Source organism: Peromyscus leucopus, chromosome 14 (assembly GCF_004664715.2).
Source record: "Peromyscus leucopus breed LL Stock chromosome 14, UCI_PerLeu_2.1, whole genome shotgun sequence".
Lineage (NCBI taxonomy): Eukaryota > Metazoa > Chordata > Mammalia > Rodentia > Cricetidae > Peromyscus > Peromyscus leucopus.
In genome coordinates, this window is record NC_051075.1 from 25537302 (window position 1) to 25608989 (window position 71688).

The window sequence follows — 71688 nt, forward strand, 5'->3', positions numbered from 1 at the left end:
GTGGTAGAGGATGCACTCAGCAAGTGCCAGGCTCTGAATTCAAACCTCCCCACCCAAATGGGAAAACAGAAAAGACATACACATATATCTATACTAGTTTGGACATATGTCTATGCTATTTTCTAGTAGATGCATAGACATCTTTCAAAAATGTGTGTGTCGGGGGGAGGGGGGAGGGAGAATCTCCATAATTTAATCAGTAAACCTAGAAGGTATACAACAAAGCTGTATTAAGGTACATATGTTTCAAATAATAACTAAGATAGGAGAAATTGAGAAAAATGATAACAAATCAACATATGAGTTCTTTCAAAATATAAACAACACGAACACACATCAGAGACAGAATCAGGAGGCTTGAAAATTTGTGAGAAGACGCTTAAACTCACTAATCAGTCACTCAGAAAACAGAAAATATGGTGCCAATGAGGCTTAAGTTCCTCAGCCAATCATAAAAGAGTAATAATTACCCATTTTGGTGTAGGAGCAAAAGATGCCCTCATTTTTTACTGATGGAAACAACAATTTTATAGTCCCTTTTGGAAAAAAATCTGAGAACGTTTATTAAAATTAAATATTCACATGCTTTTGACCTAGAACACACACTTTTGAAATCTACTTATTAAAAATAAAAGCCCTAGTACACAAGGACACTTACCCAAGGTCAACCATGGCATTGTTTAATATGTCAGAAAACTGAAAACTAAGTCATGATACACACAGCAGGGAAGAAATAGAAAACAAAGTAGCATTATAAGAGTTACCTTGAGGAGGTGCTCATTCTTCTGAAGCATTTGGTAGCAAAAACAAAAAAATGGGAAAAGAGTATATTTGTATAATCATGTTTTTTTTTTCAAAAACAATTCTCTCCAAAACCTTCTGCATAGGAGTGTGTGTATCCAGAACGATGTATAGATAGATTGAATATTCCCACAGACACATGTTAATTTGATACACAAGTGCTAATGGGAATAGAAGAAGCAAGGAGGGAGATGAGGAGGCATAAAGAGGAAGAAGAAAAATTGGCTATACAAAGAAATACAACATCAATGAAAATATTTATATGTTGTGCATGTGTACAAATAATTTCTAGATATATTGAAAATGCATACCTGTGTGTTAAAAAAGAAAAGAAATCACTCCAAACTGATGTTGACTGTGACTTAGGTTTGGTCTCAGTGATTTTTTTAACCTGTGGGTTGCAACCCCCTTTGCCAAACCCCTATCTCCAGAAATATTCACAATGCAGTCTATAACAGTAGCAAAATGACAGTTATGAAGTAGCAACGAGAGTAATTTTATGGTTGGGGGTCGGAACAACACGAGGAGCTGTGTTAAAGGGTCTCGCCGTTGGGAAGGCTGAGAACCGCTGCTCTAGATTAACAGGACACTGTGACTCATCCCATCAGATGCTGCAGAGGACTTCACCTTCCATAATGGCAGCTGCTTCCCAGAGGCTGACATCAGTGTAGGCAAAGCTTCTCAGTGCTGGTGAGAGATGCTAACTTGGGTGTGTGTGTGTTGGATGTCCGAAGTAGGATATACGAATCTCTAATGAACCAGACCCACTTCACCCTACCCTTCAGGGTCTTGTTAGAGACAGTAACCTCAACACCCCTGTTATTCTCCTGTGCTGAAAGCTACGCCCTTTTGGTTGAGGATGGCTTTATTAGAGCTGTGTTAGCAAATAATTTTAATAGTGATAGTTCAATTTGGGGTTTCTTCTATAGTAAGAAGTAAGTCTGGTAGAAGATTGTAATGGAAATTAATATACACTTGGAACTGGGTCTTCTATGGGAAGAAAAACGGCCATTTAACGACCAAACAGATGTGAAGTTGAACTCTGATGCAACCTGGTCAGTTCTGCAAGTCGTCCTCCTGAAGCTACTCAAGGAATGCTTTTCTTTCCTCATGATCTTCATTATCCCTGCAAACCTCTTTCAGCCGTTGGTCGACCACATTGAAGGCAAGGATAGGAGCTCATGGGTTTCAGAGGCATTGCAGTTAGTCCTTCAGCTTTCTCACTGTAGCTGTTGCCACTGAGAGAACACGTGACTGAGTCCAGTATCTGCCCTGCAGAGTACAACCAACGACGTGAGCAAAGTCATTTCTACTCTAAGCAGCCCAGAGTTCTCATATAGTCCCCAACACTGGGTTGCAGAGAGCCTTCTTATTTTGCCTAATATCACTTACAGTTACAAATTCTTATTTGCAAATCTGTGATTATTTGACTAGTTTCTGTGTCTCCTACTAGAGCTAGAAATGGCTAGAAATAATATACTGCAAACCCAGCACATGGTGTCTGGCACACACTCAAATCCAATAAAAAAGTGTGGTTTTAATGAATGAATATATAAGTGAATAAATATATAATGAATGAATATGAATGAATGAATATAATGAATGAATGAGGAAAATGAGCTCAAATATCCCATATGCTCCACAGTATTCAAGACCCTAGATGCAAGAGGCTTTGATTTTTAAAATTTGGAGTTAATTCTGTCCCTCTTCTCAAATATCATGCAGTAAATTCAGTGCCTAAGTGAAAAGGGTGTGAGTGTGAGCTGCAGAAGCAGCTCAGTGGTTAAGGGCACTGGCTACTCCTCCAGAGGACTAGGGTTCAATTCCTAGCACCTACATGATGGCTCACAACCATCTCTAACTCCAGTTCCAGGGGATCCAGTACCTTCTTCTGGTTTCCAAGGACACTGCACACCAGTGGTACACAGACATACACACAAGAGAAACACACATATGCATAAAAGAAAAATAAGTAAATCTTTTTAAAAAAAATAAAGAAAAAATGAACTTCTTAGTCATAGCCCTGCATATGTGAAGGGCTGCAGGAAGCCCTTTCATTCACAGCTCTGCTCTCAGGGGAACTGCAGCTCATCACGCTAGATGTCTGTGGTATGGGTTTTTCTTTTTTTTTTTTTTAAGGTTTTCAGTCTCCCTTTCTGTGTTTTCCTGGATCTTGAAATCCTAACAATATCAAAGCATGAAAGGACTTGCAATTGCAATTGTTTGGTCCAGTGCAATTGTGGACTTCAGTGATTTCCAAACTCTATTTCAATAGCGGAAACTGCTTTTCAAAAAAAAAAAATCTTATGTAGAAGCTCAGTATTTCTGTTTCTAAGTTTATATCTCTATAAACAAATACAGACAACAGAAAGGAGTTTGGGGGGGGTGGGGAGAAGAGAAAGCAGTGAACAATGGAATGAGAGAGAGAGAGAGAGAGAGAGAGAGAGAGAGACAGAGACAGAGACAGAGACAGAGAGAGAGAGAGACAGAGAGAGAGAGAGACAGAGAGAGGAGGGAAGAGGGAGGCTGCAGGAGGCTGCAACTGAGATGGACGGAGGGCACTATGGAAGGTGCCTTCTTGAGCATTAACTCATCAGGTTCTTCTCTGCCGCGGTCTTTGCCCCCTCCACCTGTCTAGCCTCCCCGGAGTGTTCCCTACTGCGCCACTGAAATCAGTAGTCCTTAAATAAGCTGGCTGACTACTTCCTTCTTAAAAAAAAAATTAAAACTTGACAATTTCATCATCTTATCCTTCAGTATTACAACTTCATCCTGCCAGAAAAAAACCGTCTTCTCTTTGCTTCCTGTTAATAGGTTATTCTATACATTCTTCCCCCACCATAATCTTACAGAAGTCAGATGATCATCATTCACGCGTCTCTTCTTAGAGTGAAATTAACTCGATGTTATGTTGTTTGTGTGGCTTTATTTCGACAAAATAACTTTTGAAAATACAACATGTCATAAGCACTGATTTCCAGTACCAGGAAATAATTTTAGTTAAAAGAAAATGTATTGACCTTTATGATTACAGTCTAAATTTTATTCGTGGGTATTATAATGAAATGGGTGAATTAGAAGGGGGCATGATCACATACTCTCAACTGAACAAAGATCTCATCTCAATGGAGAGGATGTAGACACAGTTAATGGCGTAAGGAAAGGCTATGTGTACCAAAGAGCAGGGCAACGCTATTGATCTGAAATTGGCATGGTGACAAACTGCTGTGCAATTCTTCCTCTTCCCAATTAAGGTGTCTCTCTTGAACTGATTGAAAGCTGTTTGATAAGTATACTTTCTTCAAGATGGTTGTGCTCAGTTGGGGGTCTTTTTATTAAACTGAAATTTCATCATTAGCTGTGACTGGCACCAGCTGCTGTATAAATTCCATGTTGATATGGATCTCCACTGGTATTCCAAATATTGCAGGTGAATCTCCGACTCCAAATCCTCAATCACGTTGTATGAATAATTAGCATCTGATAAACGCAAAATTGAAAGGCCTCTCATTAGAAGACAGTACTGGAGACACAATTCCACAGCAGCACCTCAAACACTGAACCAAGTAGGACTCAAAATAATTTTTTTCTAAATCTCTCCAATTCCTTTTTTTTTTTTTTTTTTCCGTACACTTGATTATAATGGGAAAGTTAGGTCATGGATCAAATACTTTGCCTTCCAGAAAAAACAAATGCTGAATCTAAACCCCTGAACATCCTAAATCTTACCTTGAGACTCTGGTTCCAGCTAAGACACCAGGCTTGGACCTGCATGAGTGTTCTCCCTTTTAAGAGTTTATTGTTACTGCTTTGAGCACAAGTGAGAAAATTTCCTGTCATGTATCCAATATTATTTCTGTGAGATAGAAAAGATATATAAATATACATATATACATATATAATAAAATAATAATAAAAAGCAGAGAAGGCTTCCTTACAAATAATATGGGGCTTAATAAAACTCTCACCTTATGTTCTCTGTATGCCAAGTAGAATTTTTCTGAAATGTATTTGTGTTTCAGAAGATGTATCTCAAACCATACTTAAGTCGAAACAATGAAATGCACTGAAACAAAATATGTTGTGATGTTTTTAAAAACGGGGGCAGAGTTCAATTTCCGAGCCTCGATTGCTTTATCTGTAAAGTGCAGATAACATTTTGTTAAGTTCTTGGGGTACTTCAAGCCCTCAACCGGTGTGGATATGGCATATAGCATGTGTATAGAACTGAGTGTTTGTTTTCTAATTCTGAAAGACAAATGACCACATCCTAGCGGTTCAAAACTACCCCCTTTACAGTCTCCATAAGGTCAGGATGTGGCCCAGACAAATCTTCTGCTTCAGGCAGAAGTTGCAGGCAAGATGTTGCTCCAACTGTTCTAGTCTGTAGGCTTGACTGGGAAAGAAATCTCTTCCAAACTAACTCAAGAGCCAGGCAGAATTCACTTACTATGGCTCTAGGAGCAGGAATCCAGGCTCCTCATCAGCGGATGGCCAAGTCCTCTGAGCTGCTCACTATGTGCACGTCCACAGTGCTGCTGTTCACCGAGGTAGCGACACGTGACTCTCTCATTACATAACACAGTCACAGGTGGACACCATGCCACCTTTATCATATTCTGTGGCTATAAATAAGCCATAGATCCTGTCCACACTCATTGGTGAGCACCAGGGTGTAGCTGAAGCTTTCTTGTGTCCCAACTGGGCAGCGGTTGGGACAAATCTCTCCCACTTGCATCCACCAAGTAAACACACAGGGGCTTATATTAATTAAAACTGCTCAGCCATTAGCTCAGGCTAACTACTGACTAGCTCTTACCTTTAAACTCAGTCCATTTCTGTTAATCTATATGTTCCATGGCTTTACCTGTGTGCCATTACATGATGCTCCCTGGACCTCAGGGCTGGCGTCTCCTGACTCAGCCTTCCTCTTCCCAGAATTCTCCTTGTCATTTATCCCGCCTATGATTCCTGCCTGGCTACTGGCCAATCAGCATTTTATTAAACCAGTGTGAAAAAGCATTTATCCCACAGCATCAGGGAGCAGAGATCACTAGGAACTCACCTAGAGTCTGTGTGCCACCTGTAGAAAATTAACAAGTGAGTGAATGTGTGAGCAATAAGTAAATACTTAAGTGAAACTGGGTGTGAATGATATACAAATCATAAACCATTTGAATAGCAAAAAACAAAAACAAAAAACAGCTAAATGCAGAATAAATGGAGTTGAAGAACAAAGTGCCAGGTGAGCATCATTCAACCTTCATGAAGATACTGTACTTAGGAGACTTAAGAGACTCGGGTTTTGGGATCCAGGAAATGTCAGAGTAAATTCTCAGAGTAAAGAATGGGATCCTAAAAGAAAAACAGAGCTTTTCAGTCCCTCTTCAAAGTGGTTTTCTTTTCCTAAAACTGGACCAAAAGGAGAAGAAATTGGAAGGGAAGTAAAAATGATCAAATATTTTACACACATTTTTACTTTCAAAGCAGTAAAACTAATTAACAATAAAAGCAAAGCACAGGTAAAACTTAGAGTTAACCTTCTCCAAGCACGTGGAAATGTATTGAAATAAACATTTGAACACCATCAATACCCCAGTGGGTAAAGGGGCAAAGGGCATGGTTATGTGATTTGTGCCCAGGAACATAAGTAATAAAATTTGCAAATAGTTTACACCTAATAGAGGGGCCAGTGAGATGGGTCTGCAGGCAAAGGAACTCTCTATGCAAGCCTGACACCCTGAGTTCCAAGTCTGACCCCTGGAACCTACCTAAAGATGGAAGGAGAGAACGAACTCCACCAAGCTGTTCTCTGACCTCCATGTGGGCACCATGGCATGTTGCTCTCCATCATGTACATGTACACATATACACACATATATACTAAACAAATATTTAAAGACTAAATAAAATCTAATATAAATAAAATAGGTCAAAAGCCTTATATAAAGAAAATTAAGCATCAATCCATGGTTTTTACTAGCTGGTGACTGTGAGAAATTAAACAGCAAAATCAATTACATTAGTGTTATTCACCAAACCCCTGGCATAGCTCACCCCAGGGCAGAGAGGTCTTTGATGATAATTAACTCTCAGTCAGTCAGCGGTGGGGGAGCGATAATCAATAACTGCCGTCTCCAGATAACCAGAAAATTGCTCCTGGGATCACAGGTTCAGGGTAACGTGGAGTTAACAGAGGAGGGGAAACTGCTCGGTTTCTTTCAGGTGAACGCGTGCCCATCCCGTGGGTGGAAAACAGCAAAGCAGAGATAGATTGGTCGTCCTCAGGAAGAACAGGAAACCAGGCAGTGAGGTGGACCCCACGTGACGTCCACGCTCTATTTTTTTTTTTTTTTTTTTAATATTCTTGTAGTATCTGCTTCCTTTGCAGTAGGAGGACAAACGTCACTCCCGGACATCCCCTGCCCACCTCCATCCTCCACCCCACACAGGGATGGTGACAGGGTTTTGTTCTTTCCTCTGCCTTAGGCCTATGCAGGATAGACTGAATATTAGTTTATTTGTGTCAGGGACAGGAACGGAAAGGTTAATAAGTAAAACATTTGTTGTTGCCATTAAAGTTTTTTTTTTTTTCAGTAGGAATAAAACAGAGATGGAATTATTGCTGGACTCCAGATGGACTTTCTTTTGGGGTCAGAGAGCGTGGACACTTGTGAGGCAGCCACAGCATGAGGTAATAGCTGGAGACCTGTGGGTGCTGCGTATCAACAGGTGGTACGTGATTTTCCAAGAGGTTTGTCATGAGTGGAGCCTGTGTGTTCACAACACAACGCCGGGCTTACTGACTACAAGAGACTCAATAAGTTCTTCAAGCCAGTGTGGGCCACCACCCTCTGTGATTAAGGGCAGGACTAGTCTGGGGCCTGAGGCAGGGCTAGAGGACAGAAGGAGACATAGCAATGTCAAGTCAAAAGGACATGGGGACAGAAGTTAGAAACCAGAGGCTGCAGTGCCTCTCCGAGAGCTGCTACAATGCTCTGGAAGAGAGAAGGAATACGTTACAACACAGACCTTCATGAGCGTGAGCAGACCACAGATTTGTTCACTACATTTGGCCTCAGTAAGGACTGCATGCCTCCCTTGGTCCCCTCTCATCTGCTCCCCTTCTAAGTCTGTATAAGAATATCCTTTGGTCTTCAGCCTTTAAGCATAGTTGTCCAGGTGGTTCATCCACGGGGTAGATTTAATAATGCTTGTCTGTGCCTCATAAATCCTCAACATGTATGCTTCTATCAGTATGCCTTCCTTGGACTAAATTTTGAAGCATACAAATTTGATCTACTGCTCAATTAGCATATAAATACAATAAACAATCACCAGTTTGATGTGCCTAGGCTAAAGAAGTCACTAATACTAACAAACTATAAAATGTCAGTGAGATTCATTAACCCATTCTTTTTGTAGTGATATCAATGGGGTTGAAAAGTTAATCTGTTGATGAAAAAAATAACAAATATCACTTCTAATTCTTAATGTGAAAGTAGCTTCCTTATTCCTCTTTAAAATGTTTGCAATGATCCCATTATTACTGAGTATAGCAAAACAGTGTGAACAAAGATGTGTAAACACGCAGGTGCCTGGATATGGAAAATAGTCCAGTAAAGCATGGAGTATCAATAAAGTGGAGTATATAGACATTATCAAAAAATGATAGTTGCAGCCTGGCATAGTGGTGCATGTCTTTAATCTCAGCACGTGGGATGCAGAGGCAGGAGGATCTCTGTGAGTTTGGCATCACATAGGAGTTCCAGGAAATAGCAAGTCTACACAGCAAATTCCAGAACAGCCGGGACCACAGAGAGAGACCCCGCCTCAAACAAAACAAAAAGTTAATGGGGGCCGAAAAGGTGGCACAGTGGTTAAGAGGAGAGGACACAGGGCCAGTTCCCAGCACCTGCACTGGGCAGCTTATAACTGCCTGTAAGTCCAGTTCCAGGAAATCCCACACTCTCTTCCAGTCTTCAAAGATACCTGCACGCACAGGGTGCATATACACTTGAGCATATACACACATATACATAAAATAAATCTTTTAAAAATAGTTACAAACTGTAATGGAAAAAATATTGCTTAGCTTATATTGAGACAGCGGTTAACAAAAGAACATGCAATGTTTTCAACCATGTGTTCCTGAAGCTCAGCGAAGAATTGAAAGAAATAAGTGCAAAAAGAAGTGAGGAGCGTACTAAATGATGCCATGAACGTGGCTTAGAGGTGAGCAATGAGGAAATAGGATGCATCATGTGGAAATAAGTAAAGGAAATGAATGAGTGCCGAGCAAAGCTTCAAACCCCATTAATAACTGTCATTGATGATTAAAGATAACAGCTATAACGAGACTATCTGGAGAAGAAGGCCTCTTTCTGCAGTGAATGGAAACACCCCATCTCAACTTAGTAAAGGAAAGAGAAAGCCAGGATGTTGTGAGAAGTTCTAAGAGAGTACACAAAATGACTCAAATCTAATGAGGGATCTATCACTGCAAAACATGCCTGAAGATGAGAAAATCAGTGATGTGGAGTCGGATGTGGTGCATGCTTGTAACTCTGGTACTTGCAAGATGGGGAAAGCAAGATCATGGTGACTTAGAGGCCAGCCTGGGGGATACAGCAAGAGCCTGACCCCCCACACACATCCAAAATAAATGCGTGTGTATATATGACATGAGGCACCCTGTTTGACACACTCGTGGGAGTCAAAGGGAAGAAGACAGAAGACCCACCTCTTCAAGTTCCCAAACCCCAGTGCTCACCTGGAATTTCATAGGTAGCTTTATCAACTACAGAAGTGAAACTAGAGAACAAACCAGAGCATGCAAATCAATGGCAGATAAAACAAAACTAAATGGGGCAGGCAGTGCACAGAGAATGGAGGAACCGATAGTTACCAGGCAGCCTCACACTTAGTGCTTTAAGTCACTCTTAGTGCTTTACGAGGCCTTCTTCCCTCAACCCCTCAGGACAGTTCTCACGTTTCTCCATCAAGCCCCTGCCTTATTCCTTCTCCTGAAAGATCAACCATTCCACTGATGCATCTTAGGAACATTAGATATTCTTCATGCCTTACCCCTTCCAGCGGCTGCATGTCTCTAGTCTGTCCTTCAAGCTCTCTGATGGCCTGCAGTGGTCCTGTCATGTCCCCGGACTCCTCCACCCTCACCATCTGGCTCACCTGCTGCCATCCCTTTTAAACAGCTTTCTCCAGTTACCAGAGGCATCCATGTGGGCAACAATAGTGGCGTGCTTTGCATTCTTGGCCTCACATGAATGTCATTGAGACACTTCCACTTCTGAGACTCAGGCTTGCAGTTCCCTGTCTAACAGGGGACATCTCATAATATCTTGAAACCACCTCTGTTCCACATTCTTTCTTTCGATAATGTTCACATACATAAATGTGAATTGTTAAGAAAACTACTGTGAACAAGCACAGTGGTGCACACCTTATCCCAGCACCAGGAGACAGAGGCAGACAGATCTCGAGGCCAGGCTGGTCTACAGAGTGACTTCCAGGACATTCAGAGCTGCATAGTGAGATCCTATCTTGAATACAGCCAAAAAAATAAGAGAATAAGAAAAAAACTACTCTGAAATGAAAAAGAAGATAAAAATATACATTAAAATCTAAGAGGAGGGGCTGGAGAGATGTCTCAGAGGTTAAGAACACTGTCTTCTCTTCCAGAGGACCCAGGTTCAATTCTCAGCACCCATATGGTGGCTCACAACTGTCTGTCACTCCAGTTCCAGGGAATCTGACATCCTCATACAGACATACATGCAAACAAAACACCAATGCACATTAAATAAAAATAAATAAATTTAAAAAAACTAAAAAGATTCTATTCTGAGATAGACTTGCAGGTCTATCTTTTGCCCCAATTAGCTTTAATTAGATTTACTCTATTATTTTATATGTATGAGTATTTTTCCTGCATAAGTATGTACAATACTTGTGTGCCTAGTGCCCAAGAAGGTCAGAATAGGACATCAGATGCCCTGGGAATGGAATCGCAGATGGGTATGAGCACCATGTGGGTGCTAGGAATTGAAGCTAGGTCCTCTGCAAGAGCATAAAGTTCTCGTAACCATTGAGCATCTCTCCAGTCTTTTTTTTGTTTTGTTTTGGTTTTTCGAGACAGGGTTTCTCTGTGTAGCTTTGCGCCTTTCCTGGGACTCACTTGGTAGTCCAGGCTGGCCTCGAACTCACAGAGATCCACCTGCCTCTGCCTCCTGAGTGCTGAGATTAAAGGCGTGCGCCTCCACCGCCCGGCTCCAGTCTTTTTTTGGCTTCAATTTAAAGAATATAAACTAGGCCGGGCGGTGGTGGCGCACGCCTTTGATCCCAGCACTCGGGAGGCAGAGCCAGGTGGATCTCTGTGAGTTCGAGGCCAGCCTGGGCTACCAAGTGAGTCCCAGGAAAGGCGCAAAGCTACACAGAGAAACCCTGTCTCGAAAAACCAAAAAAAAAAAATATATAAACTATTCTGAGAATATAAATTATGGCTCTTGTTTGTACCAGATGACCCCAGACTTCAATTTTTAGACATAAACCTAGAAAAAAACATCTTAGCTTTGAGCCATTTATAATTAATTTTTTATTGAAATAGAAATTCATATAACATTCAGTTAGCCATTGGAAATTATTTGTTCAGTGATGTTTAGTACGTCCATAATACTGTATAGCCACCATCTCTCTCTAGTTCCCAAATGGTTTTGTTACCCCAGAAGAACATCCTGTGGTCTTTAAAGTAATCACTCCCTATTTCTTCTCCCCATCTCCTGGAACCCCAAAATCTGTTTTAAGTTCAAATAGAGCATATTAGGCATGTAGATGGCATTGTAACTGTATCCTTTAGGGTAAACTACTGGTCCAGCTCCAGTTGGATGAGTGAGCATTTAATATCCTTGGAGCTCTGATCTGTAATCACTTCTTAATCTTCCTTTCCCCCACCTCCCAGGTCACATGGCAAGCAGGGCTCATGTCTGAGCTGTTCGTCACTGGGTATGATGCATGCTTTATAGTGAATGGCACATTGTATGCTCCATATTTGTGAGATTCACTTAGAATTAATTCAACCCAGAAGCTGAGTAATCCAGCTAAGAGCACACAACTCATAAATCATGAGTCACAATTCAAGCTTCAATCCCTCCCTTAGCATCCTGAGCAAAATATGAGAGCTTGTTTGGAAGGTGTGGCATTGTTTAATCTTGCTAAGAACCCTATAAGATAAATGCTATTATTAGACCATAAAGTTGGGGTGGGAGGCGGAGATGCTTAAATCCAATCCAAGAAATAACAAGAAATCAAGATGAGGCCTTGCGGTCCAGTACTCATTTAGTCAAATTATTAAAAAGTACCATCATTTCATTGCATTAGTTACAGCTTTTAGGAAGAGAAGTCAGAAAGAGTGTGGGACTTAGAGAGGGCGGAGGACACCAAGAAAACAGGGCCCTCTAAATCAACCTGAGCAAAGCTCATGTGAACTCACAGAGGCTGAAGCAGCATGCACAGGTCCGCAGCGGTCTGCACTGGGCCCTCAGTGTGTATATGATGGCTTCCACGTTTAGTGTTTTTACGGGATTCCTAAGTGTGTAAATGAGTGGGTCTCTGATTCTTGTGCCTTCTCTTAGGTTCTTTTTCTGCTGTTGGTGTGATAGTTTTTATTTTACCTTACTATATTTTATTTTGTGATATTTTTTAAATAAATAAAAAATACAGGTGAATATTTCCTATAAAAATATTTCTAAAATACATGGAATTGGCTAGCCATGATGGAACACTCCTGTGATTTGGCTTGAAAGGTGAGGGCAAGAGGGTCAGGAGTTCAAGATTATTCTTACTTACATAGCAAGATTGAGGCCACCTGGACTACAAGAGACCCTGTCTGGAATGAGCGAATAAATGGATGAATGAAATACATCGAGTTGAGTTTGTTTTCAGTGCCTTTGTTGTCTCAACCCATATAAGAACAGTGATCGTACATGTAGAGTTCTTATGAATTGAGTAGGTAGTAAACATTTAAAATTCTACTATAGAGACCAGCAAGATGTCTTGGTAAGGGCCCTTGCCATCAAACCTGATGATCTAAGTCTGATGTCCTCATTCTGCGAGGTATGAGGAGAGCTCTAGTTCTATGTGGTGGGAGGAGAGAATGAATACCTGTAAGCTAACTTTTGAACTCTACTCGTGAGTCATGGTATGTGTGTTCCCAAATGTACAACTACACATACACACTAAGTAAAAAAAAACCTCTAAACTCTCTCCTGGGGACTGGAGATGCAGCTCAATAGCAGAGCATTTTATTAGTGTGCATGAGGCCAGAAATTCAATTCCTAGCACTGCAATATGTAATAATATATACATAAATTACATAATACATACATACATATGTACATACATATGTATATGGGTGTGTGTGACTAGCTGTAATTTTTTTGTCTTGACCATGATCTCCCTCATCATCATCAACAAACACTACTAACATCTAGATAGAACTTGAAGTTTATAAATTATTTCTCCATGTACTTTCTTGCTGTATAGTTACCGTAATATCCCTGTTTGGTTTTTGTTCAGCTGTTTGGTTTTTCAAGACAGGGTTTCTCAGTGTAGCTCTGGCTGTCCTGGAACTCACTCTAGACCAGGCTGGCCTTGAACTCACAAAGATTTGCCTGCCTTTGCCTCCCTGAGTGCTGGAATTAAAGGTGTGTGCCTCCACCACCTGGCAACATGCCCGTTTTATTGAAAAGAATACCAGGCATCATGAGGGCTTAATGGTCTGCATGGGATCTCACAGCTAGTTGAAGTAAATCACTCTCAAATCTGCCAATTCTACGTGTTTTGTTTCCTAGTCTACCATGTTGATATTCCATTTCTTTGGTTGCTGGACACTTGTAGGGCTCTCAGTTGGCCTCACTTAGAAAATAGTAAATCAAACCTTAGAGAACCCAACTTCCCTAAGCTCTAAAAGACCAATCCATGAGAGCAGACTTAAGCTGAGAAGGGTTCTCCTCACTCAAGTCACATCTGTGTGCTCTTTGAAAAGTGGTACCAAACATTAAGAACATGCTTTCAAAGAATTAGCACTGCATTCAAATTCAAGGAGAAAGAGAAAAAAAAAACAAAGAAAATGTCTTCTTGGCACTACAACTAGTGACATGGCAACCTCTCTCCATTTACTGATGTTTAAATTTTTATTTGAAAACATGAACAAAATTCTCAAGAGGAAACAAGCCTAAGAAGAAGGGAGTGGGGGAATATGTTACCTTCTGTTTTGTTACTATATTGAAATGTCCAAAGCTGGGTACGTTTTTAAAGAAAGGAGGTTTATTAAGCTCATAGTTCTAAAGACTCCAGAGCACAGTGAGTTCCTCTGTAGTCAACTTCCATCTTGGAGGGAAGCTCATGAAGACATAATATGTTCTAAGGGAAGATGAAACGTGCTGTCTTGCAGCAAAGTCATGAAGTTCAGGAAGTAAACAACTCAAAAGCTCCAGGAAATCCCTAAAACTGACCAGATCCACTGAATTCCTCTCTCTGCCAAACACATATAAGCAGTAAGGACTGCTGAGAGACACTTAGAGAAGCTGAGATGTCTGGAAGAAGCAGAGTCCAGCTAAGCTCGATGGAAGAGACTCAGGCCAGTTTAACTACCTGTAAAGAACACTCTCCAATCTCCAGTCTCACAACTGTCTAAGGTTGTGCAGTGTCCTCCAGGATTCCAATTTTCATGATCTTGCACCCATGCTGGGGTAGACTTTGGTGATGCAGCTGTCTTGGAGTTACTTCTGCCTCTGTAAGTAACCCAATAAAACACCCTGGTTCACCAATTGGACTTTGATGATATCCTCACTTTGGTCTGTGCTGGTTCCCTATCTGGAAATGGGAGGTAATACGTTTGTTCATTTCTTCCCAAGTTTGAGCACTGTCAAACACACCACAGCTCTGGCTTCAGCTCAGCTCAGCTCTAGTGAGGTCCCCTTGGAAGTCAGTACCAAAGTAGTGAGACCATTTCTGAAAAAAGGAGATGGTATCCTAGGATAGGAAGTTATAGAGCAATTTAAGAGCTCCGAGGTTGGCCTTGCTCTTACAATAACCCACTCTCACTAGAACTGACCCAGAGTTCATAAGAACTGTCATAATCCCATCCAAGCACAATACAGTCAATGGCCTAACAGCCTCTCATGAGGTCCTACTTCTTAAAGACCCCACTGCCTTTCCCTGGCTGCAGTGAAGAATAGGCTTCCACCATGTGATTACTGGGGAACAAACTGCATGCAAAACATAGCAATCAGTCTATAATATAAGTCAGATCACCATGCTTGACTGACATTTGGATTTGGGGGTTTCCAATCTTCCAGGCATCATCCTTTAAAGAACGAGCACATACATGTTCAAGTGAATGTCTGCATGATTGAGAGACCTCAAGTTAAGCTATGGAAGTCAGGGAAGGAGTTAGGTAGGAACTCTTCAGAACCCCTAGGGTAGGGTTGCCATGTCTAGAAAAGAACAATCGTGCAAGGTGTTCAGTGATAGTTGATTTTCTAATAACTGTACTCAATGTCTGGAATATAATTTTATATGAAAAATATTCATTGCTGATCTGAAATGAAAGTTAACTAGGCAATCTTGTACTTTGTCTGGCCACTCTGCCCTAAGAATAGTCCTGTGTCAAGCTCCAGGGATACTTGCTGTGGATAAAAACTCGAACTGAGTTACTGTGAGCAGGTCTGAATTAAGTCCTTGGGTGTACACATACATCTTTTTAATGTGTTTCATCATCTGCTTGAACCTTTTGTCTTTGATTGAAAGTCGCTGTAAACTAATGCTTGAATACCACAGCGTTAATCACAAGCCTCTTGAAGTATTTTCATATTGTGTATAATAAATGCCCATATACTTAGGATTTAAGTAAGAACTACTTACCACAATATTTAGTTAAAATTACAAAGTGAGTACAAATTAAGCCATCATTTTGTTAAGGTTTACATTATAAGTCTGATTTAATTTCCTCATGTTTTTCTATGTATGTTTGTATAACTGTTGTGCTAAGACTTTCACTGATAAAGTATTTCAAATTAGCTGCTAGAAGAAATACATTTAAGGAGTTACAACTGATGTACATTGGGACTAAACACCTACAATCAGAGTTGTTTCTCACCTGAGTCCCTCTTACTGATGTTATGTAACAAATGGTCCTGATTGCTGGCAATAACTCACTTAACAGGCTCGCATTTACACGGTAAGCTCATAAAAATAAAATAATGTACCACTAGTTTTCCTGAAAAGAAGCCAACACGAGATGTGGGCTGGATCAACTCCATGGACATTTTATCACATCTGAAGTTCTCATACGACTGGGAAACACACGTTTGTGAGAGGTGGTGGTGGCATTCGGTGGGGTGTGCGCAAGGAAGGAAACAGGAGTCATCATCTTTATGATTGCCGACCTCCATCCCCCAGCCATCCAGCACTAGTGTCCTAGAAAACCAAGCCTATCTGTTAGGTAGAGTGTTGGGGCAGGGCAGGGAAGCTGAAAAGCCAGGAGAGTAGCAGTAAGGAGACCCAATACAGAGACAGACAGGGACCTGGAGTTTTCTTCATTTTTGTCCTTGTGTGACTTGTGTGATGAGTTTGAATTTTCACATTCATTTGACAATGTCATTTACAATCATGAAATCATCAGCATCTTTTCCCCATTTTTTTTTTAATTCTGTACAACCTTCTTGTAAAATATCCTAATTTCAGTTCATGGAAGAGTCCAAAGAATTCTCCAGATCTAATTTCATCCCAATACCTCTCCCCAAATCACCTTAATGTGATGTTCTGAGAAATTTGTGGAGCACATTGTTATTGAGAAGAGCAGCGTCTTGGTGGTAAGGTAGCTAATTCCTCTTCTCTGCAACTCAGCGTACGACTTTTATTTAAAGTTTGAAGAAGAGAACATTCACATTGTTCATCTTGGGAGCTTCAACAGGTTAGCTCAAGGCATGGGCAAATCATGAATTCACATGGGAAACCTCAGGGAGTCACTTAGAATGAAGCCTGAGGTCTACTCTTAACACTCTTCTCCTGTCTTAAGATGTGCCCTGCTCATGAGAAATAGCAACTTTGAGAACTTTGTATAGTATTCTTTCCCCAAGACCTGCTCAGAACAGACAATGGGTTTACAGATAAGTAAGAAAATCCAGGGCTCATCTGTCTTCGGCTTAGAGCTTCTTCATCCAGTCAAATTCTGTATCCCATGTTAATGTAGCCAAGCACTTCCAAATGCCTCAGGAAACAGTCTGTGAAGGAGGGATTTGATTTTAAAATTTAACAATATTTAATATGATGCTTTTTATAGATAACATTCAAGTGGCTGAAAAGCTAAAATGGCCTGCCCCTCCCTGAGGATTCCTAAGCAGCCAACAGTTCCCCTCCGGATTCATAAGCAGTTACTGGTTTCTGAGGAGGGGGATACATTTTCTTCAGTGGTGTAGCCACAGTAAGCTGCTCATGTTCCCTCACCCATGATCCTGTTAGCAACCAGAATGAAACATATGGGGGTGGGGAGAGAGAGAGAGAGAGAGAGAGAGAGAGAGAGAGAGAGAGAGAGAGAGAGAGAGAGAGAGAGGAGAGAGAGAGAGAGAGAGAGAGAAGTGGGGTGCAGACTAGTTGGGGCAGAAGGAAGGCGGTCAGTGAAAATGGGAGGGGGGCCAAAAGAGAGTGAATATAGCAAACATGAAAACACATTATGTATAGTTAATATATGATAATAAAAATAAACCCACGTTAAAAGAGGAAAATGATAAAGTTAAAATAACACAAAGAGACATAGGTTGAAAGGTTACATTTAACCCCTCACTCAAATGCCCACTGTAAGCTAGCTCTTACTGTGTTTTATTTTTTGTGGGGGGAGCGTGGGAGGTCTTCCAATGTTTTTATATGTAGTCACATGTCATTTAATGATAGGGATTATTTCTGAGAAATATATCACTAAGCAATTTTGCCTCCAAGTGAACCATATAAAATGTACTTGCTCAGACTAACTTGACAAGTCCCCTTAAGGCAGGCAGAAAATGAGATGAACATGAAAGCCACTTCTAGAGTGAAATGGAAACCTGTTTTATAGCACACTCTTTCTTACAAAGGAGGAAAAAGTCTAGCATAGCAAATACATAATCATTATCAACGATATCCAGTATTACACATTATATGTCATATAGCCGTCAGCACAGTAGGTCTGTCTGCACCAATGTGATTACAAGCGGGTGAGTTACTGTGCCATAATGGAGAAGATGTCTCTAGGCTGTAGGAACTTTCCAACTCCATGGTAATCTATGGGACTGCCACCATATCTTTTTATATAACAACCCATCATTAACTGAATCACCTTCAGCATAGGCCTATAAATATGAATAGGCATTAATACACATTATTTCACAGTTTTTTTTCCTACAGAAGAAAGTATACATTATACATGTTACCTTGTTTGCTTTTTTTGTTTTTGTTTTGAGACATGTTTTTTTTTGTGTAGCCTTGCCTGTCCTGGAACTCGTTCTGTAGATCAGGCTGGCCTCAAACTCACAGAGATTCACTTGCCTCTGGCTCTGAATGCTGGGATTAAAAATGTGCATCACCGCCGGGCGTTGGTGGCGCACGCCTTTAATCCCAGCACTCGGGAGGCAGAGGCAGGCGGATCTCTGTGAGTTCGAGGCCAGCCTGGGCTACCAAGTGAGCTCCAGGAAAGGCGCAAAGCTACACAGAGAAACCCTGTCTCGAAAAACAAAACAAAACAAAACAAAACAAAAAAAAAAAAAAATGTGCATCACCACCACCCGGCCACCCGGCCACCCGGCCCATTGTTTGTTTTTATCATGTGAAACTTATCCTGGGTCACTCAGTGTTATTCCCTGGAGAGTATCTCCTAAATGACCGATTGTCCTTGTCAATAATCAAAAGGTCCCTTAACTCTTACTGTACATACAATGCTGCATTGAGTCTGCCTTTTGTTCATGCACAGGTACAGCTGTAGGGTGTTTCCAGAATTGAGAGGTCATAGAATTTTAATTTGGATATTTTTAACACTTACCAAAGAGTGGCCTACATCTGGTTGTTTGGTTACTGCTGTCTGTCTCCGTGTGATTTTATAAGCTTCTGGAGCAGTAGTTCTCAATCTTCCCAATGCTGAGACCCTTTAATACAGTTCCTCATGTTGTGGTGACCCCCAACCATAAAATTATTTTTGTTGCTACTTCATGACTATAATTTTGCTCCTGTTATGAATCATAATGTGAATATCTGTTTTCTGGTGGTCTTAGGTGACCCCTGTGAAAGGGTCGTTCAACCTCCGAAGGGACAGAGACCTACAGTTTTCACCGTAGTGCCTATTATGTTAATGCTGAATACAAACTAGATGTCCTACTATAAATATAACTTCCACAAGACTGGCATAACCCTTAAACTTAGCGGCTAGGTTCAGGTGCGGATTGGGGCATTTCTGAGTTTATATTTCAAGATGAAAATAGGCCTGATAGAGATGAAAGTACTGGATAAGGAGTGGCGGTTTCGAGGATAAGGCTAACTCTTCAATCCAGGGACCGGGTCAATGTCGGGTAAGCCTCTAGGTTAATTATACACCGAGGCTGAAGGACAAGGTGGAGAGGAAACCTAGAGAACTCCTTCCTGATGAAGCCATGGAGACTGAGAAGAGCACACACTTGGAATTCAAGCCGAGGAGGAGGGAAAACGTGAATGCACCCTTAAAGCAGAACCTGTACAGAGACAGACCAGAGGAAGAAGGGGAGAGGAGGGGGCGGCCAGCATGGCTCTAATTTAGCTTCTCCCACGGATCCTCATGGAAGCTCCGGTTTTTCTCCGTAGCTCCCACACTTAGGGAAGTTGCTAGTGAAAGGCCTAGGTAAGACAGACCTAACTACTATGCTTCACCCACTCCCTCCAAGAGCAGCATCCCCCCACAGCTCTAGAGGCTCGACCCTAGCAAGGAGGCTATAACGAATGTTTCTCTTTCTACAAGGTCATCATCAGTCATTGCAGAAGCCAATGAACTATGTTTAGCCAACTTTGAAAAAATAGCAGGGCAGACAGAGGCATCCCACGTGCAAATCTCATCTCAGCTCTTGCTAAAATCCCTCAGATGCTGCCAGAGAAAGGTGAACCGCTACAACTTCTTTGGTTGCATCAATAAGGGGTAGGGATAACACTTAAAAATTGCAAACGTGTTTTTATCTAGTGATTCCACTTCAAGGAATTAATTCTGTTGGTACACTTATAAAAGTACACATAGTGTGCATGTTTACTGAAGCATAATTTTGAGAGGCAAAAATTAAATAAAATAACTTTCCATCAGTACGTTAATGGCTTTTTTTAATTCATAATGCCATCTTATATTGCATCTTTCACAGCTACTAGAAGAACGAGGCAAACCTCATTGTGTAGAATGGGGAGCAATAGACAACATCATTGCTAAGTGAATAAAAAATCAGTCGACTTAAAACAGCCAATGTAGTGTACAATTGTAGTATTTAAAAGAAAGCATGCTTACATGGGAATGAAAAAGATACCTGTTTAAAAATAACCTCTGTAAGAGGTTATTACTAATGGTCATCATTGAGGAACAGGCCTGAGGGAACGAGAGAACACATGGGATAGTTCTTACTTTAGATGCTTTACATATTGTTTTTGTAGTCCCAAAGCTCACTTACACGGGCTATTATTTCTTGAGTTCCTTTGGTGTTTAAGCTATGTGGTGTTTGGTGATCATGTTTGACCCAAAAGAACCATCACTTTTAAAAACCCTATTTAACAGAGGTTCATTATGGCTGAGAAAACATCTATGACTAACCTTAACTGAGGTTCACAGAACTGATTTCAACTTTGTGGGTCTATTTTGCCCCCACCCAGCACATGCAGAAAACTTAGTAAAATGTCATGTGGTTATAAAACTCTGTGTGGTGAGTCTTCACACTCTTCACCAGATTGTGTAACTTTAGTATCACCCTTCAATTCCCATATACTTCCATTTCTTACTTACCTGGGCACGTATTTTTGGTTTTTGTTTGTTTGGGGTTTTGTTTTGTTTTTTTGAGATGGGGGTTTCCCTGTGTTGCCCTGGCTGTCCTCAAACTCACAGAGATCCACCTACCTCTTGCCTCCTGAGTGCTGAGTGCACACACCATGACTCGGCTCACCAGGGTACATCTTTTAAACACATGTTTTAGTTCTTCTGATGTTTCCTGCAAAGTCTCCAAAGCAATTTACTTAAAATAATGGAAGAAATGTGTCATATTTTGCAAGGTCAGGGAGAAGTGACCAAGAAAAGACAATTCCACCGTATGCAAATACCTGCTTTGCTGAAGAAGAGTATGCTCCAAGTAGACTGATTCTGATGTAGACTTTTACATCCTGGTAACTGGAGCTATTCAATTCATCCTTGTCCTGTATCTTGAGACAAAACAGGGAGGAGGAAGAGAGAGGGAGAGAAAGAGAAAGGTGGAAGATGAGAAAATGACAAGGCACAAAAACACACATGGGCTCAACATATGTTCTCTTGGGGGCAAGACTTTAATGAAAAACTTCAAATGTAGCAGAATATTGTTTGGGGCATCAAGGTGCAGGTCACCTACTTGTTGCTAAGATGATGACGTCTTTGCCTGTATTTTAACAAAATTTCAGGGTTGGAGAGTTTTAGCAAATTTACTTTCTGCAGTATGAAAAACATCATAGAGAGTGCAGCAGCGTTTCTTTAATTGCCTTGGTGGATTGTGACTCTTCAGTGTGGAAGAGTATTTTGTGTTTATAAATGTAGAGAAGCCTACATTCATATAGTAAGCTGGTGTCTTCATTAAAAGACAACTGATTAAAAGTGGTGCACACTTTTGATCTCAGCACTCAGGAAGCAGAGGCAGGTGTATCTATGAGTTCAAAGTCAGCCTGGTTGACAGACTGAATTCTAAGACAGCCAAGGCTACACAGAGAAACTCTGTCTCAAAAAACAAAAACAAACCAAAAAAAGATATAGGCATGTCAAGCATGGAAACAATTTATCTCACTGTAGTTATAGCCAGGTCTAGCTCATGGATGTGAACCAAGCCTTCAATTCATAAATAACCTTAAGCTTTTCCTGGTGAGCTTTGAAGATCAGTGCTGCAGGCTTAGAGAGCTGCTACTCTGAAACTGAGTGCTCAGGCCCAGTGACCACTGGGATAAAGCAAAAGGGGTTAAAAAAATCAGCAAATCAAGAAGAAGGAATAGGAACTAATGCAAAACAAGGAAACACAGTAAAAGCCTAGATTCCCTACTTCATTTAATACCCAAATATTCAAGTTCTGCAGTTTAAAAAAAGGAACACAACTTTCCAAGAAAAGTTGCTTCTTCAAAATGGACAGGTTGGAAGCCCACTTGGCAATTCAGTTTCAAGAGTATGTGCTGGTGTGACTTTGAGTTTGAAAACACTGTCCTCCAATATTTAGATCTGAGTTCTTAGAAATAAATGATCTCAAGCAAGTAAAGAAAGCCCAAAGGCACATTGACACTGATGGTTCCAATGGCATATGGGTGAGAGCACATATTTTATTTTACTCCATTCTCTAGAAAGCTTGCATATAAATATACCAAACCAAGCCCACAGGGTTGAGGTAGCTCTTCAGACTTATTTTAGTACAGCCTGTTTTCTTCTTTGAACCACTAATCAACTTTATTAGGCGCCATTTCTACAATTCGAGTCTATTTGTACCAATGTCTTAGCATCCTCATGTCCTCTCATCAGAATACTGGTTAGGCTCCCTAGTGTGAAACATTTATCCAGTTGCTTGCCTGATTACTCACATGTTTTTGAGATTTGTGAAATGTGGCAGATAAACAGGTTTATGCTGTGTGCAACTTGGAGGGCAGCCAATGTCTGCCTGCCTATACAGCGTATTTACTCTCCTTCCCTGAATCTCTCTCATACAGAGAAGCTGTATTTTAAGACTAAAATCAGTGTAGATCGCAATCCAGTAATGTCACTGCAGAAAACAGCAGGTGCCCATCCACTCATTTGCAGTGATTCTTGCAGTGAAGAAAGTGAATCAATGATTCACTCAACAGACAAAGAAACGTCGCAGTGAACATGTGGGAAAAAAAAATCAAATGAGGGGAAAGTAACACTTTTCTCGAGAGGTGTGCCCTGATTTTAAACAGCAAAGCCTCTCGCGAGAAAATTAGGAATGTTTTCAAAGTGTTCCTGCCGCACCTCAGAAAGCTACGGCATGCTCTCTCTCTCCCTGCGTCTGCTGTTTTATTGCTTTTGTGTTGTACTTCTAAAATAAATATCAATAAATCATTGCAGTTAGATACTCTAATATAGACAGAAATGTACTTGACTCCCTACAGTCATTACAATTGGAGGGGACTCTGATTAGGACGCTTTACTTAATTAAGTGACATCGTCTAAAGAGAGTTCTTCCCCCCATTCTCTGTCTAACAGTCTTGTAAAACACCAACAGAGGAAATTCATTCTGTTGTTTGCTTTCTTTATTGTAAATGGTTTCTTCTCATTCATATTTTACAGATGTGGTGTTAATGAAATGGCTAATAAGCCAAAGACTGCTATTCAGCTGCAGCCCTATTTCAGTCAGCCCAAGCTTCATAGACTAGAGACATTGTCTCTTCTGTCCCAGAAAAGTATGTGTGTGTGTGTGTGTGTGTATGTGTGTGTGTATACATAGATATGTATACATATCTATGTATACATATGGAAGCATATGTAAACTACAATTATTTTGATTTAAAAGAAAAATTTCCAAAATAGACAGGCTTCTTCTAGTTTATATGTATGGTTCAGCAGAAACCTTTAAAATCTCTTTCTTTGGGAAAACAGAAAAAAAAAATTGGGTGATGAATAAGGGACCCTTATGCATTAGATGTTATTTGTAAGGCATTTTGCCTTTACTGAAAGAAGTCATTAAATTTGGATTGCCAATACAAATATGATTATATATGTTTTCTAAATAAAATGTTGTTATGTTGCAACTGAACTCATCCATTTATTGTTTGTTTACCTAATGCTCAAACTGCATGTTTTATTCATAGATGTCTGGGAGAAAAAAATTTTGCTTGATAATCACACCAAGCATATTTAACAAAAGCAATTCTCCTTTTATTAGTGAGCAGGTTTAAGCAGAATGATTTCATTTTTTCCCCATTTTGTTAATTCAGACTCGCAGGATCCTTAGCGGAGAGCTTTTGTTTCTCTCCCCGCTGCCTTTTATACCTTTAATGTATGCATGCCGATCCACTGATGGGAAAATATCATTTCCTGAAACTCCTCCTTGTTCCTTCTTGGCTATTCTCTCCATGGATTCCTCATTTTGCTTAGTGTTCGATAGTTAATTTTGCCAACTCGCTTTATATACAAGATAGATCAAGTGAAGGCAAGTGAGGAACTCGTGGTCCTGTTGAGGGCTTTGAATTTCCTTTCATTAGAGTAAATTTGGATCCTAAGTACATTTATTTACTCGTCCCTTTAAAATAATACATAATTATGCTTCTAGAGAGATTTAAAATGTGTAACATAAAGTAGTAAAGGAAGTGAATATTTATCAGCATCGTGGTATTGTTCTCAAACCTGAGCTCTTTTAATAAAAAAGTTTGCAACTTTAGCAAATTAACAATAGCTTTGCAGCTAAACCAGTACTTTAAAAGCAGTGTTAAATGTCAAAACTTTGTTAAATGAACTCAACTAGCTTGCCACAGACTAACTTCACCTTGATACAATATACAGCTAAAAACTTTGCTGATCTGAAAAATTTAAATGCATATAGGTCTCAAGATACATGACTGGGTATTAATGTATCACATGCAAGAGGCTTTTAAATTAATTGCTTAACTATTTAAAGAATATTTTGTGATATTGATAAGAATCTGCATTGTTTTATATTCATTCCATATAGGTTGGTTATTTTTAAAATCAAATAACAGTCATCATAACAATGCACTTGCTTTAAGTCTGTTTATACGCTTTTGCTTTGATGGCATACCATCTACATAGGCCCACTGCCTGAAGACAATCTAAAATATATAATTTTTCCTAATTCCCCAAGTTAAGAAAGCCAAAGAAACAATAAAATAATTTGATCCTGGACTTGCAAGTCCCAGAAGTTGCTTGTAACAGCTTTACTATTTTTCCAAAGGTGCCATTTATTAGAGACCAGCATTACATGAGTTCCAAAGTTATGAAACTTCAGTGTCTTCCTAATATTGTAATCTGGATCATTTTTTTAAGGCTCAGTTAACTTACCATCTGTTAAGCAAAGGTCTTTTCTTCAAGCTCTCCAGTTTAAAAGGCGCTCTTGTCCTGACGTGAAGCGGAGGGCATTCCCACCCCTTGAGAAAATTTTTGAGGAACCAAATCACATAAAGTCAATCTGATAGAGATTTTATTCCACCCACCCCCACGTTTGTTTACTTCTTTAAAATTATTTTTAAACCAATTCACTCCCCCACCCACTCACCCAGGACTTTAAGCTGAATGAGAACTGTGTCTAATGAATACCACTGAGGTTAGAGTCGCAACCGAATCATTATCTGGCAGAAGAATGTGAGCCCTGTTTCGGCTGAACCAATTATTTTTATCAAATGACTTTTCTACTTAAATTGTTTGCTTTAAAAATGCCATTTTTTAAAAGTAAGCAGAGTTTTCGTAATGCATGTTTTAGACCACGATTACCCCAAACTCCTACAAATCAATGTGTGGGCAACAGAGCAAACTTCGGGCTGATACTTACAGAAACGGCTGTCTGGGAAAGCAGCTAACACTTACAGCCAGCCCTGCAGGACAAATGCAGCCGTCTTGAGTTAAATACAAGTGTTACTGTGTCGTTAATAGCAGAAGGAAATCATATCCCACCATACTTTTATGTTATTATGTGTGAAATGATTATCCAAACTAAAATATTTGTCCTGAGGCTGGTGATCTGAAGGGTAGGTTTGCTAAGGGTCACAGATGCACCCTCTCACCGAGCTGGAGAGTAAACCTGTGCAAAGAGGAGAAACAGTTAATGCTAGGCAGAGGATGGTTCTCAAAACTTGTTTTCTTTCTGCAGGCATATGAGTTTTCAAGAAAGGGAATATTTAGCAAAGGCCTTTTTCTTTTCCCTGTTTGTTTATTTATTTATTATTTATTTATTTTTGAGATGGGTTTGCCGAGGAAGAGGGAAAAAGCCACATCTTGTATGAAGTAAGAGGAGACAATATGCAGACCAGAAAAAAATAAATAAATAAACAAAAGCCAGACAGCTTAGCTTTCCTCCAAAGCATGTTTCCTTCTACCAGGAGATGGCTGAGGAGTTTGAGAGCGGCTCGTTTGCAAGGACAAGCCATGCTTTGTAAACCCTGGAGACTGGACCATAGACTTCTAACTAAGACATCTCACTGAGAGCAACAGCACCGGTTTTATTGCTGGTTATGCCTCCAAAAAAAGGCTGTCTGCTAGCTGTTCACAAACTAGCTTTTTAAAGGGGGGCAAACCTTGACAAGAAATGCTTGTCAAAACGTGTGAATATTTTTTCATAGGTTATTTTTTAAATGTTCTGAAGCCCTTCAGTGGCTCAGAATAGTCTGCCTTTCAGGTTGGATGATGAACAGCAAACCAACACCAGATTTTTTTTTTTTTAAATGTAGGATACATGGCAGAACTTTAAATACCACTTACAAGAAACACACTGTGAACTTCATGAAAATGGGATAAAAGCAGTATTTTTCCCTAGCAATATTTTTCCTGAGAATAAGAAATCAACCTAAGGCTAAGTTTTTCTGGGTAAAAGCAAGCACTCAACGAGTTGTGAAAACAGGCCAGTGTTAAGTCCTGTATCTTCCCTTAAGATAGATAGTGTCAATATTATGTAGTTAACTTAGTTCAGTACTGTGTTAATTATGAGAATAGGTGTAATGTGATAACTACTTGCAATATAATAATCATTCATAATACCCCTGTATTCAGTGGCTCAGGATAGGCTCAGGGTTTTTTCCCCCACAACTACAACAGTCATACAAAACGCATATAATAATTCAAATTCATAATCTAAACTTTATTTTTAAAAAATCAGTATTTTTCTCATGCTCAAATACATAGATAAAATTAAAACAAAACTTTGAGTCAGATTCTCATTAGAGGATTTTTGTTTTTCAAGATCTTATTTCCAAACCAGTTACTTAAAAAGAATGAAAGAGGGAAGAGAAATTAAAATGTGTCACGAAGTGTAGTGAGTCAAATATGTCCTTCCTGTCCTTTCTGCAACAACACTGTGGGAAATGAGGACCGTGAAGATCAGATGGTGTACTCGTGTGAAAGGTGTCGCAAAGCATCCCGTTGATTGGTTCTAATTAACTACGATGCTCTTGTGTTCTCAGCTTTAGCCGGGACACACTACACAATGCCTTTTATTTGGCTTTCAATGGATTTTTACTTAATAACAGCTGATCACTATATCTGCAGCCTTTTGGGTTCTTTTATTTCCTAGGATTTTCTTGAATATTTTATTTTCCGTTTTGAAAGATACATTTGAAGCTATTTCTATGCCATAAGAAGTAATAAATGTTAACGGTACTCATGTAGTCTTTCACACATATTTTGCATATTTGCATTTGGTGACTATATTCTCAAACCACATTTCGATTTCTCTTTAAAAGTTGTATATCTGGGCAATGGTATAAGCAGGAAGTTCTGAAAGGCAACTGTGAACCACTAATTTTCTTTTGCTTTTTAATCAAACTACTAAAGAGAACAGAGCCAAAAACAAATCCATGAAACTTGCATGGATTCTTTGCAATGGGAAGGATTCCAGAATTTTAAAATATTAAATGAAATTCTTTGCACTCACCTTTCTCTGATGACTTAATCTGAGACAGGCCTGATGGAGAGAAGTCATGAATTTTCACCAACTTCAAACATGTCATACACTAAAAAAACATTTTGATTTGCTCTGGGACCCCTGCATGTCTCTGCAGCCTACTAATGGTTCTGCTGTGATGTTTTGTAGGTACAAACCCCACGGAGTTCCAGGAGCACTAGGAGATACATGAATAAAGTAAACAGCCTTTAAGTGGGAAGGAAAAAGCATTAAGTAACAGCAAGTTTCCAAAGAAATACACAAGTTTAAATAAGGAGCTGTAGTTAGAAGCAGCACACTTTCAGTCATTTCAAGGACCTCAGTTTTTTTACAATACTACCTTTCCTAAGACCATCCAATTATTTGACCTGAGTCAAACAGAATCATTTTGGACAGGAAAATCCATAACCGAAATATTAGAGCTTAAATTGTCCATTTAGCTGAGTAGGCCTAGGAAGTGATTAAATAGTACTCCTCTTTTTGTTCATCTGAAGATGCAATGTGATTCATGTGAGCAGTAAGCCTGATGCTTCAAAACAACCAGCATCCTCACCCCTGCCTGGGAGAAGGCTACATGAGTTAAGCATGGAGAAACAAAAATGGAATTGTACTTAAATGACACCCTGGGGGAGGAGTTATCTCTGAAATACTTCTATCCCTCTTAAAACTGAAAAAAAAAATAAAAATTAAGTAAATAAAAAGTACTAAGATGAAGTAAGAAATGAACATTAGGAGCGATTAGTGGATGAAAAGTTGTGAGTCCGGGGTCCTTTACACTGGGCTCTTCACCTTACAAAGAGGGACAGGGTGGCTCAGGGAGATGCAGCAACTTCCTCAAAGTCCTTCAAAGACTGAAAAGTGAGATGGGCAGGCAAGTCAGCTGGCTCCGGGTAGCATTCTTGCTACAATTATGCTGTCTTTGCTACAGTAATAGAAACACCCACTCAGTTACTTGCCAATCACATAAGTAAAACAATGCATGTATTTTAAAGGTACATGCAGGTCACACTAAAATTAACAACCACTGCAATGTGTGAGAAGTCGTTTCCTTTTTTTAAAAAGAAAAGAATATTTCTCTAGAAAATACCTTTATGCTTTCATTCTTGCCCTGCTTCTAGGGCGCAGATCTATTTAATGAAGTGCATTTCTCCTTAGCACCCTTACACCACAACAGCAGCTGTGAAAACTACTGTTACTCACAGGCTCTTATTTTCAATCTATATTTTCTATTCTTCGGATGGCATGGCTTTCCTAGAACGTGTTTCTATGTTCAGATATTTACAATGGCTTTTTGGTCTGGTACACAAGATAAAATATTAACTTCTTTAAGGTCTTTAACTTTTAACTTGGACCCACCCCTCAGTTTTACTTCCAACATTCCCTTTACAGTTTATGCTCCGTAATACAAAGTAGGTATGATTCTCTGGCAATGGCAGGCTTCCCCATCACCTCTGGGCTTTGCGCATATCATCTCCTCTGCCTAGAATACCTTTTACCTCCATTAGGAGTGAGCTCAAACATCACTTTTCCTCCTCCTGCCAGACAAAGGTACATCTTCCCCTGAGGTACTACTGCGTTTTGGACTTTGAATGACTCCCTTTTGCACTGAACTGTAATTATCTGTCTAAAAAAGAAAAAATCCATCTTCTCCCACACAGTGTCTTTGAGATCAAAGACCTACCTTTCTCTCCAAGGTTAGTGTTTTGCCTAGGGTGAGCACTCAATGAATGTTTGCTGACTGAATAAATGAATCAATAAGTAGACTACTGTACTTTATCTCAGCACCTTTGTCTTGGTATCATATCCCTAGTTTTTCCATTATAATCTCTAAACCGGTTATATGTTAACAACAGGATATTTGAAGCAACTTGGTCCGAGCTTCTATCAACTCCTCCCCCAAGAAGACTTTTTAAATCATTCTCTCATGGTAGTGAATTGACTTTGATATCAGGTTTGAAATACCAACCCCTTACCTTCATGTGAATGAAGAGTGAATTCTTGAGTTAAGAATGGGCCACTATTTGTTCTAGACATTGATAAAGAGATTTCCCTTATTTTTTAAATTTTATTTGTTTGTTTGGTTTTAGACAGGGCCTTGAACTCATTATGCAGCTGAGGTTGACCTTGAACTCCTAACCCTCCTTCCTCAGCCTCCCAAGTGCTGAGATTACAGAAATGCACCACCATTTCCATTTCTTAGTAGGAATACAGCTTGAAAGACCACTTGAAATCCATGAAGGCTGTAAACACATATTTAGATATCAACATTACCTTTACACCGAGTGAGTGCTTTAAAAGAGGACTCTCTGGTTTAGAGGAGTGGAATGCAGATAAAAGATTTCCTGTTTCTGGGATGCTGTCACTATTACTTTGACTCTATCCAGTCTTGCCCATCTTGATCAATAAACACTGCCTAGATACAAATGTCTGCTATGAGAGATTGCTCAGGGAAGCTAGGGATTTCCTCGGTGCATAAACATATTTCCCACTTGAAATGATACTCTCATGTTCATCAATAAATGGTGACATGAAATGATACCCTCATATTCACCATTCAAAACTGTAAATAATCTTGAGCCAGGCCCTCTAATGAAGAAAGAGGCCATCCAGTAGCCCATTGGGCTGAGAGAAGGCACAGAGTATCTCAGGCTTAAGACCACTTCTACACTCACGATCCCACCCACCAACTCCATTCACTCCACTGACTCCAGTGTGCCCTCAAGCTACACACTAAAATGTGAGGAGTACTCACTGAGGGACAGAAGTTAGGAACACAGTTCAGTGGTCCTCGGTGGGCCACCTTCCTAAATCAGCCCTATGTGGGATTAAGACTAACAATCAGCACTAGTTTTTGAATTCTTTTTTGGGGAGGCCATGCCAATCTGTTTCCAAATCTATTGCATAAGGAGCAATAGTGTTTGTGACTTCTAGTTCTGTTATCACTTCAGAAGAAGGCCGTCTTTAAGATGGTAAAATCTTGGATGATGAGTGTTCTCTAGTGGGTTTACATCTGAAATGTAACAAAAGATTAAGGCTTTCAAAGCTGTTTCTTCTTTAAATTCACTGTGTGTTGCATCTGGGATTTCATGCTTGTTTTGAACAAAATAATATCATACCACACCGTCATAATTCGAATAGGAAAATACCAGAATTCTCTCTTATCAATTGGCAAAGGATGGGCCTTTTCTCCCCCCTGTCATTTTCAAATGTTTATTTGTTATCAAAACTACCTAGAACTCTGTTTCATTAGCATTAAAAGAAGAATATATCATAGCCAAGCATAGTGAGTCACACCTTTAGTCCCAGCAGAGGCAGAGGCAGGCGGATCTCTGTGAGTTTGAGGTGTGCCTGACCTATATAATGAGTTCCAGGACAGCCAAGGCTACATAGTGAGACCCTGCCTCAAAGAAAAAAGGAGAGGAGGAGGAAGAGGAAGAAGACGATACTAATAAGAATTACAAGAGAAATAATGAGAATATTTCACAAACTGAGTTAAAAAGTGTTTGTTCAAAAAACGCTATGTATAAGGCACTATGCAAGGTATAAACAGGAGGGACATAAAGAAAAAAACTGGTGGTTTTACCACTTTGAACTTATGGATATGGAATGTGACCACCTAAGTCATAATACACTTACAATTTCCTGCTTGTCTTTTGCTCTCTGTCATCTTGAAAGAAAAACTTGTCAGAAAGTGTTAGTCAAGCTGGAAAATGTTCTTGAGCAAAAATTTCAACTTTATAATTAGTAAGCAAGAAAAAAATGTCTTCAACTTGGGTGGAGCCATTTGAAGTTTCCTCACAAAGTTTCAAAGGGACTTCAGCTTTACTAAGGCTCTAAAATGAATTTATTACATTAAGACGGCTCTTGGAGCAAGAGCCAGCAGTAATTTGTATTATCAGCTAATAAAATGGAGGTTAGGCATATTTGTTCAATAAGTCTCTTTTATTCACTTTTACAGACATTCTCTCTTCTTTCTGCTTAATGAACATGGAAGACTGTTCATCATTCAGTATTGTTTAAGTTATAAAGTACAAATCTGTCATCTGGTTTTAAAATATTTTCCTCCTTTGGTAATGTAGCTGACTAATATCTATCTCTGTTCTTTAAGAATATACTAATATGGTAGTATAATTTTGGAAAATTAAATTTGGAGTTTTTTACATTTTACATCTAGAGATCCCCTTAGAATATTAGAAAATATTATTTAAAGAATACATTTTTCTAGCTCTCCCAAACACTCACACTTCAATGAATTGTACCTTTCTTTTCTGTTCAAATGTCTTACAGGCCTTCTCATGTAGGCAAGTTCCCTGTGGGGGAAAAATTCAGTGAAGCCCATGGGATTTTCTTGGTACCTACTAGCAAGTTATGGCTTTACCTTTGGTGATAATAGCTCATTTTATGTCCCCAAACTACTTCCAAAATGAGATTACGAGAAAGAGGGCCTATCTTCCCAACCAAGAGGACCTTCACATTCTTATTTCACATGTAGAACTCCTGCATGATGCACTCCTACATGTTGTAGCCTCACACAGAGAAAGCTGATATTTGAGATTAAGTGTATTTGATTTTACAGTGCCCCTGATGTGACAAATAGTACCTTATTTCAACCTGAGGTAGGAAAAAAAAAAAAAGCCTTTCGATATAATCCCATTTTCACATTTCTCTGAAAGTTCAGTGCCTAATCTCTAATGGATTTAGTAGGGGGAAAAAACCTTTATTAAAGCAAATGCTCTAAGTCAGAAATTTGTCCAACTGACATGAAATAACACTCCTCCAAATTTCACTGACAGTCCTTGATTTTCTCTGCGGTATTCACCACTATCTAACGAGGGGGACTTCCTGGATTTTCGCCTCTATCAGTCATGAGAATCCTACTTTGGTGGTACTTTTCAAAACTAAGGCTGTCTAGTAGGACACAACTTCCTTTCCCAAGGAACTGTGGGAGAATTTCTTTATCTAAGTCACTTCTTGTTTTTTTTTTTTCCTTCTGGCTCTTTCCAAGAATTATCCCAGGGGTCTGTTCCAAATTTGAGGTGGAAGATGTAAACAGGGGCTATGGCAGACCTGCAATCCGCATGGAAGTGTCCTGGTCCCTTCTAGATGCTACTTCAGGATGACAGGAGTGATTCACTCCTCTTTCTGTCTCCTGGCAGCTAAATGGGACTATTGGAGCGCTGCCAGGAGGGTAGGTAGCCAACCTGCTCGCCCTTGATTGTGCCTGCCAGCTTTTTAATGACAGAGTAGGGTCAAGTAAGAGAAATCACAAACGGAGGAGAGTATTCTGAGAATGTAGAGGCAGTTAATGTCCCTCCAAACCTCAGATGGCTGGCAACCCTTGGCAGAGTAGTCTATGATTTGTGGCACCTGACCCTTTCACTGGGACAGTTATCTCTGCATTCACTAGAAACATATTTACAGAATCTCTCCATTAGCAAAGATGCCTTGTGTGTGATTACCCAATTGTCATGGTCACACTAGGGTTTTGATACAGATCCTATTCACAAATGAAAGGGTGCACTAAACTACACACAGAGCGGGTGTGAACCTGGGATCCTCACTCAGTAGTCCATCAAGATTTCTCTTGGTAGATCTCAAAGAGATGACTGTTTCAACCCTCTCCTCTTCTTCTCCCCCGCCTCCAATTATATTCTCCCACATCCAAGCTCAGAAAAGAATTTTTCTGTTTTTTTTTATGCTTAAAAATTCTTAATGGCATTCATAGTAACTAAGAATAACAATTATCCTAACAGCATGGCCTATTTTATACGTATTTGAGAAAGCATTACTTTCTTAAACCAGTTAATACTGCTCTAGACTTTGGACTTGGTACTTAATACTTAGTTAGTATCAGCAAAATGCTTTCTCCCCACTTAAAGAATTTCAGTCACAATCGCAGACAGTTAGCTTGCAGGATGTCTTTCTTTCTTCGTTCTGATGGATTCAAAAACAAAGGAAAAATTAAAATATCCACCCTGGGACAAGTGACCATGAAAGAACCACTTAAAAGTCAGAGCGTGCCTTTAGAAGTGCCGAGGTCCTCTTTCGGATTGAAAACAAACGGCACTGAAGCCCTCCTTGTGAGAAGTCCTCCTTGTGTTTACGTTCTGTGCTGACTGTCTATAGTATTCGCTGGAAAGGTGATTTGAGGAACAGAATCAGATGAACTAGGAGAGGGTAAGTCATGAATCAAAATGGAAGAAGCAGGAAGGACTCTGGAGTCCTTGCTAGCTCCCCAATGAAGAAATGCTCTGAAATGATCAAAGGGACAGTCTCCTGGATTAAACAATGAAGGTCATAAACTCTCCACAAATCCCGGTTTCTGCTGACCTAACAGAAACTACAGGCTACTCCTTGGAGCTGCCTAAGGACTAAGTGACCAGCCCCCCTCAACCCTGGTTGGAGGCATCACCCAGACAGGCTTGGCTTTGGACCTCTGGAATCTGGCGATCAGAATTGAGGGCTCTGTTCTGGAGGGTCATTGGCTTTAGGAGACCCAGGGCAGAAGACAGCCTAGCCAATACCAGTGCAAAAGAGTACCTGGCCAAGAGAAGACCACTGCACGTCTGTCTCCCTGGGCTGGCCAACTCTGCGCAGGAGGACCTTAGGCCCGGAGCTAAATCCAAGCCCCAACAACACAGGAAGCTCTCCCTGGGGCATGGGGCGGGCGGGGGGGGGGGGGGGGGACAGCCGGACTGGTCAGAAGGCAGCATCCCACCAGGCTCCCGGACTGTGAGAACTGGGCCTCCACCTTGCTACACCGACCTTGCCCGGATCCACCGCAAGAGGACCGACGCGTTAGCGGGTGGGTGCCTACTGCCCTGGGTGCCTACTGCCCGGCGGAGCCTACGCAGGCAGCAGGGTTTGGGCGCGCACCGGCGGGGAAGCTCCACGTGGAGCCCGGTGTAAGCGCCTTGGTGGGGACTCCCCCCCGCCACGAGCCCTCCCCCCACTCCCAACCCGGTGCTCTCCCTGCAAGGGCGCCTCTCGCTGCTGGGAGCCTCTCGATGCTGTCCGTCGCGACCCGAATTCAACCTCCAGGAAGATGATCCCAGAGACAGCGAGCAACAGGAGAAGAATAATTTAAGTGGGGGAGGGGACGGGCAAGAGGGCCAAGGAGGAAAGCTCACAAGAAAAGCCCCATCGCTACCAAAACCGTTTCTAAAAAGTCCTGAGGTTTTTATTCCTGAAGACTTCACTTTAAAAGCTGAAAGGAAAAAAAAAAATTATTCCACTGCTTTTAATTGAAGTAAACAGAGTGCAACAAATCCTAACTCAAATATGATTGCAGTGAGATTAGGGTCTAATTGCTTAGGGTTCAGGTGGAATCTGCAGGCTAAATCCTACAGGGCCAATCTGAATTTCTCAATCCTTCTGTCAAAAGGAGAGCGCTGAGAGCCCACACGCTTCCTAACAAGTCATTTTTAACAGTTACAAGCTTCGCACAAAGACCACACAGGGCGTCTAAGAGATGCAAATCTAATCCCTGGTCGTTCTACAGGCCTTCAACAAAGATGTGCTAAACCCTAATAGAAAAGAAATCAGTTCTCTGTCACCCGTCCCTGGTAAAATCTATTAGAGAATGGCCAGAGCCGCATCTACAGCAGTTGCTGCAAAGGTTAAGGACAACTACAAATAAGAGAGACCCAAGTTTTGTTTTCCGTGTGAAATATCGGGAAACGCTAACCCCAAATGAGTGACAGGATTCGATCCGTGGCTTCGCATTCATTTGAACGCTAGAAAAAAAATAAATAAGTAAGTAAACACACACACATTAAGACTTTTGAAGACTCCGTTTCTGAATTTAGGAAAGATGAAACAAATTCGTCCCAAAGATGGAAATCTTTGCCTCCAAAATTAACAAGAGACTAAGAACCAGGGAAGCAGGGAGAGCCGCGTGTTGAAGAAGGACTCAGGCCTCAGCCTCGGGCTGTCTGAGTTCCCACAGAGCCCGGTTTTTCTTCGAAAAAGCCCGACGGCGGAGCCGCCCGGGGCTGGTGGGCTCCGGACGCGGACGCGGACGACCTCTCCGCCGACGGCCCCGCAGCCTGGACCGCCTCCCTCCTTCCCAGCCCGGCCCGCAGCGCCACGGTCCCTCCAGGAGACCTCACCCCGCCGGTGCAGAGTCAGCCGGTGCTTCACAGCCGCCCAAGCGTCTCAAATGAGCGCCTCGGCCGGTCACCACCCAAATGAGGCCCTTATTCAGGCAGGCAGTGTCATGCTGGGGTATTTAAAAGGTTGTGATGCAGCTAAAATACTTCACAGCGTGTGTGACCCTTAAAATAGAAAGAGTCCGGGTGCCCCGGCGCTGCAGAGATGCCCCCTAAGGGAGCCGAAGCGGGGCGGTGACTTCCTTGTGGCTGGGTAGAGCCCCTCCAGCAGGCCCAGGCAGTCTCTGGGCTCCGAGGCTGTGTGCGTCCCGCGGAGCCAGCTGCCCTAGCCAGTTGTTTCTGGTGGTGGTGGTTGGTTGTATTTTGTTTGTTTGTTTGTTTGCTTGCTTGCTTGCTTTGTTTCGTTTTTAAGAGGGGCGGCGTTTGCCAAAACACAGCCCCAGAGGATTGAGGTCTTCCATCCTGGGAAGCTTAAGACTCCAAAATGAGGGTGATGAGCTGGGATCCTGTCCTAGACCCAGCCAAGTCTTCCCACCCTGTTCCTAGGCATCTGGGTCGCCCTTTCCCATGATGACTCCTCCTGGCCAAACTTGCAGGGACTAAAGGGGTTCTAGTCGGTTCAAAAGCATGTCTCCCAGCTTGGGAGGGGTGTAGTGGGGGACCCACGTCTCCAAGGAAAGTTTTGCCTGCTTCCATAGAAGTTTCCAGAAGCCATTTTCTTTTCCTTTTTAACTTAAAAATATTTTTAGAAACCCGCTGCTATTTTCTCTGCCCATAACTGTATCTTTTGCTTCTAGCCCCACCCACCCGATGTGTACTTCCTCGGGGCACAGAGCCCAGAGTTGCCAGGTGGGAATAACAAGATGGACTAGAGAAGATGGCTTGGGACTGAAACCAGGGGCTCTTTAGTTTGTCCTGGCAAGGTGGTTCGCCCTGGCAGTATCTTCTAGGGTTGCCCCCTTCCCTCCCAGACTATTCCAGATCGAGGTGCTCCTCCTCCACTTGGGGGGGGGGGCTATGCTGACACAGCAAGAATGTAGGGGCTGTGCCCCCTCCCGCCCCCTCCCGCTACTGGTATTAATTGAATTTCTTTAGACAGAGGATCCTCTCTGCTTCCTCGGTCAATGTTTCTTGCATGTCCCCCCTGACAGGCAGACCTTGGCCATTCTTCTGGTCTTCTTACTCCCCAAATGGCCTCCCATGAGGACCTCGCTGGCTTTTATTCTTTACAGTTTAGCCCATCCACTTTATCTGCTTTTCGTTTTAGTGCCGGCATTAAGGAAAATGACACTGAATTGCCTACAAAATAGGACTGCGGCTCTGAATCCGGAATTGGATAAGAAAGCAAGGAAAACAGGCACTGAACCGGAGAGACGGAAAATAAGGGGAGGACGGGAGGAAGAAGCAAACTGATGATAAGTCGCAGTCAGGCTATGAATACAGGAATTAAGATGCCCCTGCAGGGGGTCCTGGGGGACTCAACCGAAGACAACCTAGGAGGCCTCCTGGGGAAGGCAGGCTAAGGTTTCCTCTCTCTCGGGAGCTATACCTAAAGACTTGGCCTGGAAATTCTGATCCTGGTACCTTTGGCCCCAGAGGGTGTGGAGGGATAAGGACAGATCAGCCTCCACTTCTGGAGCTGCAGTTGTTGGCTGTACCCTTGTGAAGGCGTTAGGGAGCTGAAGCTTCCTGCCCTGAGAGCCTGCCTGGCTCTCTGGGGCTCTAGGTGATGGCGCTCCTATGGCCCACCCAGCCAAGCCCACTCTCTAGCTGGTCCCAGGTTCTGCTGATCCCAGCTTCATACTCACCTCTTCCCAGCTGTAGGATCTCTATCGTTTTTTCTCCCCCCCCCCACCGCCCCAGTTTTCAGTACTGGGGAGTCTGAACCTTTCCTGCCACCCCATCCCTTCTCCCCAGATGGATGGTTCTCCTAGAGGATTGTAGCTTGTCCACCAGATAGGTTCTGGGAAGAAAACATAGAGAGCTTTGGGGGTGATGGAGAAGGTATGAGGATGCTGTCTTTAGATACTTGTGGTCCTTATCTTTTGGTGTCTTTAAGAGAGAATACTGGGGTGGTTTTTGTCTTTGGTTTTAGGATAGCTTTGCAGAAAATTGAGGAAAAACTGGGAGCAGAAACCCTCGCCCATCCCTAATCCATTGGTTCTTCCCAGATCTTCCCAGAGAGGAAAACACTTTACAAAGAATTCTAAAATTACACTTTCTTAGAAGACACCAATCTAAGACTCACAAATTATCATGAATTATTCTCCATTTGAGACAAAAATGAAGGACACAAGAGACACATTCCATTATCAGAGTTTCAGTCTACTGGAAAGTTAGGCATTGGTAACTGAGAAACCACTGAACTGTCTTTTTCTCCCGTGCCCCCATCAAACAGCTGTGACTTGTTTTGGGTTTTCTTCTCTTTTGCTTTTTTAAAAAATTTAATTGTTTGTTTATTTTTATTTTATGTGCATTGGTATTTTGCCTGTCTCTATGTCTGTGTGAGGGTGTTGGATCGCCTGAAACTGGAGTGGCAGACAGTTGTGAGCTGCCATGTGGGTGCTGGGAATTGAACCTGGGTCCTCTGGAAGAGCAGCTAGTGCTCTTAACTGCTGAGCCATCTCTCCAGCCCCGTCCTCCCCACCCCCTTGTTTAGGTTTTCTTTGGTGTTGTTGTGTTGTTGTTTGATCCTTTCAGGTTAAACCCTTGCATCAGTATCCTGACCCAGTGAAATAATATTTATATGCTCTAGGGTTCAAAATTCATTGGGGCTTCTACTCTTGAGCATGCCAGGGGGGTGTGTGTAGTTTCCAGAAGGGTTTAAGGTGGAGTTGGCGAGGGTTATCTGCTGGGGTTGGGCCGGAAGTGATCTGGAAGTCGGGGAAGTGAGGCTAGGTGCTGTTGCAGCAGGGGCCTCGGGTGCACCAAATAAAGCCTTGGGCAGGAGTTGGAGGGTGGGCTGGGTAAGGGGGTGCCGGCAGGAAGTCGGAGGCTGCAGGCAGCTGCTTGTCTTGGTTTTGAGCGAGAGATTTCAAGAGGCTCAATGAAAAGGCTCTGTACTTTTCATTGAGACCCCTGACAACCAATTTGGAGTCACCAGGCCGCAGAGGGCCCCCACGTCTTGAGCTGTGGAATTGCAAGGATTGTCCCTGTGCTTTCTTCCAGTCCCTGTCCCTCTGCCCCAAGCCTCGGGCTAGTTAGTATCCTTCGCAAAGTACAGCACTGCATGGCTCAAGCGCATGAACTTTACTTCTAGGCAACACCCTTTTAAAAACACGACTAGCAGTAAACGTAATTAACATGGCACCTTTCTGGCCAATCCCCCCTTCCTGATCACAGAATGCCATTTTTTTTTTAGCGCATAAGTTATGCATCCCACAGGAATATTCCATTCATGTTACACTGGGACTAAAGACACACAAGATGTACAGGTCTGGGGCTAGAAGAAAATATTTAGTGCTTGCCTACAGAGTCTATCACCCATCATCTGCTCTTAATGCGCTCCGTATCTTTCAGCGTGTCCGGCTCTTATGATTGTAAATGGCCCTGTTTTCAAATGGAAATAAGACTTGCAAACTGATTATGTGTATTGAATCAGAATCACTCACTAGATCCTCTTGTTTAAAATGTATTGAAGAAAGGATGATGGCTTCAGGCCTCTGTAACCAGCGCCCTCTTTTCTCAGGAAGACCTATCTGTTTTGCAACTTCTTGCCATTGGAACATGTTTCAGCCAGATAATTACGTTACCATTGTGTTATGGCCCAAAGCTCACACACCATACACACAGCGCCTCCCAGCCAGCTCCAGACCAGCCCCGCCATCATTAACCCTTAAACCACATACACCTTACCCAGCATTTGACCCACTATACGTAGCACCTCTCAGACCTCACAACCAGGGAAAGAAGTCCGCACTTTCACCAGGCACGGGAGGGGGGGGGGTTCTCACCTCTCCTCTGCTCCCCTTCTTCCCACTCCCTTCACCTCTTTTCCTGCCTTGCCAGGAAGCGAAAACAAACACCAATAAGAGTCACACAACAGATAGACTCCGAGTCATAAGCCATGGCAAGATTTAAAAAACAAAACCAAAAACAAACAACTAACTTGGTGTGGCTGTGGCATTGCTATTGTTAGCAAGAGTTCCTCCTGAAAAGTGAATGCTAAGGTGTTCGGATACCACCATACATCTCAGTGTTTTCTCTTTCTCCCCATCTAGTGTTGCATGACAGGCCAGGAAGGGATGGGCTGCTTGTGAAGTATTTCCAGTAGATTTTTCCCCCTTTTAGTTTCAGGATGAAGCAGACAGACGCGCCATGTTTGTCCAGGAAGACCCAAGCTCTACTTGTTCTATCAAATGCGGGTATGATACAATGTAGCACTTTCAAAATTGACACTCAGCCTGGCCTCCACATTGCAGCCAGGGAGTGGCCACCAAAGCTTGGTGGTAGTGCTAACTAGCCACAACTTCTGGCTGGCTGGCTGTCCAGAGATAGATGTGTGCTTGCTTTTGATTCTGGGGTCGCCATTCGTGGCATGAAATAAGCTGCCAGTCTTCAGTCCTACCACCTCCTATATTCCCCACACGGGCCTGCAGACCTCCAGGCACCAAGGAGTGGCCAGGTCTGGAGAAACAATTAATCCCCCCCCCCTCAAAGTAGCCTGCCCCTGCAAGCCTGTTTGGCAATGTGGTTTTCTCAGAAACATCTATGGAACTCTAACTTCCTGGGCTAGGCAGGATAGTCAGTTCAGTAAATATCTCTGGGTCTTCTAAATTAGGGTGTAATAAGTAACCAGCTCAGAGGAACCTACCCTGGATCATTAAGGCAATTCTCAGGTCCATACCTCTGTGTACATGGTATGCAGTGTATATGCTAGGGAGATTAGGTAAATCAGTAGCATGCAGAACAAATAAACCTGTTTCTCTAGCACTTTGGAAACCTCAAGCAACATCCTTGGGAGGCAAAAACTGAAAAAGGAATGTGGTGTTTCTGGGTGATTTCCTACAGAATCATTTCATTACACTGCAAATTGTAGGGAAAGGGCATCCTGGAAAAGCTTCTTGTTATGTGTGGGATAATCTCTTATGCTTTGAAAAAAAATTCCAACAGCCATCACCCGAAGTCCTGGAAACACAATATTTAACACTCAACCAACAGCCTCTGCTACTGATACTGAAGAGCTAACTATCAAAGACAAGATTTCTTAGTATATAGGAGGCAAGGGTAGGGCAGAGTTTGCCCACAGCATGCAGACAGGCTCTCTTATTTCCACTACTATGGAAAGACCAACAAAGAGAGGCCATTTGAAATAAATAAAAAGCAGAAATATTTTCTTTCTGTTCTGTTTTGATTTTGTTAGCTGGATGGTAGCATTCTTACCAACTCATCTAGCTGTAGACATTGCCAGTCCAGTAAGAGAATACAACTTTTATTGTAGATCGCCAAAATATGTCTTGCACACAGATATGCCTGAGGCACCTTGATAACCAATGTTCATACTTCTCCAAGCAAAAGTAATTTTCTAGAGTTTCTCATGACAAGAAATAAACACTCCAACTCAATATGGAAAAAAAAAAAAACTAAGGACTTTTTAAAATTTATCTTTAAGGGAAACAATTTTATTTGATTTCTTAATTGAGGTAATGGATACATTCAACTTTCTCCAATCAAATTAATATGTTCTGTAACATCCAGTTCTATAGTTGAAATTTTTTTTAGAAAAATCTTTTGAAAAGGTACATAAAATCAATACATGTGTAGAAGAGATATGTATATATGTCTATGTATACATACATAAACATCTGTACACACATCTGTACTTACAGAGTAGGTAGAAACAGATACGGCTCCTTCTATTGGAGGAAAGAGCTCACTTACTAAGTCTTAGCACTGACAATATTTGTGTTTATATTTTTATTTATTGTTCAAGCTTGCCCCAGCAGTGATGAACTTTTACTGAAATGTCCTACCAACAACCAAAAGAAATTATATAAGAAAAAAATGTACTGAAATCTTATCCAAAATTCTTCAAGAAGTCTTAACAATGAAGGGAATAAATGTCTAGGACACAGAAATAAATTGGGAACTTATCCAAAAGAGAGACAGAAGATCAGGAGTGCATCTAAATAACCTCCAAGTTGACAGTAGGTCACTGCGGAAAAGAAATACAGACACCACTTCAACTATAGTTTTCGACGGTGTAAAAGCTGTACGGTCCCACTGAGCCAGCTCTTCCTCCATTCCTTTAAGACACCATCAAAGAAAGTTCAGAAATGCAAATATGTGGAGTGGGGGTGAGGAGGGTTCATGCAATCCTTGACCCACCCCCTTCAATAAAATACACGCTTTACTTCCATCCATACTAATTTCTTGCGACCTAGAGGGTGATTGGAAAGAGGCCACACCTTCCAAAAGCCACTCACTTGGAGAGGCACCAGAAAACTTTTCGTTGGGGAGGTTTCCAAACTGGGTGCCACCGAAGGTGAGCTGAAGCCCCAGGACCACAAGCCACACGGTGAAGCACACAGCAGCCAGTAAGGTAGAACTGGAGGAAGGTGGTTTCAGGCATCTCCACAGACTGAGCAAGAAACATCCCCATCCTTCCTAATACCCTTAGGCCACTTTTTCAAAACAAGCTAGCAAACGGTGAAAGAATCAATCAAGTTACCTCAGATTCACATTTCCCAATGGGCTTCCTGGTCCCCACTAACATAATCGGCTGTTCACCCAGCTTCACATTCATAACTGGGGAGGGACGGGGAGGAGGTGAGGAAGCTATGCCCAGAGAATCTGGAGACTTCGGATCAGGATTCAAGGCAGCGTCCCCCAACTCCCTTGTTTATAGAAATGAACGTCTTACTTAAGCTCAGAAAAGGGGTCAGCCTATATCAGCAAGGTTCACACAGATTGTGGATTTTTCCCCCTTCCCTTATCTTAAATTGACCTGCTTTTAAGATAAAGACATAATAGAGAGAGCATTGACCTTACCTGGTCCCTAATGAGTTGGAAGTCATTTTCTTTTTTCTTTCTTATTTCCTCTTTATCTGGAATCGCCTGAGAAGAGACTCACGCCTTGAGACAGCTCCGCAGCGCTCGCCGCCGCCCAGACTCCCGGCAGCGCGAAGGGTGTGCGGCCTCTTAAAGTCTGCGAATCTTCCTGGGCTTTCAAAATCAAAGACTACGAAACCACATCCAAGCATCGTCACTGGAGCTCCCAGGTCCAGACTCAGAAGCATTTTAAAATCTCTTGCAAGATTCCCAAGCAAGTCTTTCCCCCAAAAAGGCCAAGTTCTGAGCAGTGGCCCGAAGCGCTGTCTCCTCGAGGCCCCGATCGCCCGAAGACTTGGGATGCCATCTCGATGCTCGCTAAATGAACTCGGACCCAGCTTACCTTTCTCTCGCCGGACCCAAGCTATTTCCACCTGGCTGCCCTCCTACCCCTAATGTACGCCCACAAGCTGGGACATTTCTTTCCCCCTGGCCTTGAGGACCCCAGCTGTGTTCTTAAGGGTGGCCACAGCATCCTGGGGTCCCTTCATTGCCTGCTCAGGGCATCTCTGTCCTGTTGTTTTCGCCTCTTCTCTGAGCCCAGCCCAGTCCACGGCTCGCCAGCTGAGAGAACTGCTTTCCCTTCTCCCCGGCCCCACAGCTCGGGGTTCCCAGGCTGGGGCGGGGGTGGGGAGCCGCTTTGGGATGCTAAACATCAAACAAGCCAAGCCTGGGGTTTCAGGCCCCGACGCCACTAGAGCAGCTCTCCAGGGCTCTCGAGAAAGTCCTCGTGTTTACATGGCGGGGTTGGGGTGGGGTGGGGGAAGAGGAGCAAAGCTGAGGATGCTGTCTGCAAAATACCCCCACTGCCTGAACCATCGAGGCCTGGGGTCGGGTGAGGTACTTGTCAGGGGACAGTTTCTAAGGCATTTGTTCTGTAGGCTCACTGGGGAAGTTTTCCCTCTTCTAGCATCTCTAGTGCCAGGGGCATCTCCGGAATACTTATTTCTTCTCCTGGGAGGCCAGAACCAACTTGAGCCTGAGTTATTGAAAGCCTAAAATAAGCCAGCGGCCCTCCCAGATGCTGACCCGGTAGCAGGTAGTGTGGGAGGAGGGTGTCCGCAAGCTGTGGGAAGCTCTCACAGTAAACTAGGCACCTAGTTTACTAAAGAGTCTGCGTCCCAAGATTGCTTCAGTAGCTGCCACAAGTACCCTAGGCGGGAGCTGGAGGAATCAGAGTGATTGAAGATAAGGCCAAAGCCCTGTTTGTTGGGTCTCATCTCCAGACCCCTCCGAATTCACCTATTTCAGGGACAAGTAAACAGACTTCTAACTAAGCCGGCTGGAGAAGAAATGTATTTGTTAGAAACTCCAACTAGCATAAGGAAAATAAGACCGAGTGCTACAGTATGCTCATGGCTCATGTTGTTACTCCGCTAAAATGAAGGGAGGCAAGGCAGGGTGGTGTCTTACCACCGGCTAGGCTCTGCCTGGGCCTGGACTGGCTAGTGGGACTGGTTGAGTTAAACTCACCGCCCACTTAGGGTTTGAGCAGCAGCTGCCAACACCTGCCTCCCTAGGCATCCACAGCCTGCAGTCCTTGTCCCAGAATCCCAGATGCCTATTCCAACAGAAATGATTCAACTTTCCTGGTTTTGTTCTTCCAAAATATGAGGTCTGCCGAGAGTACCACCCCATAATGTGGACTCTCAGCAGACTCCACCAACCATCCTTTCAGAATATCAGAGTACCTTCAAGATATGAGAAGCCACATCCCAAGAGCCAGAATTAGTTTTCTGAGGAAGAAAGCTACCCCTGGCGCCCAATCCCAAGGCACGGTAGAGTAGAAATCCCCTGGACATCAGTGAAAACGACCGCTGGATCCAAGTTCATATTTTAAAAAATGAAACAAAACAAAAAGCCAAGATCCTGGGGGGGAGGGATGGAGTGGAGAACAGGGAAAATTATTAGAGGAGAGGACAGCGAGGAGAGGAAGGAAAGAGGGAAGACGGGAGTCGAGAAAGGAAAATAAAATAGTTGAACATCTGAGTGGAAAATGAACACAAGATGTGCCCAAAGTCAATCAGTGACCACCACAAACCCTTGCACGCCCCGGACGCACCCAGGGCCGGCAGGGCTGTCAATCTGCAGCTCACAGACTGCCTTGTCTGCACAGGTTTGCCAGAGGTGACGCCCGAGAAGCAACAGTTCATCCAAGGAGCTGTCGTTTTTGTCTCTGTCCATAACCACTCTTTTGCCAGGACCACCCACCCCCATCACAACCTTAATGGTTTCCCCAGCACACGTATCTGCTAGTGGAGAGGAGAAAATAATCAGAGATGGGGGGGGCAGTTTAAGGTTATTTTGGTTTTGTTTGGGGGGGGGTAATAGAAAGTTGGGGATAGGAGAAGATTCATTGCTGCAAAGATTTAGGAGCCTAGGTATTGAAAGTTTTGGGATAAAGAGTGAAAGAACAGCTCCCAATGTCTTGCTAGAGGCGTCCCTAAGCTGGCCACCAAGTCCACACTGAGATAAGACAAAGTAGCCACTAGAAGCCAGGATGGGGAGTTCTAGGATGGGGCACGCGGGGGGGGGGGGGGGGGGGGGGGGGAGGGATGATCCCTGAGCAGGGAGGGATCTTGTTTTAGAGTGTTGAAATAAAACTCAGAACCAACCACACTGAGTGTGAGGAGGCTAGGTGGGAATTAGGAATATAGGTTTGAAATTCAAATGTACAGAAGCAATTCATTTACTAAAAATGATAGCACCTACAGAGTTATTTTAAATGGCTGACCATTTTAAACATTGGGTCAGTAGTGTGAGACCAGCTGTTGAGACTCCTAAAAACAGAAGGTTGGCTCTTAAGAAAAAAAAAAAAATCCATTGTTTTTTTTTTTTTGTCCCCTCCTTCCTCTACCTCCCCTTCTAGAGAAGTAGTTTACTTTTCATCCTATCAAAAGGTCCCAAAACTGCTCAAGATTTTTATTCCACTAGAGTTCAAAGTTGAACAAAATCCCCTCTTTTTGTGGGATGGAAACTCTGGAACTGGCTTCCTTACCTGGTCAGAATCAAAATCCCCGAGCTCAAACCCAGTAATTTGGGTCCCATCAGGTTTAACGATGAGCCCCTGCCCCCCCCCAATCCGTTAAAAGCCAAATCAAAAACCAAACAAAAAGAAAGGGTTTTAATCAGAAAAGGCATCTTTTTAATTCGTATAATTTATTAGAAGCTTCTTAGGAACTATATTTAAGCCAAATATCTACATAAGTTACAACAGAAAAAGAGACGGAGGCTGCGAGTACCAAACTGTCAGATAATATGCACAGGTTTGTCAATGCCCTTTAAAAAAAGTCAGGGGCCGGGGACCGGGACTGGGTTTCTTTTTACAATATAATGTACAGATTACTAAAAACTAGGCATTTAGTCCAACTTTTGACAGCATTTTACAGCTACATGTTCACATCAAACCTAAAACAATTTCTGAGGGGCCAGCCTGGACTGAACCTATGGGGCCAGAGGGCGCCGGGGAGGGGGCACTTCCTTTGTGACGGGTACAAGTGGGTTATGCAGAAGAATCTTTCCCCTCTCCAGCTCCTGTCCTCCCTTCTGGGGGGAAAAAATATCCTGGTATTTACAAGCAAGTCCGCTTTGCTGGCAGAGTGCATCCAGAGGGAAGTTTTCCGTCTTTAGAGTTCAGGGCCGCCGTGGTAGTACAGAGCAGGCTCCGAAACTGTGTGAGGACCAAGCTTGGGAACCGATTTGAACCACCAGAAAGACACCCCGTGTTTGTTCTGTGTCCCTCTCTGTTTAAAGAATCCATAAGGGGTTGTATTTGCTTGGTTGTTTCTATTTTTTAAATGTTAAAAATAATCCACAAGTTTTAGGTAGAAAAGAGAAAAGGAAGAAGGGAGGGTGGAGGAAGAAAGAAAGAGTGAGAGAGGAGAAGGAGAAAGAGGAGGAGGAGACGAAGGCGAAGATGATGAGGAAGAAAATTAAGGAGAAGGAGGAGAAGAAAAGAAGGAGGAGAAGAAGGAGAAAAGGAGGAGGAGGAAGATGATGATGATGAAGAAGAGAAGAGAAGAAGAAGAAGAAGAAGAAGAAGAAGAAGAAGAAGAAGAAGAAGAAGAAGAAGAAGAAGAAGAAGGAAGAAGAAGAACAAGAAGAAGAAGAAGAAGAAGAAGAAGAAGAAGAAGAAGAAGAAGAAGAAGAAGAAGAAGAAACAAGAAGAAGAAGAAGAAGAAGAAGAAGAAGAAGAAGAAGAAGAAGAAGAAGAAGAAGAAGAAGAAGAAGAAGAAGAAGAAGAAGAAGAAGAAGAAGAAGAAGAAGAAGAAGAAGAAGAAGAAGGCGTCCAGCAGTTTGGTCTTTGTGTACTTTTTCCTTGGTCTAAACACAAACAGGTTCTTAAGAAAAGTCGAAGCGCGTGGAGCAGCGGGCGAATGGTGGTCTTTGCGGGCGGGCAGAGGCGAAAGCGGTGAGGCCGCGCGGGGCTCTGGCCGGGTCCCACGTCTCACCAGGTCCGACCGTAAAGCAAGGTAGAGCAGGACATGGCGCCATAGTCCGAGCCCGAGGAGTTCAGATGGGATAGGCTGGAGACCTGGCCCTGCAGCGCTGCCGGGCTTGCTGCGTGGTGCGCCAGGTCCGGGGACTGGCCCGCGCTGCCCGGCTGGTGGCCTGGGTGCGCGCCTAGCCCCGCGCCACCGCTGCCCACCGAGATGGCCGCGGCAGCCGCCTGCGCCGCCTGCGCCTGCTGCTGAGCTTGCTGCTGCGCGTGGCCTTGGAGGCTGGCGGCGCCCGGCGCCTGGGCGCCCGCCTGGCACGGTTTGCCGTCTTTCACCAGGACCGGCACGGCCACCCGGCGCGGCGACTGCTGCTGAGCTTGCTGCTGCTGTGGGCATCCGGCGCCCCCGCCGCCGCCGCCGCCTCCTCCGCCGCCGCCGCTGTCCTGCTGCAGTTGCTGCTGCGCCGCCTTGTCCTTGGCCTGGCGCTTCATCTTGTAGCGATGGTTCTGGAACCAGATCTTGACCTGCGTGGGCGTCAGGTGGATCATGCTGGCCAGGTGCTCGCGCTCGGGCGCCGACAGGTACTTCTGCTGCTTGAAGCGTCGCTCGAGCTCGTACACCTGCGCCTGGGAGAAGAGCACCCGGCGCTTCCGGCGGGGCGCACTAGGCAGCGGGGCCATGTTCTTGCTCACGTCCCCCAGCGAGCCCAGGCCGCCCATGCCGCTCATATTCATGCCGCTCGCCGGGCCCATGAAGCGGGAGACTGTAAGCGACAAACGCACAGCGTCGGCTGGGGCCGGGGCCGGGCCAAGCCTGCTTTCCTGGCCCTTGGCCCGTCGGCCCCAACCTTCGACGGCATCCTCCTCACCTAGGCCGCCCAGGGCTCCTTCCCGAGGGAGGCCCAGCTAGCTGGGGAGTGGCTAGTGCCTTCCCCGGGCCTTGCCGTCGAAGGGCTTAGGGGTTTCAAGCCTAGCTACCCTTCATCGGTGTCAGCGTCTCTTTAGAATCAGAATGTACAGTGGGGGGAAACGGGGCGCTTCTGTTCGTTTCGTGCCCAAGCCGGGTGGGAAGCCCGGGGTGGGGGTGGAGGGGTGCAGAGAGCTAGGTCGTACGGTAGACCCCCAACTGCAGAGAGTTAGCAAAAGGGAGTTGTCACTTTCCGAAAAGCCCCAGCTTCCAGGCTCTCGGCCTCTTGCCTTCTCTTTCGCGGGCTCGAGGTGAGGACACCTGCTCGGCCCATTTAGAGCCTCCTCCAGAGCCGTGCGCCCTTCCAACCCGCCCAGAGACTTCTAGAAAGCTAGGCAGCCCGGCTGGGCGCTGGGATGCGTCCCAGCAGGGCGGCCTCTCTCCTGGCCAGGCCTGGGCTTCCTCCAACTCGGCTGGCCCGAGCCCTCAGCTCAGGGTGGGCCTCCCTAGGCACCCTGAAAGTCTTTCGCGCCAAGCCAACAGTTGGCGCCTGCGGTTGCTGGGTGCCAGCTCCTGTCTGCCGGACCCCATCTCTACTAAGTGCCTCTCTTGAAACCCTAACCCAGCGTGGCGGGGAAGAAGGTCCAGCTCCCGCACCCCACACCTAGACGATGCTGCCCGGCTGCCCACCCCAACGCCTAGCATAACCGGCCAGCGCCGCGCCTCCGGTGCTCAGCCCGCGGCCCCGCGGCGGGGCGGCCTCACTTACTGGCGGGGAAGCGCGGGTCTGGGTTGGCGCCGTACCATCCGGGGCCCGAGGCGCTGTTCCGCATGGTGTCCTGGTAAGGCGGCAGCTCGCTCATGTTGCCCAGGTTGCCGTTGCAGTAGCCCCCCACGGCGGAGTGCGAAAGCTGGGGCACCCCCGCCGCCGTCATGTGGTAGGCGGCGGTGACGGCGCCGTGGTGCCCCACGGCGTGCTGTTGCATGGCCGCGGCCGGCGGGGCCGCCTGGCCCTGTCTGTACGCTGCTAGCGGAGCCCCGAGGCCGCCGCCCTCCATGCCCACTTTCTTGTAGCTTTCCTCCAGGGGACTCAAGATGTCAGACACTGAGAACGGAGTCGTGTGCTTTGGACTCATCGACATGATTCGGCGTCGGCTGGAGGAGGAAGGAAGAGGAGGAAAAAAAAAGGGAGAGGGGGGAAGGCGAAGCCTCGCTACTTTTTTTTTTTTCTCCCTTTGCCAAATATTCTGGTGTTACCTTAACGCCGATCTTGTTGGATGTACACGTAACGGAGTGGACCGAGTCCGCCTTAATTGGCTTGAGTGGAGGCTCGGGGGCTGCCTCGCGTTTGTTTTAGCCCGGCGCCAGGTTTTAGGCAGCCACCAGAGGCGGGGCATAAGCGCTAAAGCAACAAGACAATAGAAGCCTACATCTTGCCCGAGATAATTAGCTTACATGCTGATGACAAGGTAAACACCTTTAAGCTTCACTTGTCAGGATTTTTACGTCTCAAAGAGAGAAAGGAGAGAGAGAGAGAGAGAGAGAGAGAGAGAGAGAGAGAGAGAGAGAGAGAGAGAGACCCAAAGCATTACTTCCCCCCTCCCTTGGACACCCCCACCCCCATTTTTGTGGGGTGCCTGTGGCGCACGAGGAAAAGGCGGGGGAGGGAAAGGAGGAGGGAGCCGAGAGCGGGAGGGCCAGAGGTGGGGTAGAGAGTAACCTAAGGGGAGGGATGGAGAAGGAGGAAGGAAGGTGAATGCTGCTTTGCAACCAACTTGGGGAGTTACCAAGTGGAACCGCGGTCCGATTCGGTCGGGGTTCCGGGGTCGGGGGGCTGGTCTTTGGGGAGAGGGAGCTGAGGTACGGGGAGCGGGGTTTCACCTGAGCCTGCCGGGGCTGCTCCTCCCTCCCGCTGCGGCCTCCCAGCCCCGCGCCTTCCCACCGCCTCCGGACCACATCGGGCTTCGCGGCGGGCGCCGAGCCCCAGTCACCACCAAAAGAGTGTGCGAGTCTGGTGGGGGGGATGAACCCTGGGGCTGCACTGTTGGTCTGGGTGTCTGTCAGTCTGTCTGCCTCTTCTGCCGCCGTCAGAGGGACACCTCTGCTCCCCGCCCCCTTTCCCCTTCCCCGAGAGAATCCCAGCGGGCGGAGGGGGAGCTGAGTAAGGGAACGACTGCCTTCGGGAGGCTGTCACCGATCCCCGCGCCACCCCCCCCACCAAGCTCCTGGCTCCCTAGCGGACCAGCCCCCCAGCCCACCCCACCCCACCCCACCGTTCCCTTTCTCCACCCCCTCTGCCGGCCCAGGCAGGAACCCCGGCCGGCCTTCTGTGCTAGGAGGACCAGGGTGCGGGGATTAGCGTTGAGAGTCCACCACTGAAGTTGTCCCATCTCGAACAAACCTGGTGCCCCTGACCCTTGCCCATGGCCTGGATGATGCTCCGGCTTCTGAAGCTGGCGCTGACTTTCCGAGGACCTCACAGTCCCAGTACCCCCAGCCCTGATCCCCGCTGCTTTCCCTGCGGGTGCTTCAGGGAGAGCCGGGCCGGGGAGCCGCGTGAGCGCCCGCGGGTCCGTTGCCGAGTGGAACTGAGTCTGAACCACCCCGGGGGAACTCGCGGTCCGGGAGGAGGCGAATATCTCGACCGCCGCAACCCAGCGGGCGGGAGGCTGGGCTGAGGCTCGCCTCCTCCCGGAGCTCGGCCATGCAAAAGTGCACTCGCTTCCCCGGGAATAACCAAATATCTTTGTCTAAAGTGGCGGCGTAAATGGCCGGTCGCTTTGTGGCCACGCTGGATATTAGTAGATGAGGATCACTCTGCTTCAATTGGGCGCCTCTCATCCGGCTAGGAAGAAACTGCTTAGGAGGAAGTGGGTTTCCTGTCTGAGCGTTCCCAGGCTTCAAGTGTGAGCCCCGCGCCTTGAGGGTCCTTGGGCGCCTGGCAAGGGGGAGCTGTGGGCTGTGCTCCCTAGCGGAGCCGGGGGCGTCAGCCTCAGGGCTGTTACCAGGCCGGGATCAAGCGGCTGAGTGGGCTACCCAGCCAAGCCCTGCATGACACGGATTTGGAAACCACCTCCGATTTTCTCCTTGGAAATTAAGCGTTTTCGTTGTTGTTTGTTTTTGTTTTTGCTTTGCTTGTCTGCTGTTTGAGATTCCTTGGCGCGCTAGAGGCTTGGGAGGGCGGAGCACTTCCTGGCCCGGCAGGTGCCTCCTAGACACTTCGGCGGCCAGTCAAGGAGGCTTCTTGATTTTGGTTTTTGTTTTCACGTTTTTCTTTCCCCTCCTTGTAGTGAGGGAGCTCCCGATAATGAACAAGCAGTTTTGAACTACTTAATTCAGCGTAGGCTCCTTTCCATTAATAGCAATTATAGTATGGAAAGTTGTTTTATTTGCTTTTTAAGATCTCAACCCTCTCCTTGAAGAGTGCTCTCTACTCCCTCAACACAAAGCCAACGACTCTACTAACATTAGCTTTCCTGGCCACCTACCTCCGTCGTGAAGGCGCTGAGCACCCGCGGGCCTCCGATCTGGGCCTGCATTTTCCTGCGGGGCCCCCACGGTGGCTTTGGAACAGGCAGCCCTGACTTTAAGCGGGCAGGTGCTCTGTGTCTTGTGTAGCTAAACACAAGTGGAAAGCAGAGCGCTCTCCTTTTTCAGGGACTTCTCTGGGGGGCGCTCTCAAGATGAGCTCAGACCCCATCGACAGCTCTTTGGTCTAAGGTGTCTAGAGTGCAGGGAGGGGAAGCCACGCCGGATCAAGTGAGCCACGGGAAGAGCAGGCAGAGGCGAAGGCAGACCTTGTCTGAAGGCATGACCCAGACCTGCCAGTGTTAGGAAAGGGGTCTTAGTAGGAAGAAATGCGTCGTCCGTCTCCCTTTATCTCCGATATTTTATAATTGTTGGTAGTCATAAGAAACAGCAGGTGTAGTGTCGTCCGTCTCCCTACGTTCCAATGCCACTTACAGAAGCTCATTCTCAGAAGGGGTTTTGTGAGAGTTAGGCAAAACCAGGCTCATCAAAAACACGGCCAAAGCTTCGAGGGGAAAAAAAATTAAGCTCGCCGCCAACGTCGATATTTCAGTTTCTGTAGGTATTATCAAATCTCTTGCCTCTTTAGGGGCCTGCCAGATTGGAGTGAAAGGTTTGTTCTGTTCTCCACGGCTTCTAATTCACACAGCCTGGGCCTTCAGTAACACCAGCAGGTGGCCAGTGTGAACAAGCCTGATTTTATCTCTGCTTTAACTGGGGACCCCATTCCCAATATACAGCCCGGGGTGAGGGTACTGAGAGCTCCAGTTGGGGCTGGAGGGGTGAAGATGTCTGGCAACCTCTCAGGCTTTACCCCTGGGGGGGAGGGCAACTGGCCTGAGCTCCAACCTTCTCACAGGCTTGCATCAGCATCACCAGCTCCTAGTTAGCCCTGGGGTGGGGGTGTCTCTGCAGCATCCTGTGGTCCAAACTGCACGTTCCTGCCCCTTCGAAAACACCCACCACTCTGCGTTATTTTCCATAAGCTTATTTTCCATAAGCACTGCCGCCTGATAAGAGTAAAACTGAACACACAAGAGCCTCGTGGAAAAAAAGCCCCGTGTATTTATCCCTGAGCTCTTCCATGCAAAGGCCTTGGGAGTCTCTCCCCAGGTCCCAACATTTCTTTCTGACTAAAAAGCATGCTGCCTCTCTGTTTCAACTTGAATAGGGCCCACGCGGGTTAAATCAGAGATTATTTTTCTCTCCTGTAGCCGCGGATTAGCATTCGCAAATGCAGTCCACTCTCAGGGCTACCGGTCCTCCTTGGCGCTGCAACTGACTTGCCCTCGGTGGACTGAGCCCAGTGACCCTTAGGACATAGCCCAGCCCTCACGAAGCTTTCCCTGGTTCGGCCCCAAGGGGCCACTTTAATCTCACTGGTTAGAAATCAAAGAGGAGCGGAGGCTTGAGCCCAGGCCCAGCCCTAAACGAGCAGGAGAGCCACAGTCTACGCAGCACAGGGTGGCAGACTTTGAAAGACCCGGAGTGCTCACCGGGGAAAGCTATGTAAAATTCCCAATTCCTGGAGCTTAGCAAGGTAGGATATTAGGGAAAACCAGAACCACTGACACCTACCCTTCAGTTTGCTTGTTTCTAGCTCTCAGGAATCCCTTTGCATCTCCCTCAGGCACTAAGTGAGTTCCTTTTAATGTTACACAGTTCCAAGTCTTATTGCAACTCATGATTCATTTAACAGCTACTCATTGAGCTCCTGCTGTATCGGATACTGGGTGGGCTAGGTCCGAATATTCAGCCTCCCATGGTCTAGAGATGGCTCTTTCCCCACCTGGCACATCCATATTAGCACTAACTCATTCCAGGAATGTACAGTCACTTTGTAACAAACACTGAGAAGGAGGGGGGTCCCAGTGAAGTTCTGTGTTCCAGTTTAGTTAGCGTTTTCCTCATCTTTCAGTGCTATCAGGTGGGTCAGAAGGAGCCCTTGAGGACAGCTCAGAAGCTTTGGGGTTGGAGACCTGGTTCTACCACTCCCCCTCCCCATCTCAGGGCCCACCACGCCCTGCAGCAAATCCCTTCACACACACACACACACACACACACACACACACACACACACACACACACACAGAGAGAGAGAGAGAGAGAGAGAGAGAGAGAGAGAGCAGAAGCCTGCCTCATATAACTTTCTACTTTGCTGTGTCAGCAACTTAGATAATCCATGATGAGATGCTGAGACAGAGTTTGACCATCTTTAAAGTCCTTAAGCACACGGGGATTATTTTGATTTAGTAGTTTGAACTTAAAGGAATTTGGGGATAAGACTCTTGGGAACCAAGCCTCTGATGCTGTGTAAGAAGACACAACATCTAATATTCCGATGCCCACCTCAAGTGTAGGTAGGATCTCTGCTGTGCTGTGCTGAGCTGACCTGGGCTCAAGAGGACTTGAAGGACCTGGGGAGATGTCTTAGAGATTAAGAGCACTTGCAGAGGACCTGGGTTCTGTTGCCAGCACTCACATTATGGCTCATAACCTTCTATAATTCCAGTTCCAAGGGATCTGATGTCTTTTTCCGGCCTCTGCGGGCAGCAGGTATGCACTTAGTGCACATATATACACACATGATCTTTTTTTCTTTTAAAGAGTTCGGTGGAGGCATCCCAGCCCAGGAACAACAGAGGTAGAGGTAGGGGGTTACTGAGATCCAGGGTTCTCCTCCCCAACATGACGTCTGTCATCTGGTCTCTGAAAAGTGAACCAGGATCTATCCTCTCTCCTACGCGTTCTAGTCTTGAAAGCTTCGTTGGGGTCCTCACTAGGCAAGGTGATCATCAGGGCAGCTTTGGGGTATTCCAAAGAAGAGATCCCGCCACTGCTCAGCTTGACTTTCTAGAACCTGTGAGAGAATTTTCTTAAGCCGTGGTTTATGGGGATAGAGTGCGGGAGGTGCTGCACCCCCCTCTCTGCTATGAGAAGGAAGATGCTCTTGTGAAGACTAGATTCTGCTAGAGGAGACCCCCAGCCTTGGATGGGGAAGGGCCGGCTCCTCTTTCTCTTACCTGGGGCCGAGCCCTCTTAAGGGGTTATAGTCTTGAAATCTTAGCCCCAAGAAACCCTTGCTCTCTCCAAAATTCCAGGGACGCCCCCTGGCGGGATCCGGTTTGAAGAAGCAGGGGTCAGTTACAAAGCATAGAGAGATGGGAACCAAGCGCTAAATCGTCCTTTGAAAAGAGGGGAAACAGGATGTGGCAGACAGGTTGCTCACGTGATGCAACAAGCCCACAGCTCCAGGCACACACTGAGCTTGCTAGAGCTGGCCTCGTCTTTTTACTCAGTTTCTTCTCCAAAAGAGTGGACAGTGGGGACTGGGAACCTCAGCCAGCGAGCGCTGCTCTAAAGAATGTTTTAGAGGCAGCGAATGCTGCTAAGGTCCTCAGGAGGGCGCAGTTGCTTTGCCCCAGGACCTGAGCACCTTCATTTAGCTTTGTGTTATATATTATAGTTCTTATTATTTGGTGCTGGGGTTGGAACTCGGGACCTTGTGCATGCCAAGAGAGTGCCTTGCACCTGAGCTACATTTCCAGCACCTCTCATTCAGCTTTAGGCGATTGGACCTCTTCCTTTCTGCCCTCTATCGCCTGTCAAATTTTGTTGCCTATAGTATGGTTGCATTATATCCTGTGAAGTTGTTACAGCGCGTTCCCCTTTTCCAGGGTCTTTCTCTTCTACGATCTTTCCCTTTTCTTTCCTCGCCCCTCTTCTCCAACCCTTGTCCCCAGGAAAAATTTCTGACGGCCAAGGTACTGCCGCGGGCCAGTTTTTATAATCTCCGCCTGACGGTATTCCTCTCCGCTCGCAGCCCGAGGCGATCCGCAGCACCCTCTACTGGTCACCGGCGGAATTGCGTCTCTACAGCGTCCTTCGAAAGCTCTGCTACTAACTGGATCTTGGAAAGAAAACCTGGTTAAGTTGAAAGAGACCTGGAGTGGTTAACCTGCCAGGCATTCTCTCATCTTAACTATTTATCATATTACTTACTCGTTCAATATGTCAGTATTTTCATAGATCTACTCAAAGCTACTGCAAAATAGTTTTATGATTGACTTAGAATTTCCAAGGCATCTACTTGAAAGGGCCCTTGTGTAAATTAGCACCGTAGAAGCCACGGCAATATCTGAACTCCTCATCTAATTAGGCTTTAACTTGTAATTGTTCCAGGAATTTGCTCTTCAAGTCAGAGCGCAAGTGGACATGCATTTGGTGGTGAAGTGGTTTTTCTTTTCTGCACTTCCCAAGTCTGGAGAAATGAGAGGTACTTGCTAGGTGGCCTGACGCTAGGAGCTCTGTGTCCAAGCAGTAATAGAAAGGCTTCCAAAGTTCTGGGGAGTTCTTCCAAAGTTCTCCCAGACTTTCTGAAACTATCTTCACTTAAGACCCAAGACCACCTGGCCGGGGGTGGTGCCGCTCACAGACATGTCTGAAGGCGAATCCCATGGACTAATTGATTCAGTTAAGGAAATCTCAAGGCAGGGTATCATGCAGGCTGGAGCCCAGTTATTACTGCTTGTGCTTAGGCAGTTAACACTGAAAATCAGGGCAAGAAGTAACCCAGAAATATATGAAAAAATGGGCAGCTGGCCTAGGAAAAGAGCACATTTTTCTGTGGACAGAGTAGAGAACACGAGAGTGATGGTTAAAGAATCAGGGGAAAGCCGCACATCTTTACACTGGGACAACAATAAAGCTCTTTTAGGGGGCAGACCCACCAAGTGATGTTTCCAGGGTATAAAAATGCAAAGCCACTGGAGAAACTTTCATTTGAGAGAGAGAGAGAGAGAGAGAGAGAGAGAGAGAGAGAGAGAGAGAGAGAGAGAGAGAATTCTGGGGTGCCGTGCTGGAAAAGGCCTCTCTCCAGGGATGTCTCCCTAGTTTGAACCACAGGTGAAGGCATCAAAGGACATTGCAGCCATGACAAAAGGGCCCTGGTTACTTTCTCAAGCTGGTAACAGAACTTAACACCATCCATGCAGTGTTGGCTTTGCAAGCACGGTGATTACAAGGGCCCAAGACCACAGAGGTTGGCCGTGTTCCAGGAAAAAAAGGAAGCTGATGAGGCCAGATAATGTGTGCAGAGAGCTCCAGGGCATGGAGTTGGAAGTGATGCCTATGTCATGACGGAGACTCCGTGTCCGAAAAGCCAGGGTTGTGACCATCTATCAAGGAAGCTGGGGGCACTGGGAGAGCTGGGAGAGCTGTCCACAAAGGGGCTGCATGCAGGCTGTAAATGACAAGGCCTATGGGTGGGCTGCCCGACCCCACTGGAACGTACATGATGCTACTAGCCCATATCATAGATGCTGGACATCAAGCTGTAGGTTGTTTGCCTTGCTGGGGTTCAGCTTTGCTTTGCTTTGCTTTGGTTCTTTCTTCTTATGCCCGCATTTCTGCCTTTTAGGAGGATATGTTTATTTTGTGCCACTGTATATTGAAAGTATGTAACTTAATAGAAATGTTTTGCAGGGGCTCACAACTAAGGATCTACCTTGAAAAACTCAGTAGAGACTTTGGCCTTTCGAAGTTACCATTCCATCATAGCTCCCTCCTCCTGTCTCTTGACACTTCTTCTCAGAACCCATTGCTGGACTCCTGTCGTGTGTATGTATCCCTGTGGCTGATAAATCATCACCTATTGCTGAAAGTTCTGAAATTCGTATTTCCAGCCACCCTCTCTTGTAACATGAATCTTCAAAGGTCTTACTAAATTAAAAACCTGGAGCCAGATATTGGGGTTAAAACCTGAGAGCTCAGAGGATTAGGAAAAGCCACAGCTAACCTCACCAACTCCGCAGCTTCCAAAGAGACCTACTTCCTGTATACGAATGCCTATATGCCTTTCTGTTCTGCCAACTCATTTCCTCTCCACCCAGCTACATCACTTCCTCTTCCAGCCCAGCTCTGTCACTTCCTGTCTTTGTGTACAGATCTCCAGACCTTTAGGGTTAACTAGTGTTGTAATTTAAGGCGTGTGCCACCACACCTGGCTCTGTTCCCAATGTGGCCTTGAACTCACAGAGATCCAGACAGATCTCTGCCTTCGGAGTGATAGAATTAAAGGCGTGTGCTACCATTGCCTGACCTCTGTTTACTATAGTGACTGGCTTTTTCCTCTGGTCCTCAGATAAACTTTATTGGGGGACACAGTATATTGGGGGGACACAGATAAAATATCACCACACTCTCATACTCCAAAATTTCCTTCTAGTCTGTTTCTTCTTGGACTTGTACATGCCCATTATGCTTGACATGTTCCAATGTAAACTTATGAAGGCTGTCTCATGATTGGTTTTTTGTTTGTTTGTTTGTTTTTTGCTTCTGCTCTTAATGTAGTAATGCCGTGAATACATCCATACAATCTTTGCCCCCACCACCCGACCCCTCCAACACACTTTCCTGATCGTCCGTTTGGGCTACCGTAACTAAAGGTCAAACTGGGTGACTTCCACAACAGAAATGTTCTTTAGAGATTTATTTATTTTTATGGTATGTGTGTGAGGGTTTTGCGTGCATGTCTGTTTGTGCACCACATGCGTGCAGTGGCCAAGGAGGAAGATGTCAGATCCTCTAGCACTGGAGTCGCATATGCTTAGTCATGGGTTGTCACGTGGGTGCCAGGATCCTAATTGGGGTCCTCTACAGCAGCAGCCAGTGCCCTCACCGGGTATGACATCTCTCTCGCCCTCAGAATTTCATTTTTTTTATTTTTAATTTTTCTGGAGGGCAGAAAAGACGAAGGTTCAGCCAGATTCGTTTTCTGTTGAGGACTCCCTGGGTGTAGATGGCCACCTTCTCTTAACTTAACTTAACATAATATCTTAACTTCTTAACATAATCAGATTTTTTTTGAGGTTTATTTATCTTTATTTTATGGGTGTTTTGTCTGTACGAAAGTCTGTGCATCAAACGCCTGCACTTCCTGTGGAGGACAGAAGAGGGCGTCAGATCCCCTGGAGCTGGAGTTAGAGATGGTTGCCAGCCATTATGTGGGTTCTGGGAGCAGAGCCCGGGTCCGCCAGTAGAGTATCTGGTGTTCTTAGTGGGTGAGGCATGGCCATGGCTCTGAGAGACATACATTTTTGTAGGACCATGGCTTTATTATGTTAGGGCTCCACGCTTCCGACCTGATTTCATTTTACTTCCTCTACAATTGGAAAGCGTCACTTCTAAAATCCGGATGTCATCAATCTGTTAGGGTTAAGAGATGGCACCTTTAAGAACTTATGTGCCTCATGTCACTTAGCGGGAGACACTCTGTGCAGCCTTGGTGCAGGGAGGAGGGGCTTGGACCTGCCTCAACTGAATGTACCAGGCTCTGCTGACTCCCCATGGGAGACTTTGCCTTGAAGGAGGCGGGAAAGGGGAGTGGGGGTTGGGCGAGAATGCTGGGGGGAGGGAGGAGAGAGGACAGGGGAATCTGTGGCTGGTATGTAAAATGAATAGGAAATCTCTTAATAAAAAAATGAAAAAAAAAAAAGAGCTTATGTGGCTATAATGACTTCTTCCTGCTTAATGGTATTTTAGCCTCTAACAAGACAGGTTTCATGTGTCACGTGGCAGCTTGTCCTTGTGGTCTTCTGCCATGTCAGCACATCGCATCCCTCTCTTCCAGAGGATGCAGCATGAAGGTCTCCATCAGATTCTGTCAGCGTGAGCTTGGATTTTATATCTCCCCTAGAACTGCAAGAAACAATTTCTGTTGTTTTTAAAAACAACCACCTCCACGTATTCAGTCATGGTAGGACATAGATTAATGCACGCCCTAAAGATCTTATTTCTAAAGTACAGTAGCATCAGGTTAGGGCTTCAGCATACACAGTTTAGTGCTATGCACCTCAGCTCAGAGCAGCTCCCTAGCCAGATAGTTCTCCGCCTCCTCATCTATGTCTTAGATGTCTCCTAAATCCAGCCCCAGTTCTTCATTCGCACTTCTCTGCTTTCACGACGGTAACTATGGCCACCTGTCCCCAGTTGCCTCATCTCTAGCGCTCGTTTTAGCCTTCAGGCTTTAACTCTGTAACCCTCCCCACAGTTCAGAGTGCCACCTGTGCCCACCTGTGCCCACCTGTGCCCACCTGTGCCCCCAAAGGAAGCCCTCCTCTCCATCTTAGCTGTTTCCAGCCTATTCTGTAACTAAGCTAAACTGTTCACGTTTTGTTCCATGTTGTACAGCTTTATTGGAATCTACTGGATAGCGTATTAAGCTGCCTACACCTTCTGTATAAGATTTAGTGCGTTTTGATCTTTGTGTATATCTCTGAAAACATGGCCATAGGTAAGATAATGAACGTAACAACTAATACCCAGACGTTTGTATGACCCTTCATAATTCCTACACCCCGTTCTTCTGTGCATCCATCCCTATCACTGGGTGATGACTGCTGTGCCCTTGGTCACTGAGTAGTACAGTGGATAACTTTCTAGAATTTTCCATAAAATAAATCAAACTGACTTTCGTCTTTTATTCACTTATTATAATTATTGAGGCTCAGCAATAGTTTTGCATGCCAATTTTGATGCTTGAAGGGCTTTTCTTTTGATTCTTGAATACCATTCCATTTTTAATTTAAATTTTCTTTTATGTATATGAGTGTTTTGTCTGTATGCTTGTCTGTGTGCCTCGTGCATGCTAATTGCTTGCGGAGTCCGGAAGAGGGTGGCAGATGTCTTGGGACTGGAGTTTCAGATAGTTGTGAGCTGACATATGAATGCTGAGAACTGAACCCGGGTCCTCTGGAAGAGGATCCGGTGTTTTTAACTGTAGAGCCATTTCCCTAGTGCCAGCAGTCCGTTTTAGAGATATACCAAAACGTATTTGCTCATTTCTGAGTGGACGGTAAGGTAATTCATCTGTGATGATACTTGTAACATGATTCTTAAATGGTCTTATTAATAAAAACAATCTGGAGCCAGATATTGGGGCTGAGAGACAGAACAAGCCACAGCAACCTCACCTCACCAACTCCTCAGCTGATCTTGTTTCCTCAGACCGAAAGCCTCTGCGTCCTCACCCAAATGGATGTCAGCTGAACAGCTGCTCAAAGACTAAGGGCCTCTAGTTCCTGTCCTCAGACCTCATATGCCTTTCGGCTTCCTGCCATCACTTTCTGTGATTAAAGGCGTGTGTCCTTCCCAAGCAAAGACATGAGATCTCAGTGCTGGGATTAAAGGTGTGTGCCACCATGCCTGGCTCTTTTTCCGTTGTGGCCTTGAACTCACAGAGATCCAGATGGATCTCTGCCTCTCGAGTGATAGGATTTAAGGCGTGAGTGCCACCCTTTTCTGGCCTCTAGGTCTAATCCAGTGGCTGTTCTGTTCTCTGACCCACAGATAAGTCTATTAGGGTGCACACTATATCAACGACAGATACTGCTTTTCTGTCGCTTCTGTAGAAAGTTACAACAAACTCCAAGTGTTAGAAGAACAAAATTCATCTTCTCCCAGTTCTGAGAGCCAGCAGGCTGAAATGACCGTGGCAGCAGGATCCGACTCTTCATGGGTGCTGTGGTGTTCCCCTTGCCGGTCCTTCTAGCTTCTGACATCCCTTGGCTTGTGACTTCATTTCTCCAATCTGCCTCCAGTTTTAGATCATCTCATCTATGTGTTTCTGCGCATCTCTCTTACAAAGATGCTTTTGGTGGCACCGAGAGCCCACTGGAAAATCAGGGAGACCACCTCAACTCAAGGTCCTCCCTCTTCTCTGTAAAAGTCCTTTTTCTAAATACTCTAAAGATAACATGCGTAGGTTCTGGTGATTGGCTAAGATCTTTCTTGAGGTCACAAGCGAGCCCACTAAGAAGTCTTTTCCCTGGTCATCTTCCTTTTCCTTCCTTAAGACAGACGCTCACTAAGTAGCCGCAGCTGTCCTCAAACCCAGGCTCCTCCTGCCTCCTGCTGAGTGCAGGGTTGCAGGTGTGTGTAACCCTGAGACATTTTCATCTCTTCTGTACAGGCAGCGAGGGGTACAGCTTTTCTTCTAAGCACAGCGTTAGCTGAATCCCATACATTTTTTTTTTTTCGATTCTGCTATTTTAATGCAGGAATCACATGCTGTTTTTCTCTACCAATTTAAAAAAATAAATTAAGAACTTTAACCTTGAGAGATGCATGCTGGGGGGTGTCTTTCTGTATGTTGTGAATACATGTTGTTCCCATTGGTTAATAAATAAACTGCTTTGGCCTATGGCAAGGCAGCTTAGAAGCAGGCGGGAAATCCAAGGAGAGAAACAGGAAGAAGAAAGGTAGAAGTGGGAGAGACGCCAGCCTGCTGCCCAAGGAGCAACATGCCAGTCGACTGGTAAAGCCATGGAACATGTGGTAAAACATAGATGAATAGAAATGGGTTAATTTAAGATATAAGAGCTAGCTAGCAAGAGGCCTGCCATAGGGCATACATACTAAGCCTCTGAGTGATTATTTTATAAGCAGCTGGGGGAACCTCAGGGCCAGGTGGATCCAGAGAAAACATTCAACTACAGATGCATTTTTTAAAATGTCTTACATCCTGTAATTCTGCACTAAAATTGATACTCAGAACACTTGGAGTGTTCGAAAGGTGCTTGAACAAATAAATGAACATATGAATGGATTAATCTGTAATCATTCAGTATAGGAGAAGCTGGAGGGGAAGGAGGAGGAGGAACTGATCAAACCACATGCCTTGTCATAATTTTTAAGAGTTCTCTTCGATGGCTTTTTGTCTAGATTGTTATTTTATTGGGGGTGGGGTGCGGTGGGGATAGGGGTTGTCACAGAAGCCTTCCATGTCCCTCTTCCTCAACTGTGAGTCTTGCAGTCTTCTACACCACTGCATGAGTAGCTTCCTTGCCCTTTACTGTCAGTGGAAGCATGGATCATGGACTTCCACATGGTTTCTGGAGACAGCACAGGTCACAGACATCCAATGGTCTCTAGTGTCAGCACGTTCCATGAACCTCAGCTTGGTCTCTGGTGGCAGTATAGACCACAGACATCAACATGGACTTCTGCTGCAGCACAGCCCCCAGACACCATCGTGGCTCCCAGCAGCAGCACAGGCCAAGGACATCAACATGGCCTTAGTTGGCTGCATAGGCCACTCATATCAACATGGCCCCCTATAGCTGCATGGCCCACAAGACATCAACATGACTCCAGGTGGCGGCAAAACCATGGACATCCACATGGAAAAGAGAGAGAGAGAGAGAGAGAGAGAGAGAGAGAGAGAGAGAGAGAGAGAGAGAGGGAGAGAGAGAGAGAGGGAAGGAGGGAGGGAGGGAGGGAGGGAGGGAGGGAGGGAGGGAGAAAGGATGAAACATTTTCATTTTTTTTGAAACAGATCTAGCTGTATACACTGGCCTTGAATTTACGGTGTTTCTTTCTTAGCTTCCTGATACTGGGATCTAATTTCTCTAATCTCATTTTGATGTAAGTTGTGTAATTTAGCCTCTTTAATTTTTAAACATCTGTGGACTTTCCAGAGATGTTGTGATTATTGATCATTAGTTTGATTTTATTGTGATCAGAGTACTTATTTTTTGTCTGACTGGAATCTTTTCAAAGCTAGGGAGATTTACTCCATGTCCCAGAATATGGCCTATCTTGGTAAATGTGTCCATACATTTGAACAGCACGTTTACGCTGCTGTTGTAGAACAGAGTGTTCTATAACTGTCATTTGGGTCAACTTGCTTCATAATGTTATTCAAGACTTTCAGACACTTGCTGTAATTCTGCCCACTTGTTTCATCAGTTATTGAGATGTAGAAATCTTCAGCTATAATTGCGAGTTTCTCTGTGCTTGTAGTCCAACAGCATTTGCTTTATCTATTTTGTAGTTCTTTCATGAGTTTTATAAACATCTAGAATCACTAGGGCCTCTTGAATTCAGGATTTTATTGCTATGTAACAATCTTGCTTTTGTCTCTGCTGGTATTCTACTTTCAGAAGTCTTTTTTTAAAAATATAAATATAGACTCCTTTTATTAGTAGAGTGGATAGCTATCTCCCTTCTTTTATTTTTAGATCATTCAGGTATAATCAGCATGGGATCTTATGAGTAGCATATATCTGAATATTTATTTTACTTATTTATTTTGTCTCCTTGACAATCTTCACCTGTATACCTGTAATTGGAATGCTTAGACTATTTTCATTTATGTGATAAGGCTTGCTGATCTGTGTGTGCAGAGACGGAGATGCTGGGTACTTAACCTAGGGCCTTGAATGTGCTAGGCAAGGGCTCTACCACAGGGACATCCTCAGCACTAATACTGTTGAGTTTAAATCTGCCATCTTGTTGTCTGTCAGTATTCAATCTGAGACATTGTATATCTTCTCTTTTTATATTGTATATATTTTCATATCTTATTGTATATCTTTTCACCTTCATTTAGATTGACTGTCTCCTGCAGTTCTCTGTAGCTCCTGCAAATATTCTTAGTCCAAAATGGTGGCATACACCTTTAATCCTCACACTCTGGAGAGAGACAGACAGATCTCTAAGTTTGAGGTCAGCATAGTCTACATAGTGAGACTTTGTCACACACAAACAAAAAACCAAAAACAATACAAGAAACAAGTAAACAAAACAGAAAGTAAAACAAAAATTCTTATGAGCAGTAACTTTATTGTGCTGTTTATGTGGCTGCTTTATCATAGTCTAACTTCAAGTAATATACTACTTTATATAGTATTAGAACCTTGAAACCACACGTTTCTATTTTTGTATGATTGCTGTCATATATCCTACTTCTTTTTTTTTTGTTTTTTTTGTTTTTTGTTTTTTGAGACAGGGTTTCTCTGTGTAGCTTTGCGCCTTTCCTGGATCGCGCTCTGTAGACCAGGCTGGCCTTGAACTCACAAAGATCCACCTGTCTCTGCCTCCCGAGTGCTGGGATTAAAGGCGTGCGCCACCACCGCCCGGCCCTACTTCTAAATATAAATTCTACAACAAGTGTTTATTACCTTCATTTCACACAGTAAGCTTTTTTTGTTTCTCTTTAAAAAATTTATTTTATTTTTATATTTATACAAAAATAAAGTTTTCTATTTACTATGTGTATCTTCATGTGTCTGTGTGGGGTATGTGCATGTGAGTGCAGGTTTCCATGGGCCAATAGAGGGAGCCGGCTTCCCTGAATCAGGAGTTACAAGAGGTTGTGAGCCCCTGGACATGGATACTGAGAACCGAACTGGAATCCTCAGCAAGGTCAGTAAGCACTCTTCACCACTGTGTTATCTCTCCAGCAGTTACCTCCCCCCCCAGTTACCGTTCAAGGATATTTAAACACTAAAGAGTCTCTTACATCACACACACAATCACTATTTCTGAATTTCCATTCCTCCCTGTAAGTCATTATTTCTATCTAGAGTTATTTTCTTTCTGTGAGAAGAATGCCTTTTAAGAATTTTCCTACATTTTTAGTTTTTAAAAAGTTTCTACATTTAAAACTTTTAGATAATGCATATTTTATAAATACAAAACCGCATAAAATAGTTATATGGGAACTTATACAATTCATATATTATTTTATAAGTGTACATTTATAAGTCTTCATGCCCTTGATTCAATCCTGGAAATTAGTGTTACCTTAACAAAGTATACAGCTGGGAGTGACAGTGTGTGACTGTAATATCAGCACTTGGGAACCTTAGGCAGGAAGATGGCAAGTTGTAGCCAAACTTGGGCTACATGGTAAGACCTGTATCCAAATTAAATAAATAACTCTGTGTGTGTATATGTGTGTGTGTGTGTGTGTGTGTGTGTGTGTGTGTGTGTGTGAGAGAGAGAGAGAGAGAGAGAGAGAGAGGATGCTTGGCACTTAATCTCAAGATCTGATGTTTATTAATATTTTTATTTTTCCATTGAGAATTTCAAGCATATATACAATGTATTTTGATCATATCCACCCCTGACTCTCCCCTCCAACTCCCTCTTCCCACTGGAAACATCCTCTTACAACTCTCATGTTCTCTTTTTGTTTTTGAGACACAGTATCACTCAGCAGCTATAACCAGCCTCCAACTAGGTATGTAAACTAGGTTGACCTCTAAATCATAGAGCTCTGCCAGTCTCTGCCTCCCAGGTGCTGGGATTAAAGGCAAACACCAGTTCTTAAAAAATTATAATCCACTGAGTCTAATTAGTGCTGGTCATATGCCCATTGGTGTGGGGCCCTCTGCTAACATGGCGACCTACCTGGGGCTCACCTCCAAAGAAAACTGACTCTCCCTCATGCAGCATCCATCCACCAGCCAGCAGCTCCTTCAGTGGGGGAGGAGGAAGGTGACGGCGGTGCTGAAGCATTTTGTGCAAGGCAGACGGGATGGTGATGCCATCTTTTAGGTTTTGCATGTCTGAAAATGTTTTTATTTCATCTTTAGTTTTCAAAGACGTGCTCATTAGGCACAGGACTATAGGTGACAGTATAGTTTTCCTTTCAGCACTTTGAAGATGTTCCTTTGTCTTCTGGTTTCCAGAGATGTGTAAAATCAGGGAGCATTGTTAGAGGTTCACTGGAGCCTATACAAACTCCATCTAGACTTTGATATATAAAGTTTATTTTAATGTTCTATCTCTGTCTCTCTCTCTCTCTGTCTCTGTCTCTCTGTCTCTCTCATGTGTGTGTGTGTGTGTGTGTGTGTGTGTGTGTGTGTGTGTGTGTGTGTGTCTGTCTGTCTGTCTGTCTGTCTTTGGAAATGTGCCACTACATCTCTCTTTTTACATGGGTTCCAGAGGTCAATGTGAGATCATCGAGCTTGTACAGCAAGCATCTTTACTCACTGGACCATCTCCCCAACACCTTTGTTTTGTGTTTCAGACAGATTCTCACGGTCTCTGCCAACCTTGAACTCTTCTGTCCCAGCCTTGTGAGTACTAAGACTACAGGTCCATGTCACCAGACCTGACTGGAAAGTTTGTTTTTAAAGATTAAAGTGTGTGTGTGTGTGTGTGTGTGTGTGTGTGTGTGTGTGTGTGTGTGCGCGCGCGTGTGTGTGAATGCTGACCACAGAGGCCAGAAGAGGGCATTGAATCTCCTGAAACTAGAATTGTAGGCTGTTGTGAGTACCCGGATGTGGGCAGAAACCAAACTCAGGTTCTCTGCAAAAACAGAACATGCTCTGAACCGCTGAGCCATCTCATCACTGGCCCAATTTTCCCAGATTTTATAGATGAAACCAAGACCCAGAAAAATTATGGGGATTCATGAATATTACATAGCTAATAAGTAGCAGAGCAAGTTTTTATTCTGAACATGAATTCTAAACTACAAGAGAAGTCATAGCCTAATCAAAGAGGGGCTTCAGAAAGCTCTCAGCTGGGTATGGCTTGTAATCTCAGAGGAGGAAGAAGCGGGAAGGCTGATAGCCTTAACTGGATAAGGTGACCAGTCTCAAAAACAAAACTAAACAACAAAGAGCAACTTCTACCTAGTCACCATTCAGTTCTTGGAACTTCTGAGTTATTTGACAGAGAGACAATTTGGAACCCACTTGCTACTCAGAGATTTTGTTTGCATTCCTTCCCCCTTTTCTAGTCCATTGCTAAACATTAATGTGTATAAATTGCTATCAAATTATATACGCAAATTTTGTCACCATTTGAAGGAGTCAATGGGGTTGTTCTTATGTTACTGGATTTCTACCCTGAGCTTTACCACATTCAAAGCCCAGGTACTACGGGGCAGCACGACCATTTCCACTCTGTTGCTGCGTTTCCCTGAGTTTCCCCTGACAGATGCCAGTCACTCTGGGGAACCAGCAGTGAGGAAACAGACTGTCGGGGAAATATTGCCACCAGGCGTATCGTTCTTCCTTTCAGCTTTAAAGGAGTGTGACTAATGTACCTGAAGAGCTTAACTTCTTCTTTGGAGTAAGGACAACAACATCTCAGAAGACGGAGTTAAACACAGAAGTTTGTCTAAGACAGCGCTCTCAAGCTTCGGAGTGCTCCAGGAGCACCAACAACACTTGTCCCGAGTGCATGTTTCTGAGTGGTGCTCTGATTACAGTTATAGAAACTACATGGCATCAGGCTAGGCCCTTCTAAGATAATAGTTACATAGCCTAGGAAACACACACACACACACACACACACACACACACACACACACACACACACACACCATTACTTGAAAGCACCAGAGTGTTGTAAAAGGTAGGTGTAACATTAAGTGGGAGCATTAACTAGGTGAGAATTACCTCCACAATCTGCCCCATGGGCAGGACACCGCACAGGACAGATATGGAAGATAAGTAAAAAACGCCCAGTACATTTATGTGAAATACCATATGGTAAAGTTAGAGGCAGTAAGACTATCTAAAATCCTAGAATAGATGAATTCAGACATTCTAAAATATATTCATCATAATGGCTGCGCTGTAATAAAAATTACTAGGGATACAAAACATTTGAAATAATTTCTAAGAAAATGTAGTTAATCGAAATATGTCTCAAGATGACCAAGGTTTGGAAATAGCAGAAAAGTACATTAAATACATGTTCTCTCTCTTTTCCTTCTTCTTCCTTCTCATTCCCTCCATCTCACATATGTTTATATCCAAAGACAAAATATTTCAACAGTACTGAACAAATGGGGGAATATTATCAAGTAAATAGAACCTGTTTTAAAAATCAAATGGATATTTGGGAACTAAGGAGCTATAACATCTTATGTGGAAAAGACAAATAGATGTATGAGATGAAGAGAAAATTGGAAGCAGCAGAAAAGACAACTTGAGAACAAATCAATACAAAGCATCCAAGCCAAGAAGCAGCGCGAAAAAGAAGAAAAACAGACACACAGCTGCAGTAGCATGTGGATCGTCAAAGAAATGATCAAAAGCATATGGCAGACATTCAGTTTTATGCTCTCATATTATTAGACAGCCAGAAGTGAATTTTCCACTTACAGTTTGCTTCCAGTACTCAACCAAGATTATTACTGTTGCTGGCATGCATGTCTTAAATACTACTCTTAAAGCTATTTCTTAGCTTAAAACTCATTCTAGAGCTGGGCTGTGGTGGCACACATCTTTAATCCCAGATCTTGGGAAGCAGAGGCAGGTGGATCTTAACTGAGCCAGTCTGGTCTACAGAGCAAGTTCCAGAGTTCCAGGATAGCTGGGGCTACACAGAGAAACCTTATTTTAAAAAATCCCAAACAAAACAAAACAAAAAAAGATTAATTATAACATACAAGAGATTTGATCATGATGAAGTATGGTGGTGGACAACTGTAATTGCATCACTTGGGAGGCCAGGGTAGTAGAAGTATACAACCTAGGTTAGTTTGGGATACTTATGGGGACCCTGTCTACACACACACACACACACACACACAGAGAGAGAGAGAGAGAGAGAGAGAGAGAGAGAGAGAGAGAGAGAGAGAGAGCCACCATCTTCACTATTGAGACTGGAGACTACTGTACAGAAGCTGAGCAAGTTTCACTAGGCATTGGCCTGACCACTGAGCATGGCCCTGGGGCTCATCTCCTGCATTAGCAAAAGGGAATACTCAACCCTTAACTGAGCTCATGGGTTCCTCCTTTGTCATTGTTAACGTGCTTGTATGCAAGGGTTAAAGTCCAAACCTTGAGACATAGTAGGGACTGAACCGGAGCTCAGGATTCAGGTCTCTATCCCATGCTGTAGTGGAGAGACACCTATAACTGGATCACGAAACAGCAGCAATAGTTAAGTTGACAATTCTGTAATCACAATCCAATTTATCCGACACGGTCTGTTGATCTGCAAACTTAACAGTTAGGAGATTCTTTTTTTTTTTTTTTTTTTTTTTTTTTTTTTGGTTTTTCGAGACAGGGTTTCTCTGTGTAGCTTTGCGCCTTTCCTGGAGCTCACTTGGTAGCCCAGGCTGGCCTCGAACTCACAGAGATCCGCCTGCCTCTGCCTCCCGAGTGCTGGGATTAAAGGCGTGCGCCACCAACGCCCGGCTAGTTAGGAGATTCTTAAACTGAAATAGACTCTAAAAAAATTGTACGAAGAAGACATGACTGTGTCAGGTGAGACAGTATTTTAAATTGTTGGTATCGGTTGAAGGCTTGCTTAGGTTGAACTGTTGCTTAGATATTGTGCTGCAAAACCTTCTTGATTGCCTTCCCCACAGGACCCAGCCCTCTCACTACATTTAGGCTTTTCCCATGACATTTGGCCCTTATTTATAGTTTCTATTTGGTCATAAGAACATAGTCTTTTATGTCCTTGAAAATTGTTATAAGAGCTCCTTTAAAGGTTTCGTTTGGTGGTTCGGATGCCTGCATTCTCTTTGAGCTGTATCAGTTGACTACGTTTTGTATACAGCTGTCATTTTTCTTTTTCTTCATAGTTCTGGAAATGTATCCTGGCCATGGTGAACTCCTGCTGTGGAGACTTCCTGAGTTTGCCTGTCTTTAAGAAAAGGGCCATGCAAGCCAACAGTTCTGCATCGGTACAGTTCTGCTCAACCCAGGATGGCACCTGTGAAATTTCCGCCTGCTTTTGCTCATCCTCCAGGGCTTTAAAAACCCTTTGCTATTCCTCTAAAATTTTATAATTACCCTGATGTCTAAATGGGAGCTACTTCCCCTTTATAAGGCAGAGCTCCATCTTTTTTACTTTTAATCAAGCTTTCTTGATATTTATTTACTTTTGATCTTGAATGTTCTGCTTCCTTAAATCTTCTATTACATTTTATTTATTTGTTCATGTTTTATTTAGTGTAAGTATTTATGTATGTTTGTGAGCAGCTGTGCACTACATGTGGAGGTCTGAGGATAACTTACACGGGCCAAATTGGCTCCTTCCACCATGTGGTACTTGGGGATCATCTCAGGTCATGCGGCTAGGCAGCAAACACTTTTACCAGCCGGGCCACCCCACTAACCCAGTTTTTCCCCTTTAATTGAGTTGTTTATACCATCTATGTGTCTCTGTGTGTTTATTATATGTGTGTGTTGTGTGTATCTCACATATATGTGTGTGTGTTTAGGCTTTTTCCACCTTGCAGTGCAAATGACTGAACCTAGGGCTCTGTACTTGCTAAGCAAATACTCTACCACTGAGTTACGTCTCAGCTCTAGATATATTTATACTAATTTCAAATACTATCAAACTAGCATTTATCTAATATTTTTTCTTTTGTTCTTTTCTGTTTCTCTTCAGCCTTCCTTTTTTGCTTGAGATATTTTTAGTATTATGTTTTAATATTGCCATGGCCATTTCTGCATTAAAACATGCATCTTTAATTTACTGCAGTTTACTTGCTTTAAAGTTTTTTTTAAATGTATATGGGTATTTTACTTGCATACAGTGCCTATGGAGGCCAGAAGAGAGCATGGGATGCCTTGGAACAGGAGTCACAGATGTTTGTCAGCCACCATGTGGGTATTGGAATCAAATCTGGATCCTCTGGAAGAGCAGCCAGTGCTCTTAACTACTCTCTATATAGTCCTGGCTGTCCTGGAACTCACTATGTAGACAGAGTTGGCTTCAAACTCACAGAGATCCATTTACCTCTGGAGTGTTGGTATCAAAGGTGTGCGCCACCATACCGACCCTTATTTTCCTTTAACTTAAGGAATATTCTTTGCCCACCATGAAATTCGAGGTTGACAATTTCTTTCTTTCTTTTTTGTTTTTGTTTTTTCGAGACAGGGTCTCTCTGTGTAGCCCTGGCTGTCCTGGGACTCTCTCTGTAGACCTGGCTGGCCATGAACTCAAAGATCTGCCTGCCTCTGCCTCCCAAGTGCTGGGTAAAGGTGTGCACCTCCGCTGCCAGGCAAGAATTTCTTTTCTTTGGAAATTTAGAGATGATATTCCATTGTCTTTTGCCTTCACTATTTTTAATGAAAATTCATTTGCCATTCTTATCTTTCTTCTATTTTCAATATTTTCCTCCTTGAGAAAAAATATTTAATCATGATTATTATATGTCTTTTTGTATGATTATCATTTTTGAAGCTTGTTGAA

At 44.0% G+C, this 71688-nt stretch overlaps 1 protein-coding gene and 2 long non-coding RNA genes across 4 annotated transcripts; all 3 read right to left on the reverse strand.

Annotated features, from left to right (window-relative positions):
• Positions 1-3726: 3726 nt before the first annotated feature.
• LOC119089052 lies at positions 3727-5577 on the reverse strand. The gene is made up of 3 exons (XR_005092899.1): positions 4770-5577; positions 4531-4657; positions 3727-4281 (listed from the first exon to the last, which is right to left on the reverse strand). It is a non-coding gene; the product is annotated as an uncharacterized LOC119089052 (long non-coding RNA).
• Positions 5578-13490: 7913 nt separating this feature from the next.
• On the reverse strand, positions 13491-43533 carry LOC119088976. Of its 2 annotated transcripts, XR_005092737.1 has the most exons (5): positions 42791-43533; positions 25587-25629; positions 25100-25185; positions 21166-21264; positions 13491-17105 (listed from the first exon to the last, which is right to left on the reverse strand). It is a non-coding gene; the product is annotated as an uncharacterized LOC119088976 (long non-coding RNA). The 2 variants fall into 2 exon arrangements; XR_005092736.1 differs by lacking the exon at positions 42791-43533 and having other exon boundaries at positions 25587-31025.
• Positions 43534-47061: 3528 nt separating this feature from the next.
• Positions 47062-50422, reverse strand: Nkx2-1 (NK2 homeobox 1). Its single transcript, XM_037210555.1, has 2 exons — positions 48965-50422; positions 47062-48052 (listed from the first exon to the last, which is right to left on the reverse strand). The coding sequence occupies exons 1-2, from the start codon at positions 49335-49337 to the stop codon at positions 47298-47300; spliced, it is 1128 nt and encodes a 375-aa protein (XP_037066450.1). The 5' UTR covers positions 49338-50422; the 3' UTR covers positions 47062-47297.
• Between the last annotated feature and the right edge of the window lie 21266 nt (positions 50423-71688).

What these genes read in the sequence shown, in the direction of transcription:
- Nkx2-1 (XM_037210555.1), bottom strand. Translation starts at nt 49,337, where the DNA reads ATGTCGATGAGTCCAAAGCACACGACTCCGTTCTCAGTGTCTGACATC. An exon ending in AGACCCGCGCTTCCCCGCCA is followed by an intron (nt 48,053 to 48,964) that starts GTAAGTGAGGCC and finishes TGTCGCTTACAG; the next exon opens with TCTCCCGCTTCATGGGCCCG.